Raw genomic sequence first — 72089 nt, 5'->3', positions numbered from 1 at the left:
TTCTGTTTGTGTGGTTTTCCTCTGGGTTCTGTTCCTTATAAAATCTGTGGTTTCTGTACTTTTGTGCCCTTACAAAGTCCGTAGTGCATTGGTGCAGTGGTAGCATTGTTGCCTGACAGCTACAGGTTCTTTGGTTTAATTCTTGGCTGGGGTGCATTCTGTGTGGAGTCTGCATGTCCTCCCTGTGTTTGTGTGGGTTTCCTCTGGGTGTTCTGGTGTCCTCCCATCTTACAAAGACACGTGTATGTCTGGAGTGTTTCTCCCTGGGCCTCTGCTGAAAATTGTCTTTTGTTCCAAGTCAGACTTTCCTGGTTAACAAATGTTAAATAAAAATGACAAGCATTTGAATTCCAGACTTCATATTCTTCAGAAAGTACATGGTAACACAAAAACTTTTATTCTAGCAATTTTCTGAGTTTATAAGATGGATATCTAAAATTTGTCCCTATTTTTGGGACTGTATTCCCCCATTACTGTGTTCATCCAGGTTTTTTGTGCTAAGGTTGAGAGCTATGGTAAGAACTGAATTCACTGAATATGTTTGGGGTTGTATTACCCCATTACTGGCTTTGTCCGGGTGTTTTTTGCTAAGAGGTTGAAAGCTATCATGAGAACTGAATTAATTGAATATGTTTGGGATCCGTATTCCCTCATTATTGGCTTTATTCAGGTGTTTTGTGCTAAGAGTTTGATAGACATGATGAGAACTGAATTCACTAAATGGAAACCATTTAAATTTCAGTCTTCCTCTCTTTCATAAAACAGCTGATTTGGCATAGTGGCATGTTGCTCTGACTGTTTTGCACAGGGTCCTGGGCTCAGGTCTTGGCAGTGAAATGTATGGTGGTAACACAGCATTTTATTCTAGCAACTTTCCAACATTATACAAGCAATGTTTAAAATGTGTTCCTGTTTTTTGGGCTTTTGTCCCCCCCCCCCCCATAAATTTTGACTTTTTCCAGATTTCTTCTGCTGCAAAGTTCAGAGATACAGCTGAGTGAGTAGATTTTACAAGGAGCTGAGAGCTGCAAGGGAGTAAAAGTTTAGTGCTGTTTATGCTGAGTCTGCTTGCATTGTTAATTGCACAACAGGTAGTGTACTTGCTTTTGGTGCAGAAGGCTGTAAGTTCTACTCCCACAGTAAATAGATGCATTGCTGATACTGTACTGTATTGCAAAGGGGGTGGATGCTGCTCTCATTTTTGGTGAAGATACCTAGTTACTATGAACCTGTTATCAGTTTGCCATCCATTCCCTATTGCAATTTTACTAGCTTATCATTTTTGTGTAAAATAGACAATTTATTCCTCAAGGGCAACAGGCACTTTATTGTAGATGAAACAATGGAATATAAAGTTGTTTGCTAGCAGTAACCTCTTCATTAGTTACAGATCTCTTTAATGTGGAATCATTTAGATGACTTTTACTTCTTCAGAGACTGTGCATATGTACTGATATTGGTGTGCTGTAGAAGTTTGAATAGACTTCTATAATGGAAATGTTCTGAATTGGGCAGTTTTGTCATTATTGGTACATGCATTTTGTTTCATTGTTTACTGGAAAAATGTTCAAAGCAATAAATTTAAAATGCCCTGTAAAACTGTACTGTATTGTACAAGGAATATAATTTAATACAGTCAGGAAAGTGTATGAAAGGCCATGTGTATGTTTAGTGGGGCCTGTGATTTGAAACCAGCCCAAACCCAATGTTAATCTTTATCTGCCACTGGCAAAATGTATTTTCTTTGAATGTGGGTTTCAATGAATGTGAGTTTCAAGGGCAGAGAAGCTTTAATGTGAAGTCTGTTTTCATTGTGAGACTGCATTGCTTTATTCAGCAGATATCTATTAGTGTTTGCGCTGTAAAATGCAAAATAAAACTTTCAAATGAAGTCCAAATCATTGAAGAAGTAAAGCAGTATGCACAGTGTTTATGGTAAATGTGGTGAAATAGCCAAGTAATGGTTCATTGGAATGGCTGCAGGGGAGAAGGCTCCATTCAACCATGATTTTACGAGGGGGGATGGGTGGCAAACTCAAAGACTAAACTGTCCAGATTTTTGCTTCTTATTTTTGGTTTGTTCCTCATAAAATTTGTGGTTTTCTGACAAATCATTTAGGAATGAAGTCACTAAATAATGACAGACACTGAGTTTCAGACTTCATAACCTTCAGAAAAATGCATGCTAAAGCAAGACCTGTTATTCTATTAACTGTCTCAGCTTATGCAAGAGCAATTTTTAGTACTGTTTATATGTTCCACCAATATATTTGGCCTTGTCCAGATTTCCTGCATTAACAGGTTGAGAGGTACATGCAAATAAATTGCTTTATAGAATTAGGCATATCCAAACCTCTCAACTGTCCCTGATTTTGGCTCAAAATGTTGCTCTTCCCCTAATAAACCCTCCGCAAAATGGAAATTTTGGAAGAAAACATTGAGGGTTTACAATTAATAAATAACTGTAATAATCAGAGTTATAGATTACTTTTATTTCAGAAATGCACGTAGATTCTTTTATTTTGTCAGCTGCTCAAGTTAGCAGCACTAATACTAAAAATTGTACCTTCTTTGACAGGTTCTCAGCTGTATTATGTGGCTATTTTATATTTTTGCATCATATGTTTGGTCCATTTTCCATAAAATTATGTCTTTTTGGCAAATTAGCGGCAAAGACTGAAGTTAGAAAATAATGACAGACTTTTCAGTTTTAGATTTCATACCCTTCAGAAAATTCATACTAATGCAAGACCTACTATTCTATTATCTTTCTAAGTTTATAAGAGCAATATTTAAAAATTGTCCTTATTTTTGGGCCTTTACCCTACTTCTATGTATGGCTTTGTCCAGATTTCTTGCTCTGAGGTTGAGAGGTAGGGCCATCACAGTCAGCCAGAGACATTTCAAATTGTGACATACTTGTTGCACTCCACTCCCCATATAGTGACTCTGGATGTGTCCAAGCAAGGCAAGGAGCAGTTATGCAGTGTAAATGTGCAGAGTATCTCTCCCCCCCCCCATCCAAGGTAGACACAGATACTACAGTGCTTTTCATCTGTCCTTGATTTTGCAGAATGTTCTGGCTTCTGTCATATTTTATACTGTTGATTTATGCTTATTATTATTCAGAAAGTGTTGCTCTGTGTTTAAGTAGCAATGCTTTAATAACCATCAGGTAAGCTTGTCTGATGTTGTAAGATGCAAGTAAGTTTTAATAAGCATACTGTTAAAGCATTGCCAACATTGAAAGCCTTTCTGTTGGTACCACGCAGAGAGTACTTATATAACTAGATAACTTATAAGCCTTGGGTACTGAAATGCATGACAGTATTTGTAATAAAGGACAAGATTACATTATTTTAAGAAGCTCATTACATTTGTTGGAGACTTGCAGTCATTACCTGCAAACTAAACAGAATGCTAATCTATCATGGGTGGTCCATAACCTGTGCAGTAATCCTTTAAGCAATTTATCTTGACCTTGTTTCGTTTGCTGTTCATGTTTTACTTTGATCATGTTTTTCCCATGAAACAAGTAGATAGTTGTTGTCAGGCAACATGTCTTTTTTGGATAAGAAATATTTTTACCAGTGGGGGTATCACACAGAGATTGCTACTTTCAGCATGTTACTTGGTACTTTAATAAAGCTGAATATAAATTATAATTAGAACTGCAGTGCAAGGAGAAGTGGTTTGAGTTGAGTGCTGCTTGTTTCTTATACTTGATTTTGACTGGCATTCCAGTATTGTATTTAAAAAGTAATTTATTTTTTCATGCCTCACAACCTTTTAATTTCCATCTAGATTTTAAGCTGTCATGCAGCCAATGCATTGAAATGTTTTTTTTTTTCTTCTACACTTCATTTTGTCTTGATTGGACTCTCATAATGATGGTTTGGCACCCAGGGCAGTGTATTTAATTAAAGTCAGTTTTGTGGTTTTGAGTATAGCTCCTCCCCTTTCTAGTTTGCCACACCCATTCATACTGACCCCACCCATTCACCTGTCTCCTGCAGCCCCCCTTTGATTTGAAGTCACCAGCTGCCACTGATTATTAGGAATTTAGTGATGCTTCTTGGGGGGGGGGGACAGAATGTGCAGTGATCACTAAAATAAGGGCAGTCAACTACTGGAGCACAAACTTAAAGGCAGGTTTGTCCAAAACCAATTAAGTAGGTTATGATTGCCACTAAAAGGTTGGGGAGTATAGGATCAGTCACAAATTGATGAAAAACAAGTTCTGTGTGATCAAAGATAGAAAACTGGTTACAAGTTCCCATTGAAAGCTAAAGTCTCCAAGCAATACAGAACTCCTGCAGTCATGGTTAGCCACATAATGGTCAGTCATGTTCACCTGCATACTAATGACACTTCGGATAGACAGTTGGGACTTACATCTCAGCTAGAGAACTCAATCTTAAACTTTATTTACAGTAACTGAAGGGCAAATGATAACATAGGTAGGATGGGACTGGTAATCACAAAGGAGAAAAAGAACATGGGGGCATTGTTGTGCTGAATGCCATTTAGTTTCACCATGACATTGCTAGTCATACTGGTCAGAAGGGCACTCAGTGGCTTGGGTTCTTCAGGAAAATAATGTGCGAGTGCTCACGCTGTCAAGTGATCTATGAGAAGATCTATAATCACCTTCCTGAGAATTTGCGTGTGAAATTTTTTTTTTTTTTTTTCCTGTTTATATCTTTAGCTCTCACACTCAGGGTGTACAAGGCAACCAATAGCACAAGCTAAAAATGTCATCCTTGTGACAAACTACTGGACAAATGTGACCTCATAAGCCCAGTACTGACTCTGGAAGCCAAATCTACAAGAGCAAAGAAGTAGCTATATGATCATACAAAATAATGAACCTGTAAAAGAGAGAACAATTCACCCAGAGAAAAAGGAATAGGCATTCAGAAAGCAGAGGGTTAATGTCAGCTCAATGTAAATGCATACTTCATGCACAATACTCTCTAGATCAGCTGATAAAAGCATTCACATTATCTATCATCTCTTACTTTGAGAGGAATACAAAATCCATCCACCCACAACTCACTTTCCCATTTTTGCACCTAGAGCCAATGCACAAACTGCCAGTTGGCTAGTCCTGCCAGAGTTGCTCTTCCATACCACACGCACTCACACCTATAGCCAATTTAGAATGTCCAATCCACCTACTGCATGACTTTGGAATGTTTAAGGAAACCAGAGCACCCATAAAAAGCCCACTCAAACACATGCAGGACATGCAGACTCTGCACAAAAGACACCCCAGCTGAGAACCAAACTGAAGAATCTCTTGCTATGAGGTGACAGTACTCCCCACTACACACTTGTCCTGCTCTACAAAAAAGTCCCAAGGGTGACAGGAGCCAGGCAAGCCAAAATTTGTTAGATGCAAGATCAGAAGGTAAAATCCAAGAGTACTGTAGCATTCAAAAAGATCAGTGCCTTAAATGAATCCCCATGCAATGACTGATAAAGGTATGTGCAAATGAAAAAAATGGTTGCAGCACACATACAGTGCTTGCATGCTTGCATGCTGGTTGAATGACCCTAGACCTCAATGGCCAATAGCAGGTTAACTGCAAATCAGGACACAGGGCAGCTGGCAATCCACTTGGACAATATCGGTTTCTAAACTGACAACCCCTTTGCATCCAGGGCAAAGCAAAAAAAAGTAATTGAACTGTTTTCTTAATCTTACATAAATATTTCATACAAAGAGTGGAGCTGTGCATCAAGGTTAGAGACGGCCCTTTTTCCCTAGATTACAAGCCTCAAACAGAAAATAGGAGAATGAATAGATTGACCGAGTGACAGCTACAAAACAAATTTGTGCAGAAAATGTGTGTTTTCCCTAAGGAAGAGCCAACCCTTCTGGAAGATAGTTTTTATACAAAGACCTACAACTCTAATATAGACAATAAACTACACATCTGCTAACCCTGACTGATCGGGAAATGGATGTAGCTGTACCTAGACATCAAAACTTCACAACTGATAGAACTGGTTTACCTGCTAGTTTTTTTCCCCATTTGGCTACAGTACTTCAAAAATTTACACTGGGAGATTTAGAGGAATTATACAAACTAATGGGTGTAGTGAGGTCCTGAGGTGAAGTTAGATGTCAGACTAGCCAGCTGGGTCATCCTGCATGTAGGCCAAGAGAGTTTCTGGTGCCATCACGAATATGTATGTTTGATGACACAGCCTTCTTGCTTACCAAAGGGCAACTAGGATGAATCTTATTTTTTTTTCTTTAGAAACCTTTGTGAGTAAATAAAAGATCAAGGGGAATGGCTAAAAGGTATAGAAGATTTTCTCTCGCTATGCTATAAAGGATGGTTCTTCTTCCTATCTCTTACTGTGTTGATGTAATAAGTAGAGCAAGTAAGGGATTAGGTTTCTCTTTGTGCAAACAAATCAACCTTCATTGTGCCACATCCAAAAATATTCCTTTGCACATATGACCCTACATAACCCAATAAGCCTCTGATCTAGGAAAGCAGTCAAACTGCCTACAACAGTGCTTGTTTCCCCGTAACATACACAGTTAGAATAATGCATCCTGGCTGGAGGCTCACTGCCAAACCAAAGTAGTTCTGTCCTCATCTTGATCTTGAAGGTTTGGTACATGAACAGCACCACTGTCATCTGTATAAGGTTTATATAGAATAAACTTCTCGTAATTCTCCATTCCCTCTGGATGAAAACTGACTCCAGGTGATCCTCTGTAACCTATTAGGGAAGCATATGTCATAGGAATATGTGACAAATTAAGTGGCAAAGAGGAGAAACTTGCTTATTGAATAGTGGGAACCATTCATCATCCATTATGCTAGGGATCAGGTGCAGGGATATGAAAACAGCAGTGGATCTAATGGTGAATGTTGGTTCTGCACGCACTGAAAACCTACCATACAGAGAAGCTTTCTCATATTAAAGCTTGCCAGGGTGATGGCTAAAACCATGGCTGCAACCAAGTCAAAATGACAGCAGTGTATGACAAACAAAACTACTTCAGTATCCTTACAGGCCAGAAATAAGGCTTTCTCTCCCTCACCTTGAGAGTAGAAGCCACTTCTTTGTTTTCATGTTGGATCAGACTCTAGAGCAGTGGTGCACAATGTTCGGCCCTCGACACAATATCATCCAACCCCCAGAGTGTAACCAAACATTTTTTAAAAAAGTGAAAAAAAAAAATGCTATGCCTTACTCCAGTCACGCAAACTTTCCAGCACGTGCTTACTTACCTAATTGAGTGCAGTTGCACACACCTCTAATTTTAGCTGCGGAAGTAACTATTCTTTGTTGTTTATAACTTGCAGTCTGTAAACAGTAGTAACTTTTTGCAACAGTTTGTAATAAGTCATGGCTGCAAGCCAGAATAAAGTTAAACACAAAGTTGATGTAGAAAACAGGCAAGTTCATGACTGCTGTCTTAAGTAAAAATGCCAGTCACCTGTTACTATTGTTAACTGGTAATGACTTACTATGTTTTGAGGTGGCTCGCAGATCCATTAAGAATTCATGTAGTGGCCCTCCTCACAAAAAGGTTGTGCTCCACTCCTCTAGAGCCATTTTCAGGGCTGAAGACATGGATTTCTCAAAGAACTTACCTGAAATGTACTGGATCATAACAATCTCTTTACAGAACTACCTTAAGACATTCTAAAATGTGTGCTTTTTTTGAAGTTTTATTTTTGAAAGTAAATTATCAAAATGTCAGAATTCACCTTGAAAAAGAAATATACTTGCTTGGAAGAGCCTCATAATATAATATTGTTGTGAGATCAAGCAGCCTCAGGAAAAATACATTCCTCTTCCATAAGGGTTTGCATAAAAGGCATTACAATAATGGACTAATGCATACTGGGAGAGGCATAATCACAAGGGCTGTATGTGGATAACACCCTGTAAAATTACTGTTTTTGTTATTTTTAATTTTATGTTTTGGGGACATTGTCCTGATTGTCAGATTTATTATTATTTTTTGCACATAAGGAACAGGCATTTTAATTGCTGACTTTCCATTACAGAAGCCTTTTTTTGACAAAACCCAAAACTCACTTAAGTTAGGCAATGGTCCTGCAGGCCAGAGCAAAACTGAATAACCAACCTTCCACAGCCAGTTCGATCTGGTAGTCAGAAATGATGCAGCAATCTTTGCAAAGGTTACATTTGGGGGGCTTAGCAATGCTTGCCAGGGGTGAAGGCTACCTGATGATTAGGAGGTCTCATCATCTTTGGAAGAGGTCTCCTTCTTTACAAAGGATGGACTAATCTGGAAAAGAAGGACAATATTGGGATGCACTACATAGACCATTCATTTGTGTCAAATCCCTTCTGCTGTTGTGCATGGTCAACAAAACCTTTCTCATCTTTAGGAGTTGCTCTGTAACATATTGAGAGGGCACATCCAAGACAAATATCCCACCAAAAATGTGTAATTATGATGGCTTGGCAAAATTCATCCAAAATCGTAAAGGGTCTTAGTCATGCTATGTACAAAGTTATGAAACATCAGCAGTCATCTTGCCATTACACCAGCACAGTCAAATATGCATAGAGCTATGTGAAATCAGACTGAATAAAGCTAAATAAAAAGTGTTTTCAAGAGATTCCTGTTCCACAGAAAAAGGAAATACTTGAATTTTTCCCAATGCCTGACATATAAAAGACAACAGGAAGTGAGAGGAGTAAGGTAAATAGTTAAGCATGTTTAAATCTAATATGGCATTGGAGAACACTTCCTTGCCAAATTATCTAAAGCTTTAGTTTTCTTGATCATTGGAAGAGTAGGGAGTATCCCTGAGCCCTCAGCCATGCTGAAGAAAAGAATCCCATAAGGGTATACCTTAAGATACTAGCATTCATGCTATGTCATTCAGCCAAGAACTTAAGCAGTATGGCAACATTCCTAGTGGCTAAAGGACCGGGGATTGTGTGCTTACAGTCTGCAAAAAGCAGCATCCCTAAGGACAGGAATACTATTAAGGACACGAGATCCTCCATTAAATGGCTAGTGGAACTACTTTATATTCATTCTTCTTCCCAGAAAAAAATCAACTTGAGTATTTGTAAAGGAGGAGGAGGAAGAACTCTGGGGATAATCCAGAGTTCTTCCTTCTCTTCCTTTATTGAGTTTCTTCTGGGAAGAAGAATGAATATTAAATAGGTCCACTAGCCATTTCATTGAGGATATCATGTCCTTAATGGTATTTCCAAATAAAATATCTTATGAAAGGACACTAGAAACAGTAGAGGAAACCCTTTCATCCTTGTTCCCAAAGGCAGAGACCTCGTCTCTTTTCAACTCTGCAACCCAGGATGACTCCAATAGGGAAAGAGAAATTCTTCTAGCTTCAAAATCCTGATGGAACAACCTGCCCCACTTCCATTTGACATGTAAGAAGAATGTGCCATGCACATATTTGGAAATAAGTGAAGTAGCCTTTACATTGAAGAAGCATTCCACAAAGGTAACAGTAATGAACTCTGAGGTCCCTTCACACTCCCTTTCCAGCTTTGCCATGAATATCAAGGCACTGAGCAAGCAGTGTATGCCTAACATTCAGGGGATGACTAACCCAGTAAGCTTTGGAAAGTCTGTGGGAACAAGTACAACTCCTACAGATGAATGTTCTACCTAGTGGGAGGTGAAGTGAGCAGAATATCTCGGCTCTGATGTCAACCAAATGTGCATGCATATAATGCTTTAGTGCTTACTGCAAGTGAAAAGATGGATGTCATGTACTCAAACACAAGACCGGTGGCATTAAGTACTGGATTGGCACTTTCCACATTTTTTCAAGGGTGCTAGCTGGTCATGGGCAGGAACTTAACTCACTGTCACAAATCAACACAAGCAAGGATATAGAGACCACAAAGATAGTTGGCTTACCTCACCATGACCTCTTACTCCCTTATTTTCTCTGACTTCTCTGGGTCCTGTTTGTTATCATGCAAGGGGTCAGCTTACAATGGTCTCACACAATCACAACCACCATACTAATCTCTAGAAAGGCCTTAACTTATTCATAGTACCCATTACTATTCAGTTAATGATGTGTCAAATTTCAGAGTGCTGGAAGGTGGGAGAGGGTAATTGCCTGAACCTGTAAGTCACAGTAACTTTGAATGTGAGAAGTTGAACAAGTACAGAAATTGTGGGCATTACTTAGTTTAAATTGTCTTCTCACATTTCAGTCATGGCATGACATTGAATACCACAGTAGTGATTAAGCTACACTATACTTTAATGCTGTACTTGTTTTGCATTTAAAGTTCTGTAGTCTGAAATCAAAGCAGTTCATACAATTAACAATTGAAGGCATGGAAAGGAACACAGTGCAAAAAACTCTTTAGGTGTCAAGAAGTTAATCTACTCTATCCTTCTTTGGCGACAGTTCAGACTGATGTGCTGACTTTCATGACAAGAGTCAGTGTAATGTTTCTTTCACTTGCAGTAAAAAGAGCCCTGTGATGAGTTTTATCTAGTGAGATGTTGACTTCAGGACTACTATAAAACTTCTAACATTTTAGGTATCAGTTCAAGAATTTTCCAGTACTTTGGATTGTTATCCTTTTTTCAATACAGCCAATAGGGCATGATCTATAAAAAACACAAACTCTTTTGCAACGGATAATACTTAAAGGTAGCTGAGTAGCATCTCTCAGTATTACTGATCTTTCTGGCAATAAAGCAGGTGGGAAGTCCCACCCTATCTACAGCTTAAGACAAGACTGTACCTAAGCTTACCACAAAGGTACCCATGAGTGCTAGCAGGTGTCAGAAACACGAAGAGCTATGAGTGTGGGCTCTGAATGTAGTAGGTTTTAGTTGCATAAAGATATGTTCCCATTTCCCTTGTCCACCTCACCTTTAATGGAGCCTTACCTTTTGTCAGGTCAGTCATGGAACAAGTGATATCAGCAAAACCAACAAACTTCTAGCATTAGCTAGCCAGGCACCCCAATAGCCTTAGTTTGCTTTTTAGTAGTTTGGTATGGACCAGTTTTGCACTGCTTCATCTTTTTCACCCTATGGTTTCACTATCACTCAGTATATTACACAGTAAAACTAGTAGACTTGTGCCATAGCTAATTTGCACTACGCTGGGGTACTCATCAATCCACTTCAATGAAGAGAATTTAAAATGGCTTGTACTTTGTATAGATTACTTTAACATTCTTCAAAAAATATTATGATGTCAACTAAGTAAGCTGCAATATATATGGTATGGGGTCAAATAATTTTGCCCCTAATCAACTGGAATGTTAGAGTTGCTCAGTGGAAACCAACAGATAGGATCCTATAATGGAAGAGTGCATTTAGTATGGAGAATACAATTTTTTCTTTGTGCTTGAAGCTAGAGAAATTTGTCAGTTGCCTTTGCTTAAATCCTAAATGAACAGAAATCTAGCCTTGCCATGCTCCTCAGTCAGCATGCCCTCATGGATCATGGGATATGAATCAAATGTAAATCCACTGCTTAGGTTCCTATAGTCACTGAAAAAGCTTACAAACCCATCAGACTTTGAAAGCATGACAATGGGTCTCTTCTACGCACTCCAGGAGTCTCCAATAAACCGAGTTTAATCCATTTCCATACTTCTTCCCTGATTGCTTGATGTTGGGACTGTGGTGTTTTAAATTGTTTTAGGTGTCTTCTTCCTCTGTTTCTTTCACTCTCCACATGGAATTTATATGTGAAGTTGAGACAAAATGGTTTTACCAGACACCACTTTATTCAGAGATTTGATATTGTATCCTCTATTTTGACTTCAGAACATTATGTGAGAATGTTGACTCCCCCTATAGACATTTCTGTCAATGGTTTCAGAAAACTTATTTGGTGCAGCTGTTCTTGCTTTCTTCTTCTGTTATCTCACCTTGTAATTCACTTTACTTCCTTCCTCTCTAGGCTTCAAAAGGGACTTGCAATATTGCAGGGAGCTTGTTTCCAGTAGTGGGTTCTAACATAAGTACTTTTATCTCCCTGTTCAAACTTTCTGCAACAAGAATTTCAGTTATATGCTTTCTGTTATGACCGCTGTTCCTGCTCCATGTTTTCTCTTCCTGTAGGTACTACAGTTCTTAACCTCTCCTCCAAATAATAAAAAAAAAAAAAACACCTGTACAGGAGGTATTTTCTTCCTCTGATGCTTCTTTTCCTGTATCTAGCAAGTCTCAGGCATGTCTGTAACACAGCAATTCAGATGGAGTGAATCCATTTGAGCAAAGAGAAAATATGGCAGCAGTTATTTCCAGCTTTTGCATCTAATTCTATAGCCTTTGATTTAAAAGGTTTATTAAAGTATTCATTTAGACCATATGTTTAAGGATGATATACAGATGTCCTTAGCGGTTTCAATTTAAAATATTGGCAAAGTTGATAAAGTTTTCTGACCATGATTCAAGTGGCATGATGAGTACAATTTTTGGGGGAATTCCTACCCTAAGGAAAATGCATTACTATTTTTTTTTCTTTTTTGCCACAGACTTTGTATTGACTTTTCTCAACAGTACTGACTCAGGAAATGTTGTTACATAATGAATAATTATGAAGACATACTGATGGTTTTGATTAATATGTATGAGGATACACTGATGGCTGTTACTTGATTTTATAGGTGGACCCGTACTATAAGAACATTCTTAAACTATGGGTTGGCTGCTGTCCTTTGACACTTTGGGCAGGCTGTCTGAAGTTTTTATTTTATTTTTAAGTAATTCATAATACCAAGTAAATAAAGTCTGGTCAAAATTCCTTTGTCTCATCGATTCCTAAGTGACTATGCAAAAAGTGTCAGTGTGCCAATCTCATCATGTGTGCTCTAAAAGGCTTTGGAACTAGTAAATGTCTCAGTATCTGTTCCCTCTCTTTGGTTACCCTGTAGAGCAGGCCATTTTTTTATCTCAAAGTAGAGGTATGTAATGGAGTAATTCTGTATTTTGCTTCTCCATATATTCTTTCCATGTTATCTCAAGTTCTTGCCACTTGACTTTCTTCAAACTGGTATGACATCTGCTACTCATCCAAGTCAGCATTTTCCTCAGTAATCTGACACAAAGTAGAAGCTTTGGCCTCTTCTAGTACAAACACAGTTATAGGCTTGCACCATCTATCACATCCCCTACAGAAGCCAACTCATGAAAATAGTTTTCCTTAATCAGGATTGTTGGCTGCTTTCCTTTTTCTTCCTTGGGCATGGTGTGCCACATGCACTTCCTTTACAGTCTTATCTAGCTCTCTGGATAATGCGGGGAGAAGCTTATGACACTGTTTGGGTTCCCCTTTTCCCTTTTATTCTCCAGTCCAATGTCCATCTATCCCTTCCTCAGGTTTCATTTTTCCTCTTTTTCATTCTGAGATGATGTGAGGTATTGCCACCTATGCCAGGAGAACTAGAACCGTTGACATGTAACATATGCCAGCAGAGCTAGCTGGAGTTTTGTAAAGAATTATATGTCATTTGTATATCAAACTGATTTGTACAGTTGTTTGCGTTGAAAAATGTATTTGTAAAGCTGCTTGTATTAAAAAATGTACCAACAGTGTGTCCTGCTGGACAGAAAAGAAATACACCTATATGTCAGGCTATATTGCAACTGTGGAAATTAATACATTATAACAGAGGATACCAGAAAAAAATAGGTTAGTCTCAGTCCAGCTAACTTTGAAAAATAGTCTGAAATTAAATTACCTGATTTAGGGCCATAAAGATTGCATCGTACAATTCTGATTACAGCCAGAGATAAATTGTCTGTGAAAAACAAGGTTTGGAATCCTACTGTATTGTATTTTAGGGTGAACTAATTGGTATCCTGGAAGGGTGGAAGTTTTTGAAATAGTTTTATAGCTTCCAGATGCTATAACACATCTTAGAAAACCTGCGTGCATGCAAATTGACACATATGTGCTAGATGCTGGTTCAGTTTCTAGTAAGGGGGATAGTGTGTGAACCAGAAGTTAAGTGACCAGATGTATGTGATATCCCTCTGTAAATCAGCACTGAAATTATGTTTTAATACTAGATGAGGCAGATGTCTCAGGGCAGTCTGTTTGCGAAACCTGACAAAGAAGGACCACTCACCTATTTCATCTTGCCTTTCCCTAGTAAGTGAACTAGGGAGCAGTAATTCTTTAGATCAGTCAGGAAAATATAGTGATGTTAGTTAAGTGTTGTTTTTCTGTAACTGTGTGAATCTATCCATCTGTGCTATTTTTAATATTTCCTAAGTTTGAATCTCTGGTGTTTATTGTAAACAAATATTTAGTATTTTTATGTTCTTTTATTATTTATGCTTAAATATATTTAAACGTTTTTATTGTGGCTAGGCTTTAAGAGAATATTTTACCCTTTGGGACTACTTATATTTATGTGGTGACACTGTGGCCACTCCTAAAAGCCGTGCTGCATTGGTCAAACACTACCATTTGTATTAGTGTTAATTTTACACAGTATAATTGGATACCCTGGTAAGAGCCTTAGAGTAGCTGCCTTTGGAGTGTTCTGGTGACAGTATTTACCTTATAGTCTGGGCAGAGGGAGCATAGCTGGTAAATCTGTGCCAGCCTTTCCCAGGTGTGTGTGTCTGTCTGAAAATCAAATCTCAAAGACTGTGTGTCAGCTACTTGGAGCAGAGACACAGAGCACTGGTTTCACAGAGAGGGTAGTGGAGGACTTGGCATGGAACACTTAGCTGAGTACTCAACTCTACAGCCTTAGTCAGAGTGGAGTCTTATTGGGGTCTGGTGAGAGACAGCGGGGAAACCCAGCCCCAGGATGGGAGTGTGTTCTGCTTGTTGCAGACAGATGCACCTGGAATTACTGTGTGTATCTATTTTTGTTGCAAGTAATCATCCCTCACTGATGTCAGTGCTGAGGATTGAATCACCTTGATTACTGGTCCAGAGGAGGATCATCATAGACCCATCTGTCCATTCTTCAGTTTCTATCCTTACTTCCCATATTATGTTATTAATTAAGGGTGTTTCCCTGTCAGACTCTACAATTAATTCTTTATTACTTCAACTGTTGGTGTCTTTTGGCAAAACTTATCTTCCCTGTCAGTGGCTATACTGACTTCCATATATTAACAGGAGTCTTTGGAGATGACTTACTGTTGGATTTTTCTAATCCTTTTCCTCATAAGCTAGGTCTTAGCTCCTTTTGTTTCTTCTGGCCCTACACTTTTCCCTTTTCTGTGACAATGTACTTCTGTCAGTATATCTAGAAGCTCTTGCCACCCCTATAGTGCCTTTTTAGGCAAGGTTCAAAGGATAAAACCACCACCGTAACAGATACAAGCATGCAAAATCTGAAGGTAATGCTACTCAATGGTAGAAGTCTAAACACCTCAAAATGCACTCTCTCAAGGCATTCATAAAAATGGAGAACATGGATATCTGTGCAGTAACTGAGACATGGTTCAAGACTCCAGAGAGCACCCCTGCAATACCAGGCTACAACTCTTACCACACTTTTCGGCCACAAAACCAAGACCGAAACACTAAATTTGGAGGAGTGTCCATATTCACACCTCCAGGCTAGAAGCCCAACACAATGCATCTGAAATTCTCCAGGTGCAACTAACACTAGGTAAGACTGCAATCCAAATTGTAGCTTGCTACAGATCTCCCGCCATGCCCCAAGATTCTCACTACACCTTTCTAAACATACTGGAAAATATTAAGATACAATCAAACACCCTAATACTGGGTGATTTCAACTACCCTGCCATTAACTGGGAAAACTACTCGGGTACCAACTCCTTTTCCCAACGGTTCTTGGAATTCATGAATTCCAACACACTGGATCAACTAATCCATTGTCCCACCAGGGGCTCCAATATCCTAGACCTGGTCATTACCAACATGAGAGATAGATGCTCCACACCAGTGGTCACCCCCCTCATTGGTCAGGTCTGATTATAAGCAAATCACTCTTGACATCCACATCCCACCCACACCCGCCAGTAAAGAAACCTCCTTAAAAAACTTCTCTAAAGCCGAAAGCCGACTTCATGCTACTGAAGTCAGAAGTGACAAACTTCACGACACCCATGCAGATGGGATCTGAAAGTTCGACTGCAGAATCCTACACTAAGGCACTGTAAGAGCACGTCCACTCGTGCATGAATTGTGCCATCCCAAATAAAACCAAAATGCTCTTCTCCAAAAAAAAGGAAGCCAATCTGGTGGTTCCCTGCTATAAACAAACTATACAACAGAAGGAAGAAACTGTTGCAGAAAAGAGGAAAATCCCAGGATGCAAAAAAACTCCCTCACCAGCCTCGGTAAGAAGCTGAGATCCCTCATAAAATCCTCAAAAGCTAGTTACGAAAATAAAATTGCCAAAGATTCCAAAACAACTACAACCTTCAAACACTGGACTCCACCCAGTTTGGATTTGTGAAGGGCCAATTTTTGTCTCCTGAATCTGATTGACTTCTTCGAATCAGTCTCCAGAGCTGTGGACGAGGGTAAGGTGGTCCACACAGCCTATCTGGACCTCACCAAGGCCTTCGACACCATCCCCCACTCTGGAATCCTAGACAAACTTACAAAGTTGGGCATAAATCCTTATGTCACTCGATGGGTTGCCAACTGGCTTACTGACAGAACCCAGACTGTAAAAGTAGCCAACCCCAAATCCAGCTCCAGACAAGTGGAGTACCTTAGGGTTCAGTCCTGGGACCACTCTTGTTTGGCATCTACTTCTCTGAAGTACAGACCAACACTAAGGGACTCTGGCTAACAAAGTTCAGAGATGACTGCAAACTGGGAGCCGTTATTGAATCCCCAAATTATGTGGATATTCTACAAAAAGGCCTTACAGAAACAGATGTCTGGTGCCAGAGCCATGTGCTCAAGCTTAATGCCAAGAAATGTACAGTTATCCCCTTTGGAAAAAAACATGTACCCATGAATTACCACATAGGTGGCAGTACACTAAACATCGAAAGTGTGATGACAGACATAGGAACACAGGTGGACAGTGGTCTCAGTTTCAATAACCACATCGCCACAACAGTCAGGAAATCCTTATGTATGGCACACCTCATCACTAAAGGCTTTTCATCCAGAAAAAAGGAGGTCATTGTCCCATTGTACTCATCCCTCATTAGACCCATTATAGAGTATAATGCCCAGTTTGGTATGTACCTCACAAGACATCTGCAACAGCTGGAAAGGCCACAAAGTATCACAGGCCTAAAGCAGATGCCATATGCTGACTGTCGACAAAAACTCCAGCTATACTCTGTGACATATCGTCTACTCGGAGGCAATCTCTGCTTAACATACAAGGCCATGTCAAACCCTGAGCTGTTGGACATGCTACACTTAAAGAAATCCCAATCCGTCAGAGCCACATGCTCCAGGGATATAAAACTTGTCATCACAATGAACAAAACATGCTGGAGGGATAGGTTCTTGACCCAGAGGACTCCCCATACTCTGGAATAAAGTGCCCATACATGTCAAGCAGAGCGCCTCCTTGGCCCTCTTCAAAAGGAACCTTGATGATTGGATGGGAGATAGGAAATTCACCCCGGGGATCATGTCAGTCGCCCTGCTAGACAGGGGTCCAGAGAAGTAAATATTGTGGGAAGAAATATTCAGGGAATTGTTATGGCTAGGCTTGTATAGGCCCTAGGGCCAATAGCCTAGTACCAATCTATGAGACTTTCCCTACTATAAATTCCACAATTCTTTAAAATTGGGGAAAATTCGTGGGTAATGATTACATGATGACACTAATGAGCCACCCAACTACAGGATGTAAGACACAAGAACGTCTGCATTTCTACTTGTCTAATACGACATTCCCTTTTATCTTTCTGCATACATGCCATTTCAATTCAGTTTACTGATTTATTACTAATTGTTTTACGCTTTCACACATTGTGATTTAGCCAGTATAGTCATGCTTCCTGAATCTAATAATTGTAGTACATTTTCAGTCTACAACAGCAATACATTTAATACATTAGGTAATAGCACATAGGCAGAATGCATGCTGCACACTTTTAGATGTTAACAATTCAGCATCATTACACTTCATAGGCATGCTTTCAGGTATACTTTAACAGTATATTGACTATAATTAACATATTTCACAAGCATACCATCACTGTCATCAATTGCATAGTACAACATAGCATAACAGTATATCCTTTTCTTAAAACAAACTGTTTCAAATGGTCAAAATTTTTGGTTGCAGCCAATGAGGCATACTTGGACAAAGGCATTTTACTAGTCATGTGTGCATGCACATTTGACGTAAAATCTATTATTTTACTTAATAGTAATCATTCCACCAAACCGGCTAGTTGTTAAGATGTATGGTCCCTCTTAAATATCCACTTTAACTTACTAGGGAGTATCCCCTTAACTTTATCTACAATGAAAATTTCTAGGATATTACTTAAGTTTTTACATGAGGTTCTAACCATAGTTCCAAAATATGTGAAAAACCAGGCCTTTTTACCAGTCTGATAATACTGAATGTGCAGTTATGAAACTTAAGGAACTGCACTTCTGGTGAATCTCCAGTCCCTGCTAAAATATTCCACTTCTGAGTAGCCATGAGCATCACTGCCTGGCAGGTCCATGCAAGTTTTTACTGAAACTCCAGTGACGTTGGATGACTAAATTATTTTCCATGTAAGGATCAGCTCTCTCTAGCTACATATCTTTCTAAATCCATTAGATATCTGTATGTCATCTTCAGATTTAACCTTATTCAGGGCTGCTTGGACTTGAATTCTCAATGTGGTGGACAGCTGGCTCTTCAAGCTGGAAATCTGCTGCTGGAGACTGAAAAAGTAGTGTTCCAATTCTATTTTGGAAGTTGACAAGGCATTGGTCACAGACAGCATATCTCTGCTGAACACTGATAAGGCATTGGTTATTTATTTATTTTGCTTAAAGAATGGCTAAGTGTTTGTCTGTTGTGTTTGGCTTTATTGGACTGAATGCACCAGTAAAGACTAGTGGTTTAAGGTATTACACTGTAAAGACTTTAGCTTTACATTTTTTTAGTCTTTCTTGAAGTGTGTGTGTGTGTGTGTGTGTGTGTGTGTGTGTGTGTGTGTGTGTGTGTGTGTGTGTGTGCGTGTATTCATACACTTGTTATTTCTGTGCTCTCTCGTACTTTTGTCCATACAACAGTGGTAGCAATATTCTAGGGGAACTTCAGTAATCAAAACATAATTTAGCAAATTAAGCTTCAATGATATCTCTATTAACAAACCAAAACAGCACAAATTCCAACAAATTAACTTGAGCACATTTGCTTTAATCAGTTTACAAACTGGAATGAGACAGCAGTTGCGGTGCTGATACTATGCATTCTTCCACTTCAGACGAAGTCTGTATACAACCATAAGAAACCTATTGATGGCCTGCTGAACAGAAGTTTACTGAATGTGTTGCAAGTGAAATGAACTTTAGCACTGGTCTGAAATGCAATTTAGTGAAAAGTGTTTTGTTGCAGCCACTTATGAAAAAGTATTTGGCTATGAGGAAGCTGAAAACACATCTTTTTTGTAGTGAAAGTCACATTAGAAGATGACATTCTTAGCATCTTCTGTACCTTCTCACAAAATCAGTACAGTTCTAGACAGTGTGATGAACTTACAAGTTCCACATGCAATGGCACACAAAGTTTTCCTGCAGCTTCTCCATTCCACACCTTCCCATGCTGCTCCCAAATTCTGACAGACTGCTACAAAGTACAGCATTTCAACTGATACCACCTGGGGAGACTTCATGCTAGAACTCTGTAAAAGCAACCAACCATCATGTTGGTTAGGCACAAATAATTTTATGTTCTTTTAATAAGCTATTGCACAACCATAACCTGATGTCATTTGCAGTTCTATGAAACACAGTGTCCAGTAAATATTTACTATGATACTATATTTAAAATCTGGGTCACAGCACCAATAATCAGTTTGACATCTACAAGCATACTAGCAAGTTAGATTCCTATAAAAAGCAGAAATAATTTTTCTAATTCTCACTTCATTGCCTGATGAAAACCAGTTTGAACACCTTCCTGTAATGTCACAGATTCAGTTCTTTTGCTCTGTCCTCTACTACTGTAATCAATTTTTGTCATGTTAAATTAACTACACATGTACAGGAAGCAACCCAAGATGCAAATAACTAAGCTGAGCAAACATCATGCACGTAAGTAATGCCTGCAAGTAACGTACTGCACTTAGAAATGCAACAAAGCACAGCCAAAAGTCCAACTTCAGAAGAAGAAAAATGATGCCTCACATTTTCAAACTAAGAAAAAGAGGTAGAATGTTTAATTTCAGAATCTGGAGGTTACATAAAGTTTTGAAGGACTTGGTGCTATTCACTAAAACACAATTCACTAAAAAATTCGAAAATGCATTTAATTGAAAACAAAACAAACCTGAAAAATGTTTTTGTGAAAGCTATGTTCTCATGTATCCACCAGTGGGGAGGATGGGGCCTGTACCTCCCCCCCCCCCAAACACACATACTAATTCATTGCAACTTCAAGACTGCAATTCTTTGAATAATGGGGAAAAATAAAGGCCATGATTAATATATATTTAATGCAAATCAACAGAGGTAGTAACAGTGAATATGATGTGGGCAGTTCAAAGACACAGCATAGGTTCATAGATTAGTATTAGGCTAAGTGCCCTTGAGGGTCATTTTAAGCCTAGCCAATTACCGCATGTGAGAATCAAACCCTGCACCTTCTAACTGAAAGGTAAACACCTTAACCATTATGCCAACCTCCCTCTCCTTGCATGTTCTTGAAATTTGAAAACCAGTGCAGTGCTCAGCGCATACAAATGATCACATCATGATATGGAAGTGGGGGATCCCATGCAAATAAAGTACACAGGTTATGAAAATGATGATCGCAAACATAGCATCACGATTCAGAAACAGATAAGGCAAGCACACTCTGCCAAGGTGAAAACCTGTTATAAACACCAAGACCTTTTGGTGTACACCATAAATATAACATGAGTAGCTGCAATGACAGAAGAACAGCATGTGTTAGCAGCTGCCATTTGAGACAGTGCTCATGAAGATAAATGAGGTCACAGTCATCATGAAAGGTACTGACACCTAACAGACCAGCAGATAGTGAGCTGATATTGGGTGGACTGGGACACCATACGACAGTGAGTTCAACTATGCTGCCAACAAGCAGAATCAAGGGGGGATGCAAGGAATGGCCATCCCAGTGAGTACAAATGGAAGTGAAGTATTAATAGCTTCAGCTACAGAGACCAAAAGGGGGAAAATAAGGTGTATCACATGTATAAACCTTGTGTATCCTACACCAGTTCTGCAGCATAATGCTGCAGCAGATGGAGAAGCAAACCCGGTTCCCCAGGACTGTAGAGGAAAGAACAACTACTATGCAGGGTACTTTATAACACAGCCCACATCTCTGAAGTCCTGAGAATTATACACTGTACACACATTGCCATTAAGGCATCACCCAGTCCACAGAGACAGAAATACATACATCAACAGGAAAGGCTTCCACTCCCTAAGCAGCCAGACTGTGTGCAATGTTCAAGGCATTATATAGGATGTGTCCATGCCATATCCTGGTAGGTCACATGACTCATAGATATAGCGCATGTCCATCCTATACCCCTGGTTCATGCAGGGGAACTTTCTACAGGGTCACCTAGTTGGTAGGTGCAAACACAGGTAGGTTACATAAGGCAGCATACATATGTACTATGCAAGCAAGGATCAAGCTAAATAATGGTGTGTCTGTTGCATGTTGTGGGGGATCCTAGACATGCTTTGGAGCTATGGATGATGACCCCTCCCATCAGTAAACTCACCAGATCACAGCAGAGAATATGTACATTACTGTCCATGCAGAAATGTGTAATGTTATCAAGTATGTGTTTAGACAACTGAAGGGAAGCTGCTGCTACAACATACTAGGCAGGGAGCTGCAATATGCACCAAACACCTACAGCAACATTTCTGTGATGTGTGCCATGCATATTATGGCACAATATACACACAGTTTCAACAAAAGGGAAACATTCTAGCAGGACCCAGCATAGCAATAGGACCAGCAGCCGAACAGTGGTCTGTGCCATACAAGTTAGCACTAAACAGACAGAGGTTTAGACGAGGTATCTGACCCACAACAGTACAGCACACAAAGTGATACATGCATTACTACATCCAGGTTATGCATGGCAGTGCAAGAAATGACCATGCTGTGCATTAATGTTAGCACACAACTAGAGGATCACAGTGAAAGCTGGCACTAACAGTATAATACGGGATAGAGTTATGAGGTGAAATCAGTAGACATTAGTGTTACCTGGGGAGCCAGGGATCACATCTTCCACCGGTCAAGTTCAGCTGCTGTGTTAAGACTGTTGTCAATGTCCACGCACTGTGGGGAGCTGCAGCCTCAAGACTTTATGCAGTCTATGATGAGGAAGGTGTAAATATGTATGACTGTGTGCACCCTGATGGGGTGTCCCTTTGTAAGAGCCTACAAAGCTTTAATATCTATGGCCAGGATGGTGATTGATGCCACTGGCATCACTCATTCTAATAAGCAGAACAAATGATGTCGTATGACTAGTAGGCACCAATCACTAGGTCAGCAGAGGTGCAGCTTACTAATGAATCAGTAATGAAAGTGACTGATGGCTGCATGCTGCCATCTGAGCCAGTAATTTTCTGTCTTGTTTCATTTATTTCTTGCTTAATGTGCAATTCAAATAACTTTAAAATGCAGCAGAGACACTTGGTTCCTCAATATGGCTCGGATGCTGGGTTTTTAGAAAGTAAAAGTGATACATGGTTGTGGAATATGGCAGTAGTTTTGAATATGGAGGACACAGCTTAGACTGTTGGAAGAAATGTTCTGTTAATAAAATAAAGGGATGCACAATGCTGGGGTAGAGCAGGGACAGTAATCACACACACTCCACCATCTGTCTCACATAGATATAGCTTTGTCTTATTCCAAAGGCAGATGAAAGCACTGGTAAATAAATAACACAAGAGTCTGTACAGCCGTATGTGACTGTATGTCTTGCCACATGTTAGGAAATTATAATTACACGAATGATAAGTCTTGACGAAAATTCTTCAGTGTTCTTGTCATACCACAAAGAAGAGTTTGAGAGGTTTTCTGTAGTCTAATAAGTCTAAAACTAGACTTGGGATGCACTACAATCCAGTGCCACCACAACCATTACCCTTACATTAATGTTTGCTGCATCAACAGTTCACTGAACTTTAAATTCCATGAGTCCATGAACACCTACTGGCTCATCAAAAAAATGAAGCAATTTATGTATCTTGCAAATAATGAGCAAAAATATTCCACTAATGTCCACATCAAACAAATATACTGGCCTGTTTAGTCTGACTCTGAGGTCATCACTTGCTGCCCAATGACTTCTGAAATACAAAGCACAAGGAGGACGCAGTAACCTAAAATCCTCGTCTTTCTTTTTTCTAAAATTTATTTGAAATGACCTTGGAAAGGAAATGAACTTTTTAGACATCACCATCGCCGTTGATGAAGCAAGTCAGAATTTTACAAGCAGGATTGTCAGAAGAAACACCTTTGTGACTAATGACTGACATTACAACAGTCAACACCCTTTACATATGAAAAAAGGGGTGATTAAGAGTCAGTTCATAGGGTTTAACGGGCTCACTGGTAAAGATGATGCATATTTGTTACAGGTTGAGCATTTAAAACAATTACTTCTCAAACAAGGTTATGTTGGTTTGTTTTCGGAGATTACTAGTGGTCTACTTTTTCAGCAAAATAAAGCAAATCCTATTTTGCTTAAATGCAGAAAAAAGAAACGGAAGCTGTTACAAGTAGAACTGACTTAATAAAATCCTCCACTTGTGGTGTTAGTAGAACATTTCCACTCCCCATTACTTTTGAAATGAATCCCATTAGAAGTATATTGAAAGAAAACTGGAAAATTATTCTGGGAAACCAAGAACTAGTGAAAGTTGTTGGACAGGTCCCTGTTTTTACTTATAAAAGATGTAACAACATTAAAACTACTTTAGAGAAAAATGTTCTCGCACTTGTGAATACAGGGAGTAGCCCAGGTACTTTCAAATGTGTTAGGTGCAAGTACTGTAGATTTATCAGCAGCACCTTGAATGTTTACTTAAAAGCATTAAACAAAACAATCTGGGCTAAAAATAAGTATGATTACAACTCACAAGGAGTTGTTTATTTAGCAACTTGTGAAGTCCTGTTTTGTTTGTCTTTTCGGCTTTTCCCGGTTAGGGGTCGCCACAGCGGAACTCCGGTCCGCTAACAATTGGCAGTAGATTCTTTTATGGTGCCGAGTTGCCAGCCTGAAGCCTGACCTTCAGCGAGGGCACGCCCATTCACGCACGTCTTTCGGAGGCCACTCGACCATGGGGAGGACATGCAGACTCTACACAGAAGGCACTGCAGCCGTGAATCGAACAGGAGAACCTCTTGTTGTGAAGCATCAACGCTACAGCTGTACCACCACGGCTTCAACTTGTGAAGTCCTGTAAAAGTTATTATGTGGGAATGACTATCAGAAAATTATTGAAAAGAATATGTGAACATATTACAGTGATAAAAAAACACAGTGAAACATTAATTACTTTGTGTCAATTTAAAAAAAAAATATATATATATATATATATATATATATTTTTGTATTGGATGCTGTTAGTTTAGACAGGTTCTCAGGGAACTGTAACACATTACTTGAGTGCCAAGAGGCACATTGGCAAATAAGGTTATGCGCAGACAAGGAACCTGGGTTAAATTTATAAATATTAAATGTCTTATTTCTACAAAGACTTTTGATATTTTAAAGAATGGTATCTTAACATTTAATTTCTTATACACATATACTATGGTTGTTTTAACTTTATTACATTTTGATACATTGTTTTTTTAAGAACTGATGAGTTAATTACTAGTTAGTGTGTCCGACTGGTTCCTGATGGTGATGTAGTGTTACTACCCTCTTTTTTAAAAGGTGGTTGTTTGACCTGTGTTTTATTCTGAAGACATTCTCGGTTTGGATAATGAATGAAAACACTCAAAAATTCATTCCAAGCTCCTGTGTGCATTATAAGTTTTAATCTACATGCTGGCTGTTTAGTAGCTCATGTTTCAGTTTATTAATTTAATAATCCCGACTAGAGTATGTGTGCCACATGTAGTATGTGAAATCTGCTACAGTTCTTAAAACATTGTTCACAATGCAGTGAGTACATACTTTCTCTTTCCCAGTTTTATTTAATGCACATTGGCATGAACAAATTGAAGTATTGCTGCAGCCAGTATACATTAGTAGGGCCTCTTGATTTTAGACTTCTGCTTATATATTACCTTGCTGTATGCAATGTACCCCACTGTTCTGTTCACTGGAAACACGCAGCATGTGTTTATTATACTTGCCTGTTAACAAATAAGTAAAATAAAAAATGCAAACACTGTCACAGTGAAATGCAGTAAATATGAAATTAAAATAAAAGCCATAAGAGATAAATGAAATTGTTAATGATGCATCGTAAGTATTTTTTTTTGGCTTAAAAACATATGCATGCAAGGGTTGCTATGTTATTAATTAAGGTAAATATACAAAACTAGGGCTTTATTTTATCTCTCTTCACAAACACCGTTACTTGAGTCAAGCAGCTCTCCCTTGTATTTAAACAATAAAATGGTAAAAAAATTAGATTTTTTTTTATCAATGGGTCTACCAATTTAATAAAATCAATAGAGATATAATTTATTTTGAAGCAACAGTAAAGGAAGCGACATCCAGTGCACAAGTGATGTACAAATTAAACCAATTAATGGCAGGGACCTTTAACAGCATTATGCAAGTGTCTAAGGTAACCGGTATGTATTATGATGAATGCCTTACGTATTATCAGTAACTACAGCAGAAAAATGTTGTATGCATTAAGGCAATGACTGTGGCCTGTGAAAACATTATGTGCTTTAGCCTTCAAAGATAAATGTCTAATAAATTCAGTAAAGTGGACAATAAACACTGTAGGTTTGTGTGCTGCAGTGTAGTTGAAAGTTAATGTCTAAATGAATAAGGGTTATAAGCTAGGAGCTGAAAGGGTGCAAACACAAGGACTTTTTTTCTGCTGTCTCTTGCTATTCAAAACTATTCCTGCTCCTCAACATTCTTACAGCAGTGGTTTCTATCTGAGGCCAAGAAGCAAAGGGAAATGCAGAGTGATCATAAATACTGAATATCTGGGTAACAGTAATCTATAAAAGGTACACCTTATTCTTCAGACTTTCCATCCTTCCCCATACTAATGTAGGGATTCTCACTGCTAACAAACAGTATAGTTACCTGAAACAGTATGCTTTTTACTTTTTTGCCTTCTAGCATACATTAGCAGCTATGGCCTTTCATCAGACACCAAAAGAAAAGGAAACCACAACTCTCTAAAGGGAGCTGCTCTCTTCTGCCAGCTGCTATACTACACACACTATAACACAAGAGGATTATGAGCAGTTCGCCAATCATAGCCTGCTTATTATGTGCTCAAGACATGGATGTCAAGAAATTCACTGTGCGAGCGAAGCTTAAAAAGTGAATCGAGGCATCCATGTTGACTTATGACTGGCATTTTTTTCTTATGTACATAATGTAATTACAAAAGACCTCCTGTGGTCATGCCTGTGCATAATGACTTTTTTCTTTGCCGAGATGCACATCCAGGTGGCATCTAAAATTAGCCTCTTGTGTTAACTGTGTACACCTGCTTGCCAAGTACATTCAGTATAATTGAATTTTCTTCTGCAATGCAGTAAATGAGTGGTGAAAATGTCTTTTTTTTAATTATAGGATATGCTATTTTTGGTATCCATTACTAAGACTATAGTAGGTACACTTCAAACAATTCCTTCAGTGAGTTCTATAGCAGAGCGATCACATTCTTTAAAAGCAATCTTATGAATAAGTACTTATTATATAAACACATACATCTTTTTCATTGGTACACAAAATGCCTCCAAATGGAGCAATCCCACATGGTGTGATACTTCAGTCAACAAATAACTCAAGAACACTGCATCATTTCATCTGCTGACACTCTTAAAAAAAGAATTTGTATTTCCTCTGCAAGTACAACATGCACTATTAATGTCTGAAGTGTGTTCACTGTTACATATACTAGTCAAACACTTCACTTACCTCCTATGCATTTGGATCTAGGCACAACATATGGGTAACTTGATATTCTTGTTTTGTTACAAGACTACTTGTCACCCCCTTTATAGTTGAAAGTATACCTGTGTTTAGGCCACATTTGCCGAGTATGCTAAATGACCAACCCAAGAATCTAGCATCATCTTAAAAGTATTGATAGAGTTGGATTTATGAATATGAGTTAGATGTTTACTCCATAAATGAACAGTGTTGTAGGAAGTGAATTGAAAATGTCTTCCAGCTCTACACGAACCAAGCTGGTAACAAATATTACTATCTCATAACAATGTTTTTGAATGGATTAACTCCAATCAACAGGATCCTTAGTTTCTCACTGAGTAAAGCTTTGAACCCCAAGCATAATCCGCTAATTAAAAAGCAGCAATGAACAGAAAATGAGCCTAATTGTTGAGGTCTGTCAAAATAGTTAAGATCTTGAACATCAAGTAGGCACCTAGAAATTTTTCTTTGTACCTCCTTAAGAATAAAATCACCCTTAAAAGAGGAACAAAACAGAAACATTGACTCAAGAACTGGCCTAACATACGTTTCACATTCAGTCATTTTACTACACTAGAAAGATGGTTTATGAACATATTTATGATCAGTGTCTTTTTATTAATAACAGATCCTAACTTGATCTTACTTGCGTATTTGACTACAAAAAAACTTTTATGCGTAGGCAGGAAAGAGTTCTTCATGAGCTGGATTTACATCCAGGACATTTGCCAAGCTCTGAGCTTTAGGTCCCTTTTTGCTTGGTGCTGATTTCAATGAAGCCATAGTGATCCCTCGGAACAGCCTTCCTACTGGCCAGAAGTTTCCCTTACTTCATTCCCAGTAGTTGAAAAGTGATGGACCTAAAACAGACCCCGAAGAGACCCCAGAATGAACAACAGCCTAGTGCAAATAATGGCTACCAATTTTTACATTTGATTACCTTTAATAAAGCCCTGAGATAATCCATCTTAATGTAAAGGTAATAATACCAAGTTTTGTCATGCATTCCATAATAACTGAACACAGTAGACAGATGAATGGTTTAGACAGCTCTAAATATACAAAATAACACCCAGTCCATTATCTACAGACCAGAAAACATGATCATATAAATTGATTAGAGAGGTGAATGTAGAATGCTTTTTGTCATAGAGTCATGTTGACAGATATTCAACACAGCACCACTCTTGGGATTACCCTCAATAAGAACTACACCTTCTCTGTACATGCATATGAGAATACAGGAAGAAACTATAAAATATTTGTAACATTGAGAGAGGGGCTGCTACATTACATATCAATTCTCTTATACTGAAAAATGACACGTCTTGTGAATAATGCTCCTAGGTGGCCCTTGTAAACTCTGCAAATAGTGATGGCCATCCATGGAGTCACTCCAGAAGTCCACTGAAACTCATCAGAGAAAGACAGCAAGCTATAAAATATCTGAAAGATAGTCAGAGTGGCTGCAATTTTACATATCAAGTATTTTACACTGAAAAATGGCACATCTTGTGAATATACACATTTACTTAGAAATAAATATAACTCTGAATATCTCAAAATTGCTTTGTGTGTCTAAACAAAATGAATCAGGTTGGGAGGTTAGTTATACTTCTGTTCTTTTACAGTATACCACTTTTCTAGCTGTAGGTAGTATAAACAGTTTAAATCTCACTTCATTAAACTATTCTCACATGGCTGTTATAATACAATATTTGTGGAGGCTCTATGTACATTGCATTGTGGACTCAAATTCAGTCAAAAATAAAAACAGGAATTTAATTTCTCTTAAAACTTTGTTCTGAATGTAAATATCCTTTGTTAAAGAATGCAAGAGTGACATACTTTCTAAAAAAAAAAAACATCTATTATAAAATATGAATATGTGAAATTATGGGAATTTTAAGATTAAACAGTGTTGCATCTCTTGAATAAATAACACACACAGGATCATAAGAGGTTGCTAGGCTAATGGCCCTGGAGCCCTCCCAAGCCTAGCCAAGAGTTTATCTCCAAAAAGAAACCTCAATCACCACCTGTTACTGAGGGACACAGGTGGAACCCCTGGGACAAATTTGTGGTTTCCCATCCACTCATCAAGGTTGCGCTTGAAGAGGGTCAGCAAGGTGCTCTGTTTGACGTGTATGGGAAATCTAGTCCAGAAACGAGGCAGCCTCTGGGAGACAAACCTGTCAATCATCAAGATTTTTCTTGAAGAGTGCTAATGAGGAGCTCTGTTTGATATAGAGTTTGTTCCAGAGTATGGGAAGTCTCTGGGACAGGAATCTATCCCTCCAGCATGTTCTGTTTATGGTGGTGACAAGGTTTAGGTCCCTAGCTCACAGGGATTGGTATTTCTTTAAGTGGAGCATGTCCAAAAGCTCTGGGCTTGACATAGCTTTGTATGTTAGGTAGAGATTGCCTCTGAGTAGGCGATATGTGACGGAGTAAAATTTCAGTTTTTTGAGACAGTCTGCGTAGGGCATCTGTTTGAGGCAGGTAATCCTCTTTGTGAGGTATTTCGGCGGCCTTCCAGTTTTTGCAGATGTCTTGTGAGGTACATACCAAAAGGGGCATTGTACTCTATAATGGAGTAGAGAGGAACAATGACCTCTTTTTTCCCGGATGAGAAACCTTTTGTGATGAGAGACTACTGTCCACCTGTGTCCCAAGGTGACTTATCACACTTTTGGTGTTAAGTAGACTACCGCCTATGTGGTAGTTCATGGGTACAGAGTTTTTACTAAAAGAGATGACAATGCACCTTTTGGCATTGAGCTTGAGGCCATGGCATTGACACTAGGCATCTGTCTCAGCGAGGCCCTTTTGTAGGATGTCCACATCTTTTGGAGTTTTGATTATGGCTCCTAGTTTGCAGTCATCTGAGAACTTCATTAGCCAAAGATCTTCTGTGGCAGCCTGTACTTCAGAGAAGTAGATACCAAACAGGAGAGGACCCAGGACTGAACCCTGTGGTACTCCACTTGTCACCGGACTGAAGTTGGATTTGGAGTCTGCTACTTTCACAGTGTGGGTTCTGTCAGTGAGCCAGTTGGCAACCCATCTTGTGACACAGGGATTTATATCTAGTTTAGTGAGTTTATCTATAATTCCAGAGTGGGGGATTGTGTCGAAAGCCTTGGTGAGATCTAGATAGGCTGTGTGAACCACCTTACCCTCATCTATGGCTTTGGTGACCGCTTCAAAGAAGTCTAACAGGTATAGGAGACATGATCTGCCTTTTACAAACCCGAACTGGGTAGGGGTCCAGAGTTTGAAGATTACCGATGTCATTGTTTATAAGTTCCATGATGATACGTTCCATAGCCTTGCAGACCAGGCTCGCCAAGCTAATGGGGCGGTAGTTTCTGGGGTACGTGGTGGCTACCCCTTTGTGGAGTGGGATAACCATCATTGTGCGCCATTCAGTGGGCATATAGCCTGAGGTGAGGCTATGATTGAACATGGTACATGGGGTGCCAGTTCGTTCTGTAGCTCATGTAGAACGCAGCCTAGGATGCTGTCAGGTCCCATGGATGCTGTGTTCTTGGCTTTGGAGAGTGTTTTTTTTTTTATCTGTGCAGCCGTGATTACAGGAACTTTGCATTCTTCCGGTACAGAGATGGGCCCTTTAGGGGATGAGAGGGGGGTAAGGTTAGCACAAAACCTATCTGCCAGGATGTTGGCAATATCAGTTGGTTCTGTATATTTAGTGCCATTGTGCTATAACTCAGAGCAGATCTGAGTGTTGCCACTGAGATTCTTGACCTAGCTATAGAATGCTTTGTGGTTGTCTTTAGAGTCAGTGGCGATTTTGTTTTCATAACTAGCTTTGGAGGATTTTATGAGGGATCTCAGCTTCTTACTGAGGCTGACCAGGGAGTTCCTCCAATCATGGGATTTTACTCTTTTTTGCAACAGTTTCTTTCTTCTGTTTATTTTATTTATTTTTATTTTTTTATTTGATTTTACATTTGTTGACCAGGCTAGTCTAGCTGGATATATTTCCATTTTCAGTAGAGGCCCGGGGAGAAAAGCTCCACACAAAACATAACAATGAGACATGTTAATAATAAAGAAATAAAAATAAAAATATAAAATTAGTAATAAAATCAACAAAAGTTAACTTTTGTTGATTTTATTACTAATTTTATATTTGTATCTATTTTAGAGATAAAAATAAACTACAGTAGTCATGAATAGTACTAGGTCAGTTTCAAACCATCTTAATTAATGGATAAAGGCTATGCCCAAAAGTATTTACAATATAGCAAAAAAGTTAGAGTACAAGAGACTAGAGAAGTAGAAGGAGTAATACAAGAAAGAAAAGAGGGAGAGACAGTAGTCAAGAAGTGAGAAAAGAAAAGAAGACAAAAGAGAGGAGATGGGAGAGATGAGAAGTAGGTCAGAGCATAGAAGGACAGAAAAGGGGAAAAGAAAAAACAATGTATTTGCTAACTATTAAGCACAGAGTAGGGTTAAAGGTAGGGAGAAGGGTAGTGAGGGAAGTTAGTCTGGTGTACTACATGAACAAAGCCAGTGATTTTGGAAGTACAGTTTAATTTTTTGTTTGAAGAGAGGAAAGGATGTAATCAGAGTTATATCCCTAGGTAGCAAATTCCATACTATACCTACAGTATTAGTGAATAAAGAGTCGCCATCTAAGTTGTGGGCCTTTGTGGATTTGGTCATGAGTTTACAAGAGGATCGAAGGGAGGTAAGATTGTTATAAGGGAGTAAAAGTTGAGAAAGTATAGGGGTGTTATCAGGTTGGTACAGTATTTTGTGAGCAATAGTAAGTTGTGAGGTTATAAGATAGTTTTGTAGTTGTAGCCAGCCTAAAAGTTTCAAATTTATGCAGTGATGGGTTCTGAAAGGGTTACCAGTGGCAAAGCGGGCAATATTATTATAGCAAGTTGCTAGTTTGTTTAGGTTAGCTTTCTTGAGGTTGGTAAAGATAGGAGAGGCATAAAAGAGAGTAGATATAAGATGGGAGTGGGCAATAGTAGCTCTAGTAGATGGGGTGAGAAATGGTTTAATACGGTATAAGGATCTTATTTTTCTATTAACTGATTTGATGGTGTTATTGATGTGTTGATCAAAAGTGAGATTGTTATCTATGGTTATTCCTAGCAGTTTAGTTGTTGAGTCAGGAGAGATGACAGTGGCGTTGTTTGACAAGATGGTGAAGTTTAATGGGGAGGTACGAGTGGTGGGGGTGAAGAGGAGAAGTTTATTTTTTTTAGCATTAAGAAGGAGGTATCGTCTAGTAAACCATGTTTCTACTGTGCTGAAGATATTTTGAGTTAGTGATATTAGATCTGAAGAGGAGGATGCTGAACAAATAATAGTGGAGTCATCAGCGTATTGAATGCAGGTAGCTTGAGGGATTATAGAGTGAAGATCATTAATATAAATGGAGAAGAGAAGTGGACCAAGAATAGAGCCCTGAGGGACTCCAATAGCAATGGGCAATAAGGAGGAGATGTGGTTGTCCCAAAGAACGGCTTGTTGTCTGTTACTGAGATATGAACTAAACCATTTGATGGCAAGGTTGTCAAATGAGAGGGATTCGAGGATGTTAATTAAAGAAGAGTGGTTAACCATGTTGAAAGCTTTAGATAGGTCAATGAATAGAGCAGAAGACAATAGATTATTGTTGCGATTGCTGTTGATGGTATCTACGAAGGAAAGGAGGGCAGTGGTGGTGCTATGATGCGGTCTAAAGCCATGTTGACAGTTAGCTATAATGTTGTGTAAAGAGAGATACTGTACAAGTTGCTGATGAATACATTTCTCCATAATCTTTGCTAAAGGTGAGAGAAGAGCAATTGGTCTAAAGTTGGAGTAGTCAATAGCGTTACCGCCTTTGTGTAGTGGGATAATATGAGAGACTTTCCAGATATCAGGGATGGTTCCCCTCTTGGATAGTCCTATTTATGAGTATAGTTATTGGGTATGCAATTTCTTTGGCTGCCTTTTGAAGAAAAAGGGAAGGGAGCTTGTCAGCAGAGAGGGTACAAGGTTTCAGTTTGAAAATAAGTCTGTAGATGAAAGAGGTAGAGATGGGTTGTAGAGAGAAGTTGTAAGAAGAGTCTACTAGATTATTTGAAGGATAGAAGTTATTAGTGCTCAGTTGTCTAGCTAGAGATTGAATAGTTTCAGTAAAGAAGGAGTTGAAAGCATTTGCCATTTGGTGAGGGGTGTCTGGGTCAGCATTTAGTGGGGGAGGGAGTTTTGGCTGTTCCTGGTGAAAGGAGTGTATTGATCGAGGACCAGAATTGTTTGGGTTTATTGAAATGGGTTTCTTGAAGTTCACAATAGAACTTTCTTTTGTCAGTGATTATAGCTTTTTTGGTAAGATTTCTAAGTTGGCGAAAGTGAAGAAAATCAGAGCCGATTCTATGGCATCTCTTGTGCGCCATTCAGTGGGCATATAGCCTGAGGTGAGGCTATTATTGAACATGGTACTTAGGTGGGGTGCCAGTTCGTTCTGTAGTTCATGTAGAACGCAGCCTGTTGTAGAGTTTGTATATGGCAGGGGACAACCAGATTAGCTTCCTTTTTTTGGAGGACAGCATTTTGGTTCTGTTAGGGATTGCATGATCCATGCACTTGTGTAAGTGCTTATAAAGTGCATTTGCATAGGATTCAGCAGTCGTACCTCTATTGTCCGTCAGCATGGGTGTCGTGACGTTTGCCACTTCTGTCTTAAGAAGCGCAAAGTTGGCTTTGGAGAATTTTTTACGGTGGTTTCCCTAATTGGGGAGAGTGGAGGAGGGATGTAGATGTCTAGGGTGATTAGCTTATGATCGGATCCGACCAACAAGGAACTGACATCTGGTGTGGAGCACCGGTTGCCCATGTTGGTAATGACCAGGTCTAGGATATTGCTGCCCCTTGTGGGGGTGTGGATAAGTTGATCTAAGGCATTGGAATTTATGAATTCCAGAAAACGTTGAGCACAAGAGTTGGTACATGAGCAGTTTTCCCAGTTAATGGTGGGGTAGTTGAAATCGCCCATTATTAGGGTGTTAGCTTGTACCCTAATATTTTCCAGTGTATCAAGAAATGATGAGTGGGAATCCTGGGGCATGGTGGGGATCTGTAGCAAGCTACAATTTGGATTGCGGTCTTGCCCAGAGTTAGTTGCACTTGTATAATCTCGGATGCATTATGCTGAACAACTAGCTTGGAGGTGTGGATATCCTTAATGAATATGGACACGTCTCCGAAGTGTTTTGGTCCAGGTTAGGTGGCCGAAAGGTGTGGTATGAATTATAGCCTGGTAATGCAGGGGTACTCTCTGGAGCCTTGAACCAGGTCTCTGTCACTGCACAGATGTCGATGTTCTCCATTTTAAGGAGTACCTCGAGTGAGTGGATTCTGAGGTTTAGACTTCTAGCATAGAGTAGCAATACCGTGAGATTTTGCTTGCTTGTACCTGTTACGGTGGTGAATTTGTCATTTGAACCTTGCCTAAAAACGGCACTATAGGGGTGGCTACATCCTTAGCCAGTATCCGGAATCCCAGTGGCAACAGGTGCAGGCCATCTCTGGCAAAGTGTTGTGGTTTGTCGATCATGTCATCCCAGGCAGACAGATACTGGAGCCCCTTAGAATGACACCAGATGCTTAGCCAATTGCTGAAGTCAATCATTTTGTCCTTGTACTATGGTATCATTCTGGGTGATGGCAGGATGCCACTCAGGGCTAGGGTCATAACTGCTTGGGCTACAAGATAGGACAGCTCCTCCATGTCCCTTTTCATGTAGTCCAGGGAGGTACGTCTCAGGTCATTCACACCAACATGGACAATAACAAAGTCACATTTGTACTTGCTGTGGAGTGACCTGAGTGCATGCGTTATGTGACTGATCCTGGCACCCGACAGGCAGCAGACAGTAACTTTCTCCTTGTTTAGCCTAATGAGTGGAACATCAGTGTGCCTGACTATAGAAGTCACCTATGACTAGAGTGCTGGGTACGTTGTTATGCCTTATGGGCTGTGGTTGAGTGGCACACTGAGTTTGTGGGCTGTGTGTCATTTGGGTTGTGTTGGGGGGTGGAGGTTGCTTGTGTTTCTGCTTTGGAGGTCCCTGTTGCTTGGGCAGGTTTTTACTGAGAGCCTCCGTGAATGTAGGTGTGTGTTTTGTGTTTCTATGTGTGTGTTTTGGTGGGGTAGGTTTTGAGGGACTATGTGATGAGTATGTTGTAGTGCAAGTATTTACCTTCTCCTCTTGACTGTCTAGTCTAGTCTTGGGTGAAGAGAGCTTTGCTTCCAGTTTGGCTATATAAGTGCATCTCTCACAGGTTGTAGTGTTGGATGGTAGGAGGAGAGGGTTGTCTGTGTACAAGAGGCAATTGCTGCATTGCCCCAAGATGCCCAGAATCATCAGGTAGACAGGAGAAAACACCGGGAGCTGACCCTTAGACATACCTTAGACATGCCTGGATAGGTACTTATTTATTAAGTACTAGAAACTGTTTTCCTCTAGACAAGTGAGGAAAGTTAAGTGATGTGGTAATTTGTAGCTTATTTAGTGCTTACGAGTTCTGAACAAGTGCTGAGCTCAAAGAAACAGACGAGTGCTGAAACTAAAAAAATGGCTAGTTGTAAAAAACAAAATTAAGCTAGAAGGCTTCCCTCCAACAGAGAAGGGCTTGGGGGCTCAGAAGCCCACAAACAGTCCTGGACACAGAAAATCTGTATTCAGACTAGACTACCCACAGGAAAGGCAGGAAACAAGCTTAGACATTTTTTTTTGTTTGTTTAAGTGGAAAGAGAGAAAGGAGGAGCAGAAACTAAGTGGTTGGCCTTCTCAAATGTTCTCCCTGTATTAGGTAGAATGAGGTAATAACACTAGACTGGGAGAGTGTCCCAAATCAAATTTACAGTAGGGGCGGGCAACTGCAAAGCCACCAACTATACGAACAACATGCAAATAGGAAGGGAGGGTGAGAAAAACTGCAGCAATGTTTCTTACAGCAGAAAAGCAGCAATGAGCCTTTAAATGAAAGTTTTAAACAGATAAAGGAGCCTCTAGAGAAAGCTTTTAACTGCAAACAAGTTATATGACACTCCTTGGCAGGAGATCAGAACAAACAACCCAAACAGATGCTTAATAAAAGTGGACAATTTCCAGTTAATACCTCACACACAGTGAAACTAGCTAGAAAAGTATGCAGTAAGCAAAGTGCTATACATAACTCGAAAAAATAAGCAAAAAAACAGGATACTTAATGCTATATATTATACATCAGAGTTTGCTCAGTGCCCTTCCTTCGATTAGCTCAGTGTGAAATGGCAGAGCCACATCAACTTGCCACTGATGTGGTAATCAATAGGGGTAGTGTTTTTGCCGAAAGGTATGATGATACATTTTTTTTGCATTTAGCTTGAGGCCATGACTTTGGCACCAGTCATTAGTTGCTATGACCCTCTTCAATATGTTAACATCATTTGGGGAGTCAGTGACAGCACCCAACTTACAGTCATCTGCAAACTTGGTCAACCACATGCCTTTTGTCTTTGCCTGGACCTCTAAGAAATAGATGCCAAAGAGTAGGGGTCCCAGGACAGATCCCAGGGGAACTCCACTAGTGACAGGTCTGCTATCAGAGGTCGGGGTGCCTATTTTGACTTTGAGGGTCCTGTCGGTAAGCCAGTTGGCCACCCACATGATGAGATAGGGATTTAGCTTTTTGATGATGCCTGAGTGGGGGATTGTGTCAAAACCCTTGGCAACTCAAGGTAAGCTGTATGTACTGACTTTCCCTCATCCAGGGCCTTGGTGACTGTCTCAAAGAAGTCAACCATGTTCAACATGCAAGATCTGCCCCTTACGAATCTGGACTGGGTGGGGTCAAGTGCTTGGAGACTGCCTATGTCCTTGTTTATGAGATCCATAATAATACACTTCATGGCTTTACAGATTAGACTTGTCAAGCTAATGGGGCGATAGTTTCCAGCGTCAGTAGTAGCACCACCTAGTTTCCAGCGTCAGTAGTAGCACCACCTTTCTGTAAAGGGATAACAATAGCAGTTCTCCACTCTGCTGGAATGAAGCCTGTAATTAGGCTGTGGTTGAATAGGATGCTCAGTGGCTAAGTTAGTTCTTGCTGGAGATGGTGCAGAATACATCCTGGGGTACTATCAGGTCCCATGGAAGCTGTGTTCTTTGCCTAGGATAGGGCCTGTAACATTTGATCTATAGAGATGTGAGGTGCGGGGCAAGTATCGGGGATGTCAAAAGGGCCTTTTGGGGGGGAAAGGAAGGTGAAGTTTGTAGTGAATTTATCTGTTAGCAGGCTAGCTAAGTCAACATTCAGCATCAGCTGTATGCCCATCCTGCACCTAGAGACTGCTAAATGTTAAAAACTGTACTGCTCGTAAACAGCTTCATGGCATGAAACATACACATCACGGTGCGCACCCCACCCTTCTGTTCCTTTTACACACAGTCAGCATCAGTCGTATGCCCATCCTGCACCTACCTAGACACTGCTAGATGTTAAAATCTGCAATGTTCTTATAGCCCATCTTCCACGCAGGAAAACAAACCTAGATTTTGGCTGACTGATCTCTCCCTCCCATCCAAATGTACCTTATTCTTCAGTTGGCACTACAAGCAGTTTTCCTTGTTGTAGGACCAAAGCCCCATCCTGGTGTGATGCTGTCCTTGGTGTATGAATAAGGTACAAGTAGATGGAGTCAGAGTTCTTTGACTCAGTCACCACCAAATATGATACAGAAAAAAGATGGGATGTTGTGCAGCTACCTTTATTATGTCTTCTGATATCAAATCTGATGTGAAAATTAAGGCATGGTGGTGAAACTCATACTGGGGATGAGCAGGTGGAAATGAATAGCTGAAAGGAGATAAGTAAAAGCTAGGCTAAGCTTTTCATGTGAAAGGCCAGTTATTAGTAGAACTGTATAAATTTTAGTCCAGGGACCAGTCCTGCTCAGCATATGTGAGCTTAAACATTTGGTGAGTAACAGAATTAGGTTAGTCTTTTTGATGAAGAACTCAATGCTGCAGTCATGGAAATGAAATGAGACAGCTGTTGGTAGTGTGTACAACTGCTGATCCATACGTAAATGTGCAGAGTACTCCCTCTAGTGGTGGGGGACTGAATGTTAGAAGCAGTGCTTGAAGGGAGACAAAGAAGAAAACGCTCCAGATGATATAATCATCCCATAGTAAACTGTACAACTGGCAGTGTGTGCAGCTGATGATCCATATGAAAATGTGTAGAGTAATTCTTCTATTGGAGGAACTGAATGTTAGAACCAGCACCTGAGGGGAGACAAAGGACAAAATGCTCTAGGTGACAATCATCCCACAGTGAATTGTACAACAAACTGTGAGAGGCTAAGTAAAAGACAATGGAAAATATGATAGAGTGCTTTGTAAAAAGTGCAAATTCTATGGACATACTGAAACTTTCAGGTTTTACAGACCACCAATCAAGTCCACATCTGGAATATTGCGTTCAGCTTTGCAGGCCATGCTAGAAGCTGGAGAACAAGACAGCTGGGAATGTGCAACAGAAGGTTACCAAGAAAGTTAAAAGTGCAATATAAACTAACTGGCAGCACCTAAGTCCATTGAACTTGCCTCAGCATGCTGCTGTGGTGTACTAGAGTGATAATGTAACACGTTTTTAAAGCAATTTTACTTGCATTATCAACATTTTGCTAAAATGTGTAACATAAGCACAGGTCCCCGACAACACACTTGACTAAAAATTTCCCATTCATTTAACAGGATGAATAACTCCATTATAAGCACTGCAAAAACTAGTGAACAGTAACTAAAATCTTTATGTTCGTTAACTGTAAATGAGTGTTCATGTTTAAAATAATGCTGCCATACATTTCTGTCAATATAACAAGCAAATGTTCTTTAAGCCAAAAGAAAATGCAATTTCTTATAAACATGCAGTTAATACTGTGTACAGCGAATGCAAACTTCACAAAAGTAATGAAAGGCATAGGTTGTGGCAGCCTTGTTTTGCTACAAGTTCAACATAACACAGGTGGGTGGGTTCAGAAGGAATGTTGTCAGAACGGAGGAATTCTGGGGAAGGCATAATGTGAGCTACATCAAACCAGTCAGCTTACACTATGCCAATGAGCTATGATGCTTGGGAAAGGATCATTAAGTGCCTAATGTGCATAGTAGTATGGCAATTAAGTGTCTGGGTCAGCATCCTTTTAGCATGACTCAAGTATCACATGTACATACAGGGCAGACTAGAGTTAAGAGAGTATGCCAACACATGGTGCGATACCCTAGGGTATTTTGATCACAGGCTGGAGGGATGAAGAAGTAGTTGTGGCCACACAACTACTACTGAGACGACTATCAACACTCAGCGCTGGACATCAATTAGATGACACAGTCCTCCTATCACTGACAAGTGGGGCTGTTGCCTTCACAGAAAACTAATCATTGCCAGGCTGGGGTAGGTGAATAGGGCCAGGGAAGGCTAATCAAAGGCTGAGTATATGTGATGGCAGTTGGGGATTGGGGATTCCAATCATTAAAGGGCAACAAATACAGGACGGAAGAAGACACTTGATTACTATAGCAGGATCAAAGCACAGCTCTGCTCTCTGCTGGAAGCTGCAGTTTGAGGGTGGTTGCTATCTATGGGAGGCATAGTCACCACTGTGGGGACTTCACTGATGGTAAACAGTTGGAGGATGGACTTTATTCCAGTGTATCCCGGCACACGTCTCCAGCCTATACAACAAAAGAGAGGTGCTCTTAATTTGCATACTTTCACATATCAGAAATCAGAGTGATATGTTAAGCGGTTTTACTTAAATTATGTCAACATTCTCCTAAAATGTGTAACACCAGCAGGGGTCCCCAAGTGCACATTTTGACTCAAAAATGTCACATCCATTTAACAAGTTGAATATTTCCATTACAAGTACTTCACAAACTGTTATGCATGCCCTTAACTCAGCAGTGGTGGAGTAACACTCAAGGGGAGGAAGTGTATTTAGGACTTAGAATTTTCCATTTTTTTCTTACATTGGCACAAGCTTGGCATGCAGCACTTGTACAAAGGTGTTACAGATTTTTAAGAACTTTGGCCTATAATTTGCTTCTGTTTACATTATTCCCCAGATCATCAGTATGATCCCATAAACATGAAAACTAAACAAGCTTGCAGTCTTTGTGGACATGTTTTCATTCAGTTCAGCTTAGTGATACATGTCCATGTTGTATTCCCAGCCTCATGCTACTGCCCATCACAGTGTCCTACAATAAAATGTATTCATCTTTCTAAGTGTTACCCACAGCACACATTAAGGAATGTATATTTCATTTTCATCTTTTGCCCTTGCAGCCAAAAAACTGGTATATTAGCATTCTGCATATGTAACAATATTACATACAAAACTCTGGCTACTTTACACAGAAATCAGGAAATGTTTTATGTTATAGTAATACTTAGAAACAGATGCACAACATTAAGTCTAAACGAATATTTTCTTCAAAGTACAGTTTATGATGGATCCAAAAAAAATTCTAGTGACTCCTTAGTTGCCTCTTCCTTCTAGTTACAGTTACTAGTTAACTATTAAGTTAGGAAAAAACACAGTGAACAATGCCGATTCTCACAAGCTCCGTGATATTTTCTCATTTAATTGTTAGACTAAGTTGCCATCTGGATGGCAGCACACATAAATGGAAAGAACCTTTCAAGCGTCTAAAACTGTAAGTCATACTTTCCTAATTAAAAAACATAATAGCATGTAATGTAGTGGCGATCAATGAACGTGTTGGACAGTAATGCAATTACAATGTACACTGCAGACTGACTGTGATCCTAATTTAAGTTCAGGACACACTGCTACTATAATATGGTATGCAAACTGCACATTCTTATATTTCCCATATAATGCAGCAAGATATAAACGACTTCCTACAGCACAAAAAAATGCTTTTAAATATTTTATTTCCAAATGATCTCAATTAATTTTAACAGATTTAAGAAAGTGAATGGTCTGCTCTTTTCAGCTTTGGCGGACCACCTTTGGAAAATATGATTTCTCAAACACCAATGTCTGGATGGAGACGATCCAAAGCAAACAGTAATTCTGGAATGTCTATGGGCTTAAGCAGTTTTGTTGTCAGTACGATGACCTGTACTGCAGTCTTCTGTGCTGAAACCAACTCCTTCAACATGCGCATCTCATAAGCTGTTATGCCACCTACCAAGAAAATAATCAGTAGGGGGTGGTCACTAGGGTGGGGTCGATTCACCTTCATAAACATACCAAAACCAGTTTTCAGACGATCTGAGAGGCCTGCAGACATATGCTCAATGTCGAGGGGATCATGTCGATCCACATGGAGTATCTCTTCTCCAATCTGCTTCAATAATGGGTTGTAGGATGCCTGGTGAACATCGTTGCCAGGGTTGTATACAGACCTGAATTGTTTCATGTGTGCACGTACCTTTGTAAGATCTCTCAAAGAAGCAAAAATTGTGTCCACCACAGATGTAGCTTTTCGAAGGGTCACGTCAGAGGAGCTCTCACAACCAGTTATCTTCTGCAACAATGGGGAAAGCTCTGGCTCAGCACAGAAAGCATGAACTAAGGCCTTTTTCAATTCTTCCTCTGTGTCACCTAGTTCATCCCCCATTCTAATCTCTCCAGATATTGAGTAGATATAAACCAACAAGATAAGAAGATCATCAAGACTGTAGTCTTCTTCCTTTCTTACACTGTGTAATTTTACCAATGGCAAAAGCTGCCTTAGAACTCTTGGTAGCTCAGATTCTCCAAGAATCTGCAGGACTAGTCTTTCAAAAGCTAGAAAATCATCCCACCTTGAGAAACAAGGGTGCTTCATTGTTTGCACTGTTGCCAGGACTAACTGAAGAAGACCACAGTGACTCTCAAGGGCTTTGAAGTTGTTCTTAAAAAGATGAATGAAAGACACAAGTTGTTCAGGGGAGACACGACCCAAGTTCATTTTGATGGGCAAATTTTCTTTGCTTGCTGCTTCTACTAGATGCCTACGAATCTCCATTATAGCCTCTTTCTGTTTCATGCCAAGTATAGCTTCCCATAAGACTCTGGCAGATGGGTCATTTGGTTTGGCTAAACAGCCTGGAGCAATAATGTTCTGGGCTTCATCTGTCATCTGAACAGCTGAAAGTTCTACCATACTGACTTTCACATCAGCAGTGTGCCCTGGCAACAATGGAAGTGTTGAAAGTATCTTCTCCAACAGGTTGTCACCATGGTGTGCAACAGCTCCTGTAAGATCAAGTACTCTATCAATAAACACAACTGATGCTCTGTTCTGGGCTGATTTTCTTCTGTTTTTTGCCTGGGGGTAGTTTGCAAGTTCACCTGCGATTAGTCTACTTGTGGCACCCACTGCAAAACATTCCTCTCTAATGCTGAGCCCTTCAAACAAGCAGTTCAGACTGGATACTAAGCACATAATCTTAATCTGTAGGGTAGGTGGCAGTGAGTGGAGATCAAGGTCATGTAAGCTAGTGAACCTCTTCTTCTCAGATCTGGCACTATTAATTTGCTTTAGGTCTTGCGGGACCAAAGGAAACAACATAGTAAATGATGGTGTAAGGAAGAGGTGAGGAGCCAGTGGGGCAAGGAGTAATGGGACGTGCATTACTTCAGTGGTAAAATTCATATTCCCCATCCACTCACACAGCTTCTCCTCAAACTGGTCAAACACAGGACGGCCAGCGATTTCAACAGATACATTATTAGCTAGGAGATGAACAGAGTGGCTGACGGCAGTAATTACAACAGTATACTGAAATGAGCTAAGGCCAATGATGTCCTTAATGGTATCTGCTGTCCTTCCCTTAATTAAAGTGCTGACAATAAACACTGCTTTTTTCTGGTTGGCACTGCCTGCTTCAAAGCTAGAGAATTCCTTGATGTTGAGGGCACCTGCCTCAAACATCTTCAGTGCTCCTCCATACCAGTGCAAGCTTTCTGCAGATGGCGCATCCATGAAAACAACGGCTCTCTTCACCTTGGTGAATACTGTTTCCCATGGTTTCTGTAAAGAATCTGAAAGCCCCAATGATACCATGCTGTCCACTATAGCTAAGGAAAGAATAAAAAAATGGTTTAAGATACAAGACAAGCAACTGAGTCACTTTACAAGTTATCAGTGAACATAGAGACAAAGCACACATGCCTATGCCAGAATCTGCACAGAAAGTTTTCTTGTCATTTTTACTGACTACTCTAAACTCTGTGCACGCACATGTGTGCAGGGGGGGGGGGGTTAGTATGTGTGTGTGTGTGGGGAGTTAGTGTGTGTGAATACACTCAGAAGAGGCACTATCTTGGTTTTCACACTTTCAGCAATATCCATTTCCATAGATCTTTGTAGCTAAATTTGTCAGAAGGACTTCACAAATACTGCTACAAAGAAAATACTATTTGATCAGTCACAAATCTCATGTAATACAAGACCCCTGGTGAAAATTTAGAGAAAAAGGTTAAAGACATTAACCTCCCTGTTCCAATCCTCTGATTATTTTTCTGCCAATAACCGTGTGGGTACCTGTTCCCAATGCTATTACACTGACATATTTAGTAAATTGCAACAATGGGTTAATATTTATACAAATAAAAATAAAATAAAAAAAATCCAACTGCATCCATTTTGTATCCTACCCCGACAGACTGATAACAAAAATGCCACAGGAAATGATCCCACTATCTATATTTCCTTAGGGTGTTATAGCTATCACTGTCCTGTACCTGAAATGAAGAAATACCCGCTCCTCCATAAGACACATTTTTTTCAATAACTACATTAATTAAATTTGTATTTATTTGCACACATTTCCCATAGTAGTCTGGCTGACCAAAATGTCCCTTATCAAAATAGTTCAGGGAGAAAGGCTTCAGGTGAACATTAAATTACAGTGAACAAAAATATGACCCTGCTACACAAATACCAGGGAAAAGAAACAAAAACAGTAGTGTCATCGGACAACACAACACCAGAGAAAAGAAACAAAAACAGAAGTGTCATTGCACAACACAGCACCAGGATACAGATAATGTTTCAGGTAGCAAAAAATTCAGATCATCAACTATTAGGTAGGTGTGTCTCCACAGAAATTAGAAATGTATACAATTTATATATATTTACATGCACATTATGCTACACAGAAGATAATTGAGGAATCTAAGAGAAATTAAGTAGAAGACTAAAGGAGAAAAGAGATGTGAAGGTACCGATAACAATGTATTAGAGAGGTGGAAGGAGTAATGCTTGAAATAAGAGTGGAGAGGAACACATAGTACTAACTGCAACCAGTAGGGAGGATTACAGTTTTATATCTGCCTATTGCAGAATAATGCCAAAAAAAAGGGACTGAACGGATGAACAAAGTCAGAAAAGTTATGTTAGGAAGGTGGCAGACTGGATGGGAGATAATCATGCCAAGTGGGATGAGGTAGAAAAAGATTACAGGAAGTGTGCAGGAAGAGAAGTTAACAGATGGGAGAAACTTCGACTCTCATGGGTCTTAGAAACATAATAAGAATTTCAGGTAGAGCATCACTTGATATGCTTACACTGACAGGTCTACAATGCAGATAGGTACTTTTTTAAATTATGTTGAAAAACCTCTACATTTTACTCAGCTCTATTATATCGAGGGATAGGCCTCCAGACTTTAGCTACGTAGACACTACATACTGAGTCACCATAGGTGACATTTCAGTGATTTAGGTGTTAAGGCCTACGATTTCTACTTGTGGTGTACTTAGAGATGATGATGATAATAATAATATGAATAGAAACACTGCATTTATTTATTACCAAATGACATTTTAAATTTGGTATTTCTTGGCTAACCAATGGGGAGCTTCCCACCATATATATAAACTCAATCTTTTATGAAAGGACACAAGGAAAAGGGGTGGATAATATTACTGCGCTCACTTTTCCACATAGGGATACAGATAGTGTCAAATTTACCAGTCTTAAGGTTCTGAAAATGAAGAAAAACTCATCTAAATAAACAAAAATAGGGATTAACTAAAATACACATCCCCCTTTTTTTGACTGAATGCTTCTTACCCTCTCTGTCCTAACTCAGTTGTCTCTCTCTTCTACTAAGGGCTTTGGAATCCATAATTTTTCTGTACGTAAAACAAAGAAAAGCATCATCCCAAGAAGCCACAAATGTGGATTAAATAATTATTGTTTATGCCTTCGTTTTGGAGGTGAGGGTATTTCTTTTGTAAGTGCAAGGTCAGTCACTGCTGATTTTAGATCCCACTCACAGCCTAGTGCTCCATCATTTCCACGGCCATCCCATTCTAAGGTGCACCCTGGAAGTATCCCTTCAATGGTAGGTGGAGGGGGTGGGACACTTCCTCAGTCCAGCAGGCCTCAAGGTTCTATGTACTATGAACAGCCTGTGACTCAGAAGAACAGATATGGGGGAGGAGACTACCGCACTGCAGCATGCTGTTTGGCTGGTGGATTGTACAGAAATAAGCCCTAATACTAATGTGCTGGCATCATCCCGACACAGGGGCATGTGATGGAGGTTGTGAGAGGTGATGCCCTGCTCTGCCTCTAAGGTAATATAACCTTATAATTCCTTGACACACATTCTCACAGATTATACTGCTTCACCATGGATTCTTTGGATAATTCAACAAAAAAAACAACAACTGGAGCACCTCCTAGCAAATCCTTCCCAATCCCTCCTTGCAGAGAAAAACAGATATGCATGACCTTGCCACTCTCCTCTATCCTGTTAAGCTCCTCCAGCATCCAATGCTGCTAAATGAATTTTGGTCACCTGGGTCACAGTCACAGGGCTTTAACAGTTTACATCAAATATGTCACATATGGATTAAGTAAAATAAATAAATATCCTCCCCAATGCTATAAATCAGGGCACTCAAGGATGGTCAGTCTCCTACTTAGGGACAAAGGTAGCTACTCAGTTGCAGACTCTTTACTAAGGCAGTGCGAAGACAGCAGCTGCCTGGGTACAGGGACACAATCTGTAGGTGTAACGGTAATGCACCATTTTCATAATGAATGCTGAAATGCTGACACTGCATTTGTAGTCACTGATGAAGCACTGAGGATGAGTGTGTGTGTGCTGATTCAATTGCATCAAGCAGTGGCAAACAGCTTGCTTTAGTTTGAAAGCTTTTTTTGTATCATCAATGTTTTGACATTCTTTGTTTTCTTTTTTGCTCCTCAACTTATTAGTTGAGAGGGGAGCAGTTTGGATAACTGCACAAGGCATCACATGACTTGGCTACGGTTCTGCTCAGCTCTCAGTGTCGTCACTAAGCAATTTTGTTCTTACCACTCTTGTAAACCTGATGGAAACTGTGGTGACATATCCATATTTGTTAGAGACCACAATTCCTCAAGACGGATACCTAGACACCCCTAAGTGGAGTTACAGTATACTGAATAACATCACACTTAGTAAGATCAACTATCAAATCGATAGTGTGCTATGGGACCACCACTGTGTCTCCAGAAAATCATACAAGATTATTAAATATTTTTGATAAACTTCCAATAGGTAGGAACACTGTTATCCTAGATGGTGTTAACTACCTAATAGTTAACTGGGGGTCCTATACCAACAACGTATGATATGCACAAAAATCCTTAGAGTACATACACAAAAACTCCAGGAACAAGACTATTAAGGAATTCACTAAAAGACAGAAAAAAAAAATATATATATATATATATATATATATATATATATATATATATATATATATATATATATATACACACACACACACACACACACATATATATATATATATATATATATATATATATATATATATATATATATATATATATATATATATAAATCTAGTTTTAACAGTGTATGGATGTAGTATTCCCAATGTCTCCCCCTCACTGGTCAAGTCAGACCACAGACAAGTAACCTTTTCCATCAAAATCTCCAAACTGTCAGAAGCAAACATCATAGAATTCAATGACTTCATCACAGAATTGTAGCTGATCTGTATATCTGAACATAACAGCATTACCAAAATTTTTGAAAATGGAAAAGTGTTATGCAGACAAGTTCTACACATACCTGGACAAATGGATCAATTTGGCAGTATCAACTAGATTCAAGCAAATGAGGAAATTTACAACCAACCCAGCAAGTGGTTCACAGGCATTAATAAATTACATCATAAAAGGAAGAACTCATGGCCCACAAGTAATAATAAACTATATAATAAAAGTAAGAGTTTAACTTAATTGGTTCTAATTAATTTAAACAGTAATTGTGGGTAGTATGCAAGTTGGGTCAGTGATGTTTTGATACATTCTGAGGAAGTTTTTTTTATTACAAAAGACAAAAGCACTGAAACATTTTTGCTTAAGGATTTGGTGGAATTTTATACTTTGTGGATCATTGTGTACTGCATTGGTTTTATTATATAATAAAAGTAAGAAACACAACCTACATAGCTAAACAAACATTCCCCAAATTAGGATCATCAAATAGCTATAAAGGAAACTTAAAAAAAAGACATAAAAAAACAAAGGCATCCCATGAGCTCAAACTAGCTACAGAAGTCAATGACAAATACAAATCCTTATTTAGTTATGTCAGTAAAATAAGAAACAACACTCAATATTGTTATTCACAATGGCACTACCTATTCTGATCCAGTGGATATTGGCAAAGAAATTTAGTGCCAACTTCACCCAAAGACATCTATTCCAATACTACTTATCCCAGATGGAATCAACCAACCATTACAAAAGAATATGTACTGGAAGTTGTCTCTAAAACGAACAACTCATCTATGAGGCCTGACAATATAAACATCTTTTTAATTATTAGCCCTAAACAAGCACTAAGAGACCCAGTCCTCAAGCTCACACTTGAGCCTAGAAACTGGCTTTGTCCCACAGGAAAGGCACACAGCTGTTCTGATGCCGCTCCACAATGGTGGTCCTCCCACTGACCCCAGGAATTACACAAGAGTCTTGTATGCAAAGCTATGGAATGTATAACTGACAATTAACTATGATATCAAAAAATCACCAGGCTCATCTCCCTGTAGTTTACATTTTTCAAGAATAGATCTTGTCGGATGAATCTAGTGAACTTATTAACACCTATGTGGTGTGGAATGACACACTTCTTGCAGCCTACGCACATCTTGCATTCCAGAGCATTTTATGAAAAATAAACTTAGAAAGCACAAGATAAACAAATGTAAATATTTTATGAATACTAGCTATTAAAACTGTATAAACAGCAACATTATCAGTAAGAAGTATTCTTTACACTGATAATAGTCAGTGCATTCATTGTATATTCCATAAATACTCCAATACATTATAATGCATGCAAAGCACAATCTAATTTTTTTCTGAACTTTCACAATTCTTCATGTCTTGAAAACTATACAACCTATACATATATCATTAGAACAGTTTTGTTAACCAGACATAAGCTTTCACACAACAAAAAGAAATTCAACAGTAAGTGCATGTTTACCAACATATTTACAGAAATATGAAAAATGTTTACTTGTACGGTTAGCAATACAAATAAAACAGAATATCTCTAAAGATGTTCAACTTACAGTGCAAATATTAAAGACATTTTTCTTTAACAATATGTAACATTTCACCAAGTGTCATGGTCAAAAGGGGACCCAGGCAGAATAACAGAATAATGGACCAGGGCCTGCCCACCCCCACCCCCCCCCCCAAGTTACCACAAACACTGTTCACACCTGTCACTCTATATATTATCTGCTTTACTTTTACAGAGATTCAATTTAAAACCTTTATTTCAAATTCTATAGCACAGACACCAATTGGAAACAAAACACAATAGTCTCACATTGAAAACTGACTTTGCAAGAACAACAGTAAACCTCTCTTCCCTTGAAACTCACATTCATTGAAAATTCATCTGGCCCGTGGCGGATTATTTGTACATGTTCATCTACTGACATCTCCTAAACCCAGCAATTATAGCTACATTGTTGAATACATCTTTCCCAGATGTTGGTGTCAAAAAATTAATAATAATGAGCAGTGTTACAGATTTCAAACTTGTCTCACATAAACACACAAGAGCCAAAGTATTCCAGCTTAATTCTCACTCTCTCTTGTTCGTACGCACATACGTGCACGCACACACACATACACACACGTGCTGCAAATCCAGATTACTGTCTGTTTAAAAATTACCAGGTAAAAGCATAAGGTACATTCCTACACAAAGAGACCCCCACTTTGTTGACTATGTACACTCACTGTTATGAAGAAAAACTGCATGTACTTTACTGGTAGCTTTGGATGAACCACATGAAATTCTTTAAATATCAGAGGTATCATACGATAAGATCCAGCCATGTGAATTACATGTGAAATAGAAGAGTATTTATAACATCACAAGAAATATCAACCACCTAATAGCATATCCTAGGTCAATATACTCAATCAATGCAGAAGTAAAAGTCATCTTAATAATACTAATGTTGAGGTTGCTGCTAACAAACAACTTTACATTTAAGTGTCATCAATAAATGCACTGCCTGTTAGCCTTGAAGAATAAATTGCCTAGACTGCATTAAATAAATAGTGTGCCATTGATATTGCCCAAACATTTCCTGAACAAGATCAACTATACAATAGGAAACGTCTGGCAAACAGCAGCAACACGTTCATGGTTAACAGGCATGCAGTCTTGGAAATTATTCAGGAGCCTAGCACACATTTCTAATTGCTCCAAAGTATTATCTAGTTAAAAGACTTTCTCAATGTCACATGGGAGGTAAATATAGGTGGAAAAATTCAAACCCTGTACCCTTGCCACAGGAAGCAGCAAATTAACACACTGGAGCTTTAGGAGCTTTAGTCCTGTGTGCTAATGGCCAAACTAATAGCTTTTAAAATCCTTTATAATCCCATCTTGTAGAGAAAAATGTACCACAATAATATGCAACAATGGTTACATAAGGGATACTGAACATCAGATGGTTCTGATTATCACTAAATAATGTATACTCTAAGACCACACCAATGTAAAATCCTTTGCATTTGTTGGAGGCTCTAAAGAGGGTACTGCAAAAATATATTACTAAAATGCAATTCGTTTAGACTATATTACACAATCCAGGACTATTAATGAATTAATTCATGCCTTAGTGCAGTGAATAAAGTAAAGCAATTATAGACAATATAAAGGCTGTAGAAATTGCTTTTGCTCAACAACCCACAAGTCATACACAAATCAGAAGTATTACTGCATATAGCACACAGTTATTTTTTGATGGGGGGGGGTTACATGACTGAAAGACACCTGTATCTCATCTCCAACCTCCCTAATTATTCTATGGCAGACTACTCTAAATCACTTAAAAAGTTACCAGAACATGTAGTACATCAACCTGTATGGGTCGGGCAGCTGGATTAAGGTCCTTACCCCTGTACCTAAGGTACAGGGTTTGATTATGACAAGCCCACATAAATAAATGGAGCATTTTTACACAAACACACACACACATTTGTCATTCACCATGTTCGTGAACCAAAGAGCTTCACTGCTACACACACCTGACTCCTGCCAACATTCCAAATATTTACTGTTAATTTTGCTTAAATCTCATGCCCATGCTTGCTCCTGTTTCATTGGCTAAAAGCAGGAAGTAGCAGGCTGTAGATATAGTCAAAGTAAGAATATGCTTAAAGCGACAGTACGCAGTCAAGAGAAAATTCTTAAAGTGGCAGCAAGCGGTCACTCAAAAACGTACGCAAACTGTTCTTTTAATTTAATGTTGCGCCCAGGGGGCCCAACTGCCATCATGGGGCCCTAGGCAATTGCCTAGGTCACCTAGTGCTGGATCTGGCCCTGGTTATACAACAGTTTTCTAAGACACTTGGTTTTTGAAGTATGAAGTACATACAGAAATATTGATTATTTTCATAACTACAAGCGACTAGCAATATTTCCAGTATAGTGTGATATAAATAAATAAATAAAATAAACCAGCTTTTTCAGTGAATTGTCCCATCTCCTACAATGCTGTTTCACACCATACACATCAAATAAATTGTAGGTTTTTCAGTTACGAAAATATGAACATAAACATGAAAATATGAATAATAAGTAAAAAAAAAAAAAAAAAGATTAATTTCTCTACTGCAGGACATCCTACACTAACAATTATAGTATTATTTTGTTAATAACTCCTTGCCCTTTCTAATACTGCCTATTATTAGATTATAAGTCACTCAGTTAAAGAAGCCAGACCAAAAAAATGTTCTGGATGCCATAAGGAGATATGGGTGTGAACTGGAAGTATACAAAAAAGGTGTTATAGGTTTCAGTAGGTTAAAGGATTTACTCAGACCATAGACTGAGGGCAAGGTGTTCTAACAGCATATCTTGACCTTGCCATAACAATCCATAGCACACCTCATGGAAATACAATAATCTGAAGGAGCTTCAAATAGCCAACTGACTTAGGGACAGGACTCATACAATAAGAACAGGGGGTGTATATGCAGAGTATGAAGGTAGCTACTGTTGAGTATCTATTTCTCAGATCTCCATATATCAAACAAGGTTCGTTGGTTAACAGTATGTGGATGACTGTAATCTGGGAGTCATTGTCAAGTCCCTCTCTGACATGCAGGCAATCCAACAGGAGCTTACACTTGTCAATAGCCAGTGTACAAAAAAATGGGCTCAAAACTGCATTTGGAAAGCAACCACTAGCTGCAGCTTACAGATAACACACTACTTAAAAATAAAAAGGTAATGACAGACCTACATACATGGGGGAGTAGTTCCCCTCACATTTGACCTTCACATCAGAACAGTGGTTTGGAAATTCTTTTACCTTGTACAGCTCACAGTAAAAGGTATCTCCTCTAAATCAAAAGAAGGTGTCATAACCTTATATACACACAATGATTTGACCCGTTACTGAGTACAATGCTCCCTTTGGGATGTAGCTTACTAAGTATATCAAGCAACTCGGAAGACACTACACATTAACTAAAAAGATAATGGGCTTAAAAGATCTGGGCTACCAAGAAAGAATGAAGATTCTCTCTCTAATCAGTATCATACAGACTCATTAGAGGCAATCTATGCCTTATGTACAGGGCTATAAGTGTTCCAGTAATTCAAAACCTTTACACCTCTAAAAATCTAATGGTCCTACTAACAGCAGAATCACACATCTAAATCTACTCCAACAAATAAATAAGAAAAGGTGGAGAGTGAGATTTGTCACAGCCATCTCTAGAATAAACTTCCTCTCCAAGTTAAGTAGTGTGGCAGACTGTCTGTCTGCATTTAAAAAGGAAATGGACAACTGGATGGATATTCATAAATTACCTCCTGGTACGACTGTCCTGGCCATCTGCCAAAAAAAAAAAAGATGCCAGGCCTAAGGGTGGGTATTGGCAAGGTGATAATGGCCTTTCAGCTTAGCTGCTTGTAACACCTATGATCTTATGATCCACGGTTTAAAGGGATGGACCCATGACTATGACCCAGATGGCCTGATTTTATTTCATACCTCTGGCAGCAAAATAACTACTTACTATATCCCAGCCTTTTCATGTCCTTGACTGTGAAGTCAGCTAAACTGTCAACCCTCCCACATTACCCTGGCTGTCATGCCTCCAGAAGCAGTACTTGTATATCACAACCTGTCCCACTTGCACTCTTCCCATTACCAAATCCTAGAAAGATGGACATACAGATTACAACCTCCTCACACTTTGACCCTGGTTGTTACTCCCCCAGCAGTGAGAATGAATAATGCCATCCCCTTCCCCTTTAGTTACATCCCAGAAAAAGGTATATATTAATATCAACCCTGTTTCCATCCCCTACCCCCCTGGCGTGATGACACCTACAGTTTCCTCCTGAATTCTCCACCTCTCACAGAGGTGTCACGTCACCACGTAGCTCAAGTGGTTGTATTACGCTTCACTGAAATTATATTTACTGAATCTCACTTAAATCTGACGAAACAAAATTAGTCTTCTTAACAGAATGCTACTTTCACAATAAAGTTCAGAAAAGTGTTTTCTGCGGGAGGTATAATTCCCCACACTGCATTTTATTGGCTTTTGAAATCAGCTCTTAGATTTCTTTGTCTCACAATAATATATAATATGGGTCCCTATTGTTTGGTCGAAAAAATTTGGTGGAAACTGACTTGACCAACCTACAAGTGGGCCTTTCTCATACAAATAGCTAATGTCAATAAACCATGGACTAAAATTAAATGTAAAAAAAGGTATAACAGTATCCTTTGGCAAGCATAGCGTCCCCTGCAACTATAACACTGATAACACAAATCTGAAAATCGATCCTTTAGTTAGGGCCCTTAGAAACTATGTAGACAGTTAAATGTCCTTCAAATCACCATGTATCCACTATTGTAACAAAGTCATTTTTGCTTGCTTATTAGACGGGATATAGTGTCATGGCCCAGGGGATGTGATCATTCCAGTGTTTTCAGTATGTATATTGATAATTAAATATAATGTCCCTTTTGGCATGTACCTAATGAAAGACCTGACGTAACTTAAACGTCCACAGCATTTTCTCACGAAGAAAATGAGGTGTCTGTATCATAAGAACTACACTGCTCATTTTATAGTCTTGTTGCTATCGTACTGGTTGCTGAGTAGTGACTTCTGTCTCACAAACAGAGCTTTAACAGACACATGCAGAGCCTCAGCAGATCCCATCCTCTCAGACCTATTGCACATGTGCAAGTCCAATGGCGGAATAAACCACCACTTAAGAAACCTTAATCTCTTCCGATACATAAATACAACATGTTGGAGGGATAGATACGCACCACAGAGAATTCCATTTCTTTAAGATCATATACATCTCCACACAAAACACAGTAATTCTCATATACTTTATTCAAATGTAGTCTGGATGAATGAATGAATGCAAAACTTTACAACCATCCCTGGAGTAGCAGCCTTTTCCCTTATGGAAAGGGGTAACATGTAAATGTTCTGCTTGCTATGGGTTATTCATATTTAAATCACATTAGTTATTTGTACTTAATCACAAGTGCTAAAAAAATCATAGGAATGTATTGCTAGGCTTTTAAAGATCTTTCAGGATCAATAGCCAAGTAAGAAACTATGAAACTATTAGTGTTTCTGTTTTAACAATCAGTGGAAAGCCTGAAAATTGCTTCTGAGGTGACGGTTTGGGATTAATGCAACTATCTGGCTGCTGGTGCGAGAAGGAGAGGGGCATCGACTCGTGTCTCAGATCGGGCAGTGTGCATGGAACTTCATGAACTGGTCTGACTTCAGTTTGGTAAGATCCTCTTCAGGACCTTTGTGTGGCTTTTTCCTCATGCATACAGCTGCTGTAGATTCTATGCAGGGTATCTACTAAGAGAAGGCTATAGTAAGTGTACTGAGCTCAACAACCTCTTGGTTAGTACTACTTCCTAGGAAGCAGCTAGGGATTAGTGCTACTCTAAGGTATCTACTAAGAGAAGGCTATAGCAAGTGTACTGAGCTCAACAACCTCTTGGTTAGTACTACTTCCTAGGAAGTAGCTAGGGATTAGTGCTACTCTAAGGTATCTACTAAGAGAAGACTATAGTAAGTGTACTGAGCTCAACAACCTCTTGGTTAGTACTACTTCCTAGGAAGTAGCTAGGGATTAGTGCTACTCTAAGGTATCTACTAAGAGAAGGCTATAGTAAGTGTACTGAGCTCAACAACCTCTTGGTTAGTACTACTTCCTAGGAAGTAGCTAGGGATTAGTGCTACTCTAAGGTATCTACTAAGAGAAGGCTATAGTAAGTGTACTGAGCTTAACAACCTCTTGGTTACTCTAAGGTATCTACTAAGAGAAGGCTATAGTAAGTGTACTGAGCCCAACAGCCTCTTCGTTAGTACTACTTCCTAGGAAGCAGCTAGGGATTACTGCTACTCTTTTGCTTCCTCTAAGAGAACGAACAAAGGATCGTTGATTCCTAGCTGCATGCAGCTGTGTTGAAACCAGCACTATCACCACTACCAGCACCTCCAGTAATCAACTCCAAATATCATGTGGACTACTTCCCCTTCAGGGCACATCAGCATCCCGGGACAATGGGGCAATGGTCTCATGTTTACTCACAACCACCTACTACTTAAATGAACTGACACAGTGTGTGAGAAATGTAGTTATATAAATGTTATTGGAAGCAAAGCTCTCACACGAAGCCACAACAAATAACATGTAGACTTGTCAGTATCAAACACCACCATACTAAACCAATCATATGCAGCTCAGACAAAACACAGAGCACACATAAAACACTTATGCCAAGGCCCTTAAACACAGCCTATCTAAGCCACAAAGGCACCTAAATATAACCTAAGAAACAAGTACCCTCAACAACCTCAAAAACATATAACACAAGCAGCACCCACTGTGAAACATACATCTAAGAGTCACACTGGTTCAATTTAAAAGCCTAGGAGGCAAACCTCCACACAGTCCAAAATCCTACTCATAGGTGATTCCATAATGAGGCACGATTCACCAGTCACCAGGCTGTGCAAAGTGTGTGTCATGGTTAGTTTTATTTATGTACACTTTGTTGACTGGGTTAGTCCCACTAAGCCAATGGCCTCTTTTCAGGGGAAATGCGAGGTGGTATTCATAATGACTTGGACAAATTTGGCCAAAGTGCTGGAGAACTTTCTGTACTCTTTTCAACAAGTGTCTTGGGATTTGTTACATCCACTGGAGCTACCACAACTCTGGCAGATGGGCTTTCGGTGACCATCTCATCTGAAGGACGGCACACTTAGGAGTAAATCAACTGCTTATGCTGCATTGCACTGTCAGTATGGAAAAATGAACATAACTACCTTGTGTGGGAATAGAACCCAAAGCCAATGAGAGTACTTGAACAGTGCAGGTTTTCAATGCCTACCCCATGTTAAGGCTCACCTCATTAGATGAGGGCACTAAAGGTGGAAGTGTCTCCATATTCTTAAAAAAACAAAATCACCTCCAGACTCACTAGACAAGATAACAACCTGAAACTTTCCACATCCAACTTACTATTAACAAAACCCATTTTCATATCATAGAACTATACGTCCCCCTCTCTAAGTTCCCCTCAGCCAACACCTTCTACCTAATCAATATAGAGTCTTTATGTATTAAGCCAAGTACCATTCTCTTAGGATACTAACTTACACCACCATTAACTGGGAGACTTGTACATCCACAAACATGTATGTCCAGAAATTTCTGGACTTCATCAGTGCAAACTCTCTGGACCAGTTAGTCTGCATCCAACCAAGGGCAATAAAATCCCTAACTTAATCCTTACCAATGTGGAATAGCTTTGATCCTCACCACTTTTAACTTTCTCCCTCATCAAACTGGACCACAAATCAGTCACATTCACAATAAGTTTGAAGTCAAAAGCATCTTGCAATGCTTCAATATTCAAAGATTATGCTGGGTTGGTACACTTAAACTGAATGATGACCTGAGTAAATTCAAAAAACCCTTCTATCTTGATAATCCCACTTCTTATGCAGAATCATTTACCACCACATTCTATTCAACTGTAAATAGCTATACAGATGCATATGCCCCCTTCATAAGTAAATACAAAACCAAATTTACAAACAAAATCCAATGGCGGAACCCTAAAAAGCGAAATGAATGCAGAAATAAATTTAACTCTCAATATGCCAATAATGGTCTTGCGAAACTTAACAAGGTACATGGGATTTCAATCAGATCAACCAAAGACAGATATGAGGTACAAACAGTCATCCAGCCACAGAACAACCACAAAGCCTTGTTTAACTATATTAGAAATCTCAGAAACAATGGTTGGCACTGCATACAGCTAAAAATAAAGGATATCGCATATGTGAACCCACTGCTTCTACTCCCCCAGTCCCAAAAATCTCACAAAACAAGTTCTCAAGAGTCTATCCAAAGCCAAGACCACTGATTCTGGGGCTGGATGACATAACAGGCTGCCTACTGTTCAGCCTGAAACAAAATAACTTGTCAGACCCTCTACAGAATTTATTTGATATCAGCCTCCAGACAGACTTTGTGCTGGATGAATGATGGACAGCAACAATCACTCCCCTGCACAAAGGTAGGATGTCATTGGATCTGGGTAATTATAGACCCATAAGTCTGATCAGCCTCATCTGTATTGGAAAGAACATTATGGAATTAATAACTAAGGACACAAGTAATCTACAAACTCTTAAACCGAGCCAGTTCAGACATGTCAAGATCAGACCCTAATTACTTAACCTGACCTACTTCTTTAAAAAGGTTACAGAAGCAATCAATGAATGATGGCAGATCAGAACACAATGCCATACCTCCTAACTGTACATATTTTCTCAGAATGTCCTGACTTTTGCCTCGCATGTTACGTCCGTTTTTCACAAAATTGTGGTTTTCTAGGAAATCATTGGCAAATCATTGAAAACTGAAGTCAGAAAATAATGACAGACATTTGAGTTTCAGCCTTTATGCCCTCAGAAAATTCACAGTAATCAAAACCTGTCACTTTATCAACTTTCTAAGATTGCAAAAGCAATATTTAAAAATTGTCTCTATTTTTGGGTCGCTGTCCCCTCATTATTTATGGCTTTGTCCAGACTTCTTGCACTAAGAGATTCAGAGGTATGCACACTACATATCATTCAACATCCTCCACGTTTAACGCCCAACTATGCAAACAGCGTTTTCATCTTTGAAACTAAAATACTTCATCAGAATTAAAACCTACTCAGTGACATCACATTTAGAACCAGTTCTGATCAATTAATTAGTAGTAATGATTAAACTTCAAATTAAATTAAATACTTGAACTAGTGCAGTCCCTATTGTTTTAAAGAGGACAACCACCTTTTTTAAGTTATATGTTGTGTATGGGTGAAACCGAAAACAAACAAATATACCTGTGTGTGTGTATTCCTATAATGAAGTGATGATTAAAATGAAAAATAAAACTTGTGTTTCTAAAAAAATTCTAAAAAATAACTGAAAAAGGTGGCTGCTCCCTTTAAACACTTTAGGGGGTGTGCTAGTTTAAGTATTATTTGATTTAATTTGAGGTTTAATCATTACTACTAATTCATTAATCACACCTGGTTATAAATGTGATGTCACCGAGTAGGTTTTAGTTCTGATGAAGTCTTTTGGTTTCAAAGACGAAAACGCTGTTTGAGCAGTTGTGCATTAAATGTGGATTTTAACATTTGTTTATTAAAAGTTTCTTATATACACGACATACAGTTTTCATCATTGCCAGCACACTTGGTCTGATTTATAGTTTGTGAAGTGTGCAGTATTACTTTTTTCTTTTGTATAGAGTAACTGAGAAGAGCATGTCAACAAGACTTACCAGACAACATACTTAAAAAAGTCTATAAAAAACACTTTTCTACACCTATCACAATTACAATGACATAACAAAATATACAATGCTTTACCCAGCTTGCCCAAACAAAGACACGCCTGGGAATTTATTTCACAGGTTATACTTTTCTATCTACAGTGGTTTCCCTGACACCATCTCAGCATCTTCTATAGATCCAACACCTAGGCTCCTTGTCATCAGTCAGCTCAGTGTGTTTTGTCACTTTCTACTTCATGCTATATCCTTTGTAAATTTCTACCCTCATTTTGGTCCTAAGCCAACACTCCTTATGCTGTGTATTAATGTTAATTACCAGTCTTCAGTCACATATTCCCTGGTGATCAAGTGCAACTTCAATGAACTAAAGTTAATTAACTTCTACATGCTCCCCAGGTGAAACATCTTGCTCCTCTACACTGCCCATAACCACGCTCCATCCAGCCCCCACTCACCTTTTCAAGTCAGCTGGTAACATTGTAACTAAGCAGTTTCACACAGCCTCATAACACTGATAATGTTTCCTGGCTCGGTCTGTCAGATCCTGTCACAATGCAAACATCGGTATCCCTGCAGAAGGGTCCTATCTCACCTCCCCCCATGCCTCAAGGGTCCTTTTCTTCGAATGTTATGCCAATTTTAAACAGATTCTCTGCCTTATTCAAAACTCTGTTCTGGGACTTTTTGGTGGCCACTAACTGCACACCAATGCGATTTCTATAACCAATGTACTTTGGACAAATCTTTATTCCATACAGTTCTGTAGTCCCATTATCCCTTACAAATATTCCATATATTCATATTTCATGACCATGGTAATAGAAGACATAAAATAAAAAAACTAATAATGATAATGTTTAACTGTTTAACTCACACATCTTAGACTAACTGCCTACAATTTAAAAAGTGCGAGTCATAACAGCACACACTTCATCTATTCAATGGATTTGAATATCACTTCATTCAAATACCTAGGGGGTTGGTTGGACCCCTCTCTAAATTTCCACCTCTACCTGCACTACACACATTCAACTCTCTCTTAATCTGACTTAAAAGGATCTTCCCTTTTGTATCCACACCCTGAATAAATGCCATATGGAAAGGTATCTTTCTGTTTTGGCTATAATATCTACTGCTAGCTGCTGCAGCTTACCCACCATTCAGTCCATTTCAAATGCCATTTGCAGATTCATCACTTTCTCCCCAAGAAAAGAACACCACTGCATAACCATTGAAAAAGCGAACTGGCTGCCTGTGACACAATGTGCTGGCTTTCTACTTGCCTCTCAACTCTTTAAACTTATCAAGAATGGCACCTTCCCTCTATTAACCTCTAGATTAGATTATTCATCAATGCACAACCTTAGACATCTTAACCACTCATGTCCTCTCTTCCAAACCCCACCCCCCCAAATTAGGCTTCGCTGGACAGACCATGCCTTCTCAGTCCTTACCCCATTTTACACTCACAAATAAAAGCACCTTTCAAGCCTCTAGGAAAATGCAACTGCTATCTCTCTGGTCATATAACTTAACCTCTTTATTCCCTTCTTCTGTTTACATACAGTGCTATGGCTCTGTTTTTAACTGCAATTTTTTTAGCATGCCAACCCCGATGCCACTCTATACATAATGCCTGTAAATACTTTGTTTTTTCAGTCACTCTGTATATAATGACATTTATCTGCTGCCTTTATACACTCCAGCCAACTATGATATTCACCTTATATATAATGCATGTTTACATTGCATTCTGTCTTTCATTCTGTATATAATGTCATGTATCTATTGTGTTTTCCCCTGGCTGAGACTGAAATGGGTCCAGTAGAATCTGTGCACTACGCCCAGTTAAATTCAAAATATACAATGAATGCGTATGTAAACAACAGTACCCAAATGGAAAGAAAATAAACAACATACCATACGCAACTAGATACATCTGGTCCCACTTTCCAAATTCTATATGAAACCAATGAATGCACTGAAAACAATTATGTACAACAGAGCAGGAAACCAGTGGGAATGGCTGTACACATAAATCACCATCGTAATTGGAGATCTGTTGGTAAGCAGTAATGTCGTAGTTTGTTTTACCTCTGCCCCACTTGTATTGGAAGTGATTTATAGTTCATAAATTCCTCCAGTTAACAAACACTGATAGACCTGGGAACAAGTGGAAGCTAAGCACTTGAAACTTGCAGCATGCCTGTAGTATCTAAAAGTAACTTTGTATAATAATTTTATATAACCATTGCCACAGATCTAAACCACCTACCTACAGAATCAGAGACGAAAAGCAAACGTAATTAAGGATAGAGGCGCCACACCAAGACTGTTAATGCTTATTTGCAAAACTCTCAGAATAAGAGTACAGGAATCTGCGGGTCTATTTTACGTACCTGACATTTCACATAACTGAAGACTGTATAACTGAGGCGAGAGTGCCGAAACTTCACATGAACGAATGATCAGAACGCCAAACTGTTTCCCAGGATAAGTAACCACTGGGCCAAAACCTCACAGACAGCACACCACACCGTCTACAACCTACCCAGGTAGGGAGCTACATCCCCTACCCCGCCAACTAAATATACCAACTCCGGGATCGCACTACAGTGGGGAAAAGGGTAAATTTCCCCTTGCTGGCCCAGTGGTTACTTACCCTGGGAAACAGTTCAGCTTCATGATTGTTCATTCATGTGAATTATCTGCGTTCTCGGCTCAGTTATACGATCTTCGGTTATGTGAAATTTTGGGGTATGTAAAGTAGACTCAAATCAGCATGTAGGACTTGCGCCTTTTATACTGGAAGATCAGAAGAGTGCTGGTTTTATTCCCACTCCAGGCACCTGGATTCATTTTCTAGTACTAACATTGCAGTGTGACATAATGAGGTGGAGGGGAGTGCTGTACTCATGAGTGTGCTATAATCCAGATGATACCTTAAACTGGAGTCCCAACTGAGCCTGTGGCAGCTAAAGGAAGTATAAACAACCCCACATCACTGGTCAAAAAAAAAAAAAAAAAGCAGTAAAATATCACTGGTGTCCCCACCAAATTTTCCATAGTCAGTAAGAATACTGCCTTGGGTCTCCCCTAAAAACTGTCAACTGATCTAGTGTGACTAACCAGTAAACAACATCTAAATAGTCTGTAACTGTAGCAACTGCAATGTAGTTGTGTGTAATCCACCATTAAAAAAAGTCACAGATTTTATAAGGGATGCAGCAAAATTTTTTGATGAAATCAGAAATGCCTCAAAATCAGAGACAGCTAACAGGCATTTTGATACACTAAAAACTTCACTATTCCTGTTGTCAAGTAAACCTGTTTTGCCTGTTCATAAAATATATGCTAAAAAATAATTTTACATTTGTAAGACTATGATTTTACTTATGTGCTTTCATACTACATGTCCATTTCTCATCCTACCCATGGATAGTACTTTGATGCTCACCACTGCTACCAATATGTGAGCATGTGATGATCCCACCACTGCCATCAATAAATGTGATGCCCACCAATGTGTCATCCCCACGTGGGTTAGTAATCAAGGAGCCTGAATCCTCACCACTGACACTGGAGAGGGACGTGCACTTGGAATACAAATGGATACAGTCAGTATTTCCAGATGCAGACCTCTCTGTACCAAGTACAATTCCCTTAAGAACACATTCAGTGCAGGGTCTGGAGAAGAGCCTTTGTCCATTAGCTCAGTAAAAAGAGGAGAGGCCCCAGGCACTGCCATAAACATTTGGATATGATCTGTGCTAACTTCCTGTCTCAGCTTAAAAGGGGAATACTGAGAGAACCTGGCATCAGGTGACCAGATGAGGTTATTCTGCCAGCCCTCTTGGAAAGTATATTTTAGATATTACAAAGAGATATCTCAGGTGTACTGAGTATTATGTTTGGGAAACCTGACTAGAAAGACCCTCTCCCACAGCATCTTGCCTTACGATAGTAAGTAACGTAGGGAACAGTAAAACTCTTTTGGATTCAGTCAGGAATATACTGAAGCTTAGTTTAGATATTGTTTTTCACTGCCCATCAGTGTTTATTTCAATATTTTATGTGATTTGAACTGTGGTTTACTGCGAATATATATTCAGTATTTTATGTACTTATATTTAAAACTTTTATTGTGGCTGATCCTTGTAAACAGTGCTTATATTTATTTAGTGACACTGTGTGGGCCACTGCAGAAGGCCTAGCCATCTTGGTGAACTACTACCTTTTGTATTAGTACTAATATTACATAGTATAATTGGGCACCCTTTGCAAGTCTCTTATAGTACTGACTGGTGGCAATGAATCTACCCGATAGTCTGGGCAAAGTTGGCAGAGCGGCTAATCTGTGATTGCCTTTGTGTGAAAATTAAATCCCTCAGAATGTGTGTGTCAGCTACTTGGGGCAGAGACACGAAGCACTGGGTTTACAGAGAGGGTGCTGGAGGACTCAGCTTGGACACTCGGCTGAGGACCTAACCATACAGCTGTACCAGTAGGGAGTCTTATTGAAGATCTGGTGGAAGACAGATATAGAGACATCCAGACCCCGGGCTGAGTGTGCTTCCTGTGTACTCTTAAGGGAAATTGTACTTGATGCAGAGGGGTCTGCATCTGGAAATATCGAGTGTATCCATTTGTATTCCAAGTGCACGTCCCTCTCCACTGTCAGTTGTGAGAATTCAGGATCCTTGATTACTGGCACAGCATGGGGACGACACATATTAGTGCAATCACATACTGGTAGCAGTGGTGGGCATCACAAGTGCATTAAATATAAATCATGATAGTCAAGCTTGTCAATTTAAAAAAAAAAGATCCCATCTATTCCCCTTGAATCTAATGGCATGAGGGACGATCTACTCTCATCCCTGAATGCATCAAAGCACCTGAATTTACTTCCCACTACAGCAAATACAAAACAAGGAAATGCAACTCCAATAAGAACTTCTAACACTTAATACTTGGTTTAGTACTAAAAGAGCCCTTCTTAATCCACACAAAATTATATCTATGCTTTTCATCTCCAGCCAAAAAACATCAAAAGCTTTAAAACACTAAATATTGCATACCGAGACAACCTTACCACCAAAACCACATCTACCTTCAAATACATGAGCATCCAGCTCAACCAAATCTTGAACTTAGGTTCCACATGGAGAACACTAGATTAGAGAATAAACTACTTCGTATTCTGGACCTATATCTCCCACTTCCCTTTCAGCTAAAACCGTCATAATATTTCTTGCCAAGTTTGAACTTAGGCTACCACTAGTTTCTGCTGACCAGTAACACCTCAATCCATCTCCAGCAAAATCTGTCACTACGTCTACGCAAGATAGGGTTTCCACCTTTTCAAATGGCCAAAGTGGGACATTTTTGGGACACACATCAGATTTTACAGGCCGACACATACCCATGGTCAGTACAAAGGATAGAACTTAACTTTTTTCATAAATAAAAGCTTATTCTTGTAGCGGTTTAGTTGCTTATTATGTTTCTTGTAACATTTAGGTATTTTAGATACAGAAATAACTATTTTATGCAACCATTACATAAAATATGAACATAATTATGTCCTACAATCTCAGGACATTTGCCCTTTTTAATATTTTTGGTCAGGACACAACTGCCCAAAGAGGGACTGTCCCTCTCAAAGTGGGACAGGTGGTAACCCTAACGCAAGACAGCCTCTACCTCTCAATAAAAAGTCAGCTGACTGCCTCCCTGCCTGTAAAGAGTGGGTCCAATCTCTGACTCAGCTCCTTAATGTTTAAACCCCTACAGCATTATATGGCCACGTGGCTGCCTGCAAATCATACACTTGTCCTCCTACTAGGTTTTCTAACTTTTAACTTCAATTAAACTACTGTAATCTCCCTCACTGCAAAACATATCCCTGTCATCTCCACCTACAGTCTCAGAAACCAATAACCTATCAAGCCCAGCTTTACAAATATCCATAACAAAGCCTCACTACACTCACTAGTTTATTTCTGCAAGCATCAAAACTAAACGAGGAGGAACTGATGCCAATGGATTTTCCCACCTACACCAAATTCAGACCTCAATTAAAAGTATACCTGGCAAGTGAAGCACAGTCAGTGCAAATGCCCTAATCCAGCTACGTATCTCCTCCAAATGCCTCCGCCGTCGTGTCACTCGGTAGTGTTAGCCGTGTACGGTATTCACGATTTGGCTGTACACATCAACATAATCTCTACAGCTCTTAATAACTTGTTCCTGACATGTCACTCCTTATTTCATTTAACTTTTACATTCTCTGCTGCCACTTTGTAATTAATATCCAAATAAACTGTATTTATATCTACGTCGAGTAGCTTCTGCAAGCTACATTACTTGAAATCAGCTGAATCTCTGCAAATCGAATGGGGACTGACTTTAATCAGCACTCAGCACACAAACCCGATAAACCTACACGTGCAAATGCATAAATAAAAATCACTTCCGACATACTGAAAAAATAGAACGGAAGCGTTTACTGTGACGTCATCCGCAACTTTCGATGTCGTATCATTGTTTAGGAAGACAGCAAAGTAAAACGGTTGCAGGCAGATTTTCAAAATGTAAAGATGACACTTTTTATTTCAATAAACCGACGCGCACTACAATCTACCCTTAAAACAGGGTGGCGTGAATCGTGCGAAATATACGTTTGTTTTGTGAACATAAAGTTGTATAAGTACTGAACACCTGAAATGGCCCTGTGAACTCAAGTCACTTACCCGAGTACTAAAAGTGACTATGTTTTTACGACGATCTCTCTACTAAACTGACAGAAACGCTTAAAAATGAGCACTGCTGCATAGTCATCGTTAAGCACGGCGTTTGCGAACGTACGTTTATATAGCTCGTATTTAGACGAGCAAATACCGTATATGATGGTGTATAAATCACCATTCAGTTTCGATTTGCCATCGTTTTCAAGAGTAGTGTTTCGCAGTGTTGCTGCAACGCTTATCTGTGTGTAAAACTACGTAGAATAAAATACTAATGCGAAACTAAGTGTCATGTATAAGAAGTCATAGATAATTTTACAAAGGTGACACAATAATAGAACGTGAATTAGCATATTTTTGAGGGAATGTAGATTACAGACTTTCCTTGTTCACTTAAAATTTTTCGGCAGAGAAAAGTATTGGGCAGAATTTGAAAAACACCTTCACACACATGAACACCTGTAATTAAATTTGCAATACTCTCTCTCTATATATATATATATACACACACACACACACACAAACTTTATTTTGTGCACGTGCTCGATTTTTGGAGGTGGAAAGAGCAAGGTAACAGCAGTAATAAATTATCTTCCTACTTTTTCCTCTCCAGTCTCTGGGAGATTATAAAAAAGGAGCCCAAACATTCTGTATATTGTATTGTCTCAAACACCCCAGCAACACTGACGTTGAATTTAAACGACAGACTTATAGTGGTTTTGGTGCAGTACAAAATACTGAAAATTAGTGCTCCTGTCCAAGAGGAAAGAAATACGGTACTTGCTATTCGGAGAGGATTATGGCTGATTTTTCACCGCAGTTTATTTTAACATTGGGGTAGACCGCGTGGCTGTAATGGCATAATTAAAGAAACCTGATTTATAAGAAACGCTAGATTTTGTCTCTATGCGGGTAACACTGCAGGAGTTAATTCTTTGGGGACGCATAGTTAATCTAAAAGTGTAGTATTTCGCAGTTAATTCTTGGAAGCTTTGGGCGTGCAGTAATTGATTGCCACGCCAAATGGGCGGGGTTATCCAGGAAGACTGACAGGCATGCAAATTCGCATGTCACTTTGTGTAAACTGCTAAATATTCAGTATCACAACGAACTCCATCCTATGATTAAATTCTTACTTTTTTTTTTCAGGGATAAGCCCCCCTCCCCTGCACGTGCCGTTATTGATCGGCACGCCAAATGGGCGGGGTTATGCAAATTTGCATGTCACTTTGTGTAAACTGCTAAATATTCAGTATCACAAAGAACTCCATCCTATGATAAACTCTTTTTCTCCTTTTTCAGGAGGGCAAGCCCCCCTGCACCCCCTTGTGGGGGTGCTACACCCCCACTTCCTTGCAAGCACATGTCCTTAAAGCCATTAAAATGTAATAGTATTGTTTAGAGAAATGGTGCGATCTCTGCCTGATTGATTGACAGAAATGTGATTTACTGCAGGCATTTTAGTTTTATGTCCCTAATAAAACATTTCCTTTTTGGTACTGAATGAAGTTTTATGTCCCTAATACAACATTACATTAATGTCGTTTGGGTTGCTTTTGGCATAGATGCTGAATATTAATTAACTTCCAGTCTGCACAATGTTGAATAATCATACTGCTGCTGCCGCCACAGGGCTGGAGGCGTGTTTGGGGCAGGTTTTGCCACTGCGCATCCTGCAAGGTACTACACTTGGAGATTACCGACGCATCTTCCTTTCTATACATACTCTAAACAAGTCTCCAAACGCACTCTTGGTTAGTCACCTAAACATTAGAAGTGTAAATAATAAGATTCAGCACCTTCATGTCCTCTTAGATGCTTTCCCCGGATGTACTATGTCCTACTGAAACCTGTCTCAATCTTTCTACTTCAGGCAATGAGGTAATTCCACCAGGTTATAACATTCTAAGGCTCGACCGTACCAATAATAAGGGAAGTGGGGTAGCTGTTCTTTATAAATCTACACTTGAGGTGTCAAATGACACCCCACAATCTCCCCGAGTTGACAATGCTGAAATTCTTATCACTACGTAATGTAACAATAACTGTATAAATATTGCCCGTGTTTATATTCCCCCAGGTAATAATATTAATACCCTAGAAGATATTCTATGTTGACTGTCTAGTAACTATCCACAATAGACCATTGTTCTTGGGGACTTCAACATAGACTGGAACACCTGTTCTTCTGAACCTCCTACTCTCCATATAAACCTTTATGGCTTTACACAGGTCATATCATTACGGCTTTACACAGGTCAGGTCATCCCTCACTAGGCTCAGTAAATCCAACAATAAAGAAAGTACCCTAGACTGGATACTCGTTAATAAACATCCCCACAAGTACAAGACAGGGACCTCACCTGATGATATAAGTGATAACTTTCTTACCTATATAATCAGGTACAAAGCTGATATCCCCAACCAACCCCCTTACAAAACAATAAGGAACAATAAGAATTTCTACTCCACTCATTTCCAAAATGAACTCAAATTATGTAATTGGTCAGTCTTGAAGCAACTACCACTTGAAGAAGCTTAAATTACTTTAATACCAAATTCCTAACCATCCTTGACACCTATGCGCCATCTCGTTCTGTTAGAACCAAAAGAAAACTTGCTCCATGTCTTTCAAAAGAAACCAGACCAAAAATCCTACTTAGAAATAAGGCTTGGACCACCTCGTGTGCCACAACCCCCCCCCCCCCCGCATCAGCTTAGATATAGACAGCTAAGGAATGACACAAAAGATCCATTATATTAGACAAGAAAAACTATTATTGTCATCTACAACAGAAACACCAAAACAAACCTCAAAAGTTTTGGGCAGGTAAAAATAAACTTCATCCAGGGCAATCCGCCACTCCTACCCCCTCGGCTGCTAACCAAAAACCCTCAGAAGTAGTTGCCAATACCTTTAACAGTTTCTTTACAGAAACTATCCAGCACCTAGCTAACCAACTATCCCATGGCTGCTCAAAAACGATAGCTACCATACCCAGTTCCCAACTCTTCTTTAAATTTCAACCAGTTTCCCCATCACTAGTCCGAACATTAATTAAGAAATTAAAACCAACCACCCTATCTGCGGATCTCCTCCCTGCAGAATATCTACAAAAAGCTGCAGATGCCATAGTATACCCCATCTCCATCCTGATCAATAGAACCATATCTGAAGCTTCCACCCCCCTCTGTCTGGAAGATATCCCATGTTATTTCACTCCATAAAGGGAACAGCTCCACTGAACTGTCAAATTATAGACCCATAGCTATTCTATCACCGCTGGCTAAAATTATGGAGAAATGCATCCATAAACAACTACTGAATTATCTCACCCAGAACAATGTCTTGGATAACTCTCAGCACGGCTTTAGACAATTCCATAGTACCACCTCAGCCCTCCTCTCCTTCTCCAACTTCATAAACCAATACCGCAACAATAATATACTTTCTTCAGCCATCTTTCTTGATCTTTCCAAAGCCTTCGATATGGTAAACCACCAACTACTCATACATACTTTGAAAACCATCTCTCTAGATGACCAGGCCATTCAAAATCTTATCTGAATGGTAGACAACAGGCTGTCCTTTGGCAGGACAAACTATCCACCCTTTTACCTATCACCTTTGGAATCCCCCAGTACTCCATATTATGATCCATTCTATTTTCCATCTTTATTAATGACATGTATTCTGTCATCCCAAATGCAACATGCATTCAGTATGCGGATGCTTCCATTTTAATATGCTTGGCCGCCTCCCCTCTAGATCTGCAGACTTCATCCCAAAATACCTTCAACACAGTTGAAAATTGGCTCCTTAATCGGCTTCTCATGTTAAATCCTAACAAAACTTAGCTGCTGCTTTTCTCTCCCACTCGTAGGTTTTCCTAACCAACTTTTTCTTTAAAGTCTAACAACGGCACCCTTATTTCACCAGATCCCTCTACTAAACTCTTAGGGATAATAGTAGACAATAACCTTAAGTTTGATCTGCATATTAATAAAACTATTAAAACAGTTAATAAAAAAACTTGGCTTACTATACAAGATTAAGCCATTCCTAACGCCACTAGCTGGAACTGTAATTGCTCATACACATCTATTCTCCACCCTTCTCTATGCCTCCCCTTTATTCATAAACCTAAGTAAAACTGACCTTAAACTTTCAAGCTGCTATAATCACATTGCTAGATTTGCTACTGGTGCAGCCTACAGAACTCCTCACTGTCTTAACCTAAATCAGCTAGGGTGGCTTGAACTGCCTAACCTGCCTCAATTTAACCAACTAATAGTTGCACACAAGCTTCTATACCACCCCAAAAATACGCCTGTACTTAAAAACCACATCACCTTCTACAGTAACCTCAAGACACTTGGCTCATCTGACAGAATACTAGTTCAAACTTTCAAAACAAACAACTCAGCTGGGGAATCTCTATTTGCCAGCTCTGTTTGCAAAACATGGTACTCTCTTCTACTGAACTTTCTTCAGAACACTCTCTAAATGAATTTAAAAAAAGTCTAATTCAGTACTTTAAAAAGCGTTGGCTATGTCCTTGTTCTATTCCTGACTAACTCTTACCTATAATCAAGTGCTAAATGAGGACTTCATGCCATGCTTGACTGCATTCTAGCTGTTATGTCTGTAATCTACTAGTTCTACTGCTATATGAGTCTGTTTGACATTTAATATCCTTTTAATGTATGTATTACTGCCCTGAATTTGCAAACTTTGTTTATATGTAATTATGCAATCATGTAATTGTTTGTTCTATGTATGTCTGGAGCTTTTCTTCCTGGGCCTCTGCTGAATAAGGACATGTAACCAGTCAGGCTATCCCAGTCAACAAATGTAAAATAAAATAAATAAATAAAATTATGACTGAGCCGGTGGAAGGCACGGTCAGCTGAGTGACAGCATAATGCATTTGAGGGCACAATTCAGGTTCATAGAATACTAGGCTAATGGTTTAAGGACCTTTACAAGCCTAGCCAGTATAACCCGATTTTACCCAATACGTGTGCATACACATTTTGAATATTTTACAGATTACCCTAGTCAATAAGGGACACAGATGCTAACCCAGGTGTGAATTAGCAGAGATAACTGAGAAAACTAGACCACAGCACAAGTGTTTTTGCTTAGTTCTCAGAATGTTACAGCAGTTATGTAACATCTAGACGCTGTTGCAGCATATCATCTGGACCTTAGCTCTCAATTTCACTGTTCAATAAACAGAGACAAAGCTAAAAATAATGGGTATAAAACCCATTACTGTTACTCGTACATCTCAAGTGGGTACTTCCTCATTATAGCGGCCTTGGGTGATGTAATTCAGGGATTACGTATGTTCTCCCATCTACCCACCACACACACACCTGTCTTAATATACCAAGCTGCCTCAATAACATACTAAAGTTCAGTTTTTTCCCTTGTGTTGTGTCCGCCCACACAGCTTTTTTTTTTGTTAACTTTGTGTTGAGCCTCTCAATACCACACACTCAAACTGCTATAATTTATGTTTCTGTATACTTACTCCATATAATCTTACTGCAATTTTTCATTAAGCTAGGGGCATACTACAACAAACAGGTAATTATGCTAAGCCTATACAACACTTCATCACTATCCACTGTGCAAACTATACAGATCATACCCACATATCCAATCAATCTCACACAAATTTAGCGAAGATTAGCTTCAGTTTGCCTCCCAGCCATAAGCACTTATCATCTTTACCTTAAATTTGACATGTAAATTATCGTTTCCACAATTTGAATTAACACTCTTTATAATCCATATTATAGCAGCCTTGGCCGATGCAGTTCAGGGATTACTTATGTTGTGTGTATTGTATTATGCATGTAGTTACAACTAATTAGGTTGTTGTTGTGTTTTTCGGCTTTTCCCGGTTAGGGGTCGCCACAGTGGAACTCCGGTCCGCTAATGATTGGCAGTAGATTTTTACGTGCCGAGTTGCCAGCCCTGACGCACAACCTTCAACGAAGGTATGCCCATTCACGCATGTCTCCACACAGAAGATGCTCTAGCTGAGAATCGAACAGGACAACATCTTACTGTGAGGCGACAAGGCTACTGCAGCACCACCACCGAATAACTAAAATAAAATCACAACAAGAAATGGTAAAAATTGAAGTAACGGTTACAAGCATGTTCTCCATGGTGGCTGCTTTTGCTTTGGCAACCACATTTAGCAATTAATCTCCCAGTTTACGCTTTACCTAACTATATCACCAAAACCGCTATCACTGGGGCCTCTATAGTAAGGAAGTACCCTCCAGTGATCTCATTATGAAGGATGATCCTCATTCTGAGTCTTTAAAAAGTCCATGTTCCTCATTGTTCCACATTTGAAGGGCATGTAATGCATTCAGCATTAAGAATTTTTTGAATTAATGTCACAGACAGCTGAGAGATTTGCTCAGCAATAATAATCATATGTAGAAACAGTTACAGTTTCAGGTGGTAAGGGAGAACCCTGGAGTTTGCATAGCCTCATCACTCGGTATTCTGGATTTGCACTTACGTGCATTCCAGTGATCTCCATTA

General features: G+C 39.3%; 1 protein-coding gene across 3 annotated transcripts; it reads right to left on the bottom strand.

Moving 5' to 3' along the window:
• Positions 1-41243: 41243 nt before the first annotated feature.
• Positions 41244-65647, bottom strand: SCFD2 (sec1 family domain containing 2). 3 transcript variants are annotated; one of them, XM_044083176.1, is made up of 2 exons: positions 65522-65647; positions 41244-43397 (listed from the first exon to the last, which is right to left on the bottom strand). In XM_044083176.1, exon 2 carries the CDS (start codon positions 43381-43383, stop codon positions 41356-41358), a length of 2028 nt encoding a protein of 675 aa, XP_043939111.1. In that variant the 5' UTR covers positions 43384-43397; positions 65522-65647; the 3' UTR covers positions 41244-41355. The 3 variants fall into 3 exon arrangements, with proteins under 3 accessions (XP_043939111.1, XP_043939113.1, XP_043939112.1); XM_044083178.1 differs by lacking the exon at positions 65522-65647 and adding an exon at positions 65253-65483; XM_044083177.1 differs by lacking the exon at positions 65522-65647 and adding an exon at positions 64859-65238.
• Positions 65648-72089: the final 6442 nt, after the last annotated feature.

The sequence above is a fragment of the Protopterus annectens genome, chromosome 9.part0, assembly GCF_019279795.1.
Source record: "Protopterus annectens isolate FY-2018-M chromosome 9.part0, PAN1.0, whole genome shotgun sequence".
In the NCBI taxonomy this organism is placed as follows: domain Eukaryota; kingdom Metazoa; phylum Chordata; order Ceratodontiformes; family Protopteridae; genus Protopterus; species Protopterus annectens.
This window is presented reverse-complemented; position numbering and strand designations above follow the sequence as displayed.

Excerpts from the sequence above, each read along its gene's own strand:
- SCFD2 (XM_044083176.1), bottom strand. The coding sequence starts at position 43,383 with ATGGTATCATTGGGGCTTTCAGATTCTTTACAGAAACCATGGGAAACA.